This window comes from Nuphar pumila, chromosome 13 (genome assembly GCF_984573655.1).
Source record: "Nuphar pumila chromosome 13, dmNupPumi1.hap1.1, whole genome shotgun sequence".
Taxonomy (NCBI): domain Eukaryota; kingdom Viridiplantae; phylum Streptophyta; class Magnoliopsida; order Nymphaeales; family Nymphaeaceae; genus Nuphar; species Nuphar pumila.
Window position 1 is genome coordinate 16,076,476 of NC_143261.1, and position 72,089 is coordinate 16,148,564.

General features: G+C 37.0%; 1 protein-coding gene across 2 annotated transcripts; it reads right to left on the reverse strand.

Moving 5' to 3' along the window:
- Positions 1-20,715: 20,715 nt before the first annotated feature.
- On the reverse strand, positions 20,716-44,713 carry LOC149817912 (plant UBX domain-containing protein 7-like). Of its 2 annotated transcripts, none has more exons than XM_089985606.1 (10): positions 44,366-44,713; positions 43,301-43,428; positions 43,100-43,192; positions 25,945-26,140; positions 25,054-25,131; positions 24,893-24,961; positions 24,113-24,256; positions 23,872-23,971; positions 21,322-21,587; positions 20,716-21,036 (listed from the first exon to the last, which is right to left on the reverse strand). In XM_089985606.1, the coding sequence occupies exons 1-10, from the start codon at positions 44,462-44,464 to the stop codon at positions 20,875-20,877; spliced, it is 1,335 nt and encodes a 444-aa protein (XP_089841732.1). In that variant the 5' UTR covers positions 44,465-44,713; the 3' UTR covers positions 20,716-20,874. The 2 variants fall into 2 exon arrangements, with proteins under 2 accessions (XP_089841732.1, XP_089841731.1); XM_089985605.1 differs by having other exon boundaries at positions 21,322-21,611.
- Between the last annotated feature and the right edge of the window lie 27,376 nt (positions 44,714-72,089).

Genomic DNA, 72,089 nt, shown 5'->3' on the forward strand with positions numbered 1-72,089 from the left:
GTAAAAGAACAGGATTGCCACTATACTGAGGACTCGAGCCGAAATGCAGGTCAAACGGCATTTGGTTGACTCGGTGCAGTCTGCTAACCGAGCGCGTTATCCCAAGTTTAGCCGAGTCTTGAGTGAGTGACTAGACTTGAGTATAGCAATTCGGGAAGGGTGAGGCATAAGCTCAAATTAGTCAATACAAGTCATTCCGTGGTTCGACCCATACATACGAAGGACTCGCTCATTTTTTTACGAGTCAAGGTGCCTAAGCTTTTTGAATAGGCTTGATGGACTCGGCCTAGTTTGACCAAAATCAGATGTACTAGAATGGGCAACCACCACCGGATCCCTTGGGGCTGTCGACCAAGTCATTGAGGGTAATATGGTCATCCTCAATTATGAGGGTAGTATCGTTATTTAGTGAAAAAAATACGGTCGTTGTCAGGCTCGCTCTTCTCCCACCACTCAAAAGTGTGACAATCAAAGGAAGCAGAGGACACCTTTTGAGGAATCCCCCCCAGCTCTTCCATTTACCATAATGCCCATCTCCTGGTTCTATCGAATGGATTGATCCGGGGTCCAACCATTGGGCAATGGTAGAGATGTCAATGAATCAGACTTATCGGATATCCGACCGAATTCGATATTGCTATGCGGATATGGTCAGGCTGGGCACTGGTGCCCGATCCAAAGGGGGGCGATGGGCCCGGCCCTCCCCTTTATCAAATCAATTCCCATTCCCCTCATCTCCATATACCTTGATTTTTTTTATCCCACACTCACTCTCTATCTCTCTCTCTCTCTCTCTCTCTCTCTCTATATATATATATATATATATATATATATATATATATTTATATATATATATGGCCCTCCATCCTCCCCGTGGCTCCCTCTCCACCGACCCCTCTCCACGCTCTACCTTTGCCCGTGGTCCCACAGCTCCTCCCTTGCCCGCGACCCTGCAACCAGCCCCACACTCTATCTTTCTTTCTCTCTTGATTCACTACTAGCCTCTACAGCTCTGCCCTCCCGGCAACCTCACTTGGGGCCCCTCTCAAGTTTCCGTGTGGCCACCTCTTCAGATGGCCTGACCCCACCGTCATAGTGACAAATATTGCAAGATTTATGAAAATCTCATGATAATATCGTGAGAAATTGCCTAAAAGTTTAAAATGACAATTTCTTGAGAATTGTCAAAACATAAGGAGATTTATGAAAAAAACATAAATACCGTGATTTAAACGTAATATTTACATTTTAAATGGCTATTTATCATGAAAAAATCATGTGTTTTTATCTTTAAATAATTTTATTAATATTTTCTTATAAAAAATATTTTTATATATATATTTTTTTATTTTTTATTGTCAAGATTTTGCCAAAAAAGTGTGCGCTTTATGAAAAAAATCAAATTCTCATGAGTTTTTAAAAAATAATAATTTGATATTTTTATTGTTTGTCCCTATGCCCACAACAGCATTGTCGTCCTATGCACCCCGCATGACGATGCCATAATGCACACAGGATGAGGTATACTCTCTCTTGTGTTTAAGGCATAAATGCATAACTAATTAGGGTGTTTTATATTTTTTCTTAATTAGAATTTAGGTTTTTAATAAGATGAATATTAATTAGTTATTTTTGTATTTTTTAATCAACTTATACATTATCCACATGCTTGATTTTAGTTAAAATTTTGAGAGTTTTGTTACTTTTTGTTTCAATTAGTTTATATACGAAAATTACAAATGATATTTGCTAGGATTGAAGTTTTCATTCAGTTTCTTTTTTAAAATAGCATAAATATTTAATTAGATTTTATAGTTTTTATATTTTTAATTGTATTAAAATTTTATTTTATTTTTAAATAAGATAAATATTTAATTTAGGTATTTTTGTTTTTTAATTAACATTAAACATAAATTTACATGCTTGAATAATATAATTTGCATAATTGATGATGTAAGAATTAGGGTTTTGATTATGTATTTGTCTAAATGACATGGATTTTGAGTTATGCTTTTAGGGTGTCATGTATTTTTTTTTATACTTGACTTAGCTAGAACTTAGAATTTTAGTTTTTCTTTAATTACCTTAAATAAGAATTTTTTTTCAATTAGCATGTATTTATTTTAATTAATTCAGTTCTTATTCACTTATTAAATACTTGTTACTTATTAGTAATCATTAGTGTACAATTTTTCTAAAAGTTACTTGAAAAACTTTTGCTGATTAATGATGTCCTTTGTAGATATTTAAAAAGAATAAGTAATTAATTAGTTATTTATTTGTAGGATGTTTGTGTTTCTTTGTCACATTTTGTTGAATGTGTTTTAAGATCGAAGCTTTTGCTTGAAGGTATTTTCTTTGAATAAATAAGTTTATTTTTTAATGATATATGTTTATATTTGAACTTTGAATATTTTGAGAAATTTATGAGAAGAGAATAAATTTATATTTTTGAATTAATTGGTAGACATGTTATGAAGTTACATGTTTGAATGCTTGATAGACATGTTAGAATATGTTTGAATGAATTTATATTTGCGTTTAAATATTAAAAATAATTTTTATTTATTTTTGAATGATATATGTTTGTGTTTGAACTTTGAATATTTAAAGAAATTTATGAGCAAAAAATAAATTTATATTTTTGAATGAATTGATGAGCCAGTTATGAAGTTACATGTCTGAATGTTGAATGAACAAGTTAAAATGTGTTTGAATGAATTTATAAATACTAAAAAAAAAATCCAAAGCTAAAATAGGTTTTTGAATGTTGTTAGTCAAATTACATGAAATGTGTTACATAATCTATAGTTGGAGATACTAATTTAGTACTTTCAGTACTTTAGTTTTTTAATAATAAATGACTAGATGTAGCTTATTTGTAACTTAGCATGATGTTATTTGATTTATTTAATGATTTTAAAATAATACCATTTTTTTTATTTTTGCATTTAATTGAGTATTATTTTATACAAAATCAAAAGTTAACAAAATCCAGACGAGTCACGGAGTTGACCTGCTCGAGTCACGAGCCGATTCTCAAATCATTTTGCATTTGTGTTCACCCTAGCTTAAATTTCTGACTCTGCCCTATATATATTGTGAGTGGTAGCTCAGCAACCCTTTGGTGTATAGCTACCTAAGAGACTCTACTGACCATCCATCACATCATTGATGGATGGCAAAAGAAAAACACAAAAAAAGATGTTAAAACACACTTTTTTCATGTTTATACGGGTTTGATCGTCACTAAAGGTCCCAACAAAAAATGGGACCTTCAGCAGTCAAAGCTCTGTCACTAAAGGCCCAATTTTACATTGGGGCCTTAAGTGGCAGTATTTTGACTGTCATTAAAGGTCTCATTTTTTTGTTGGGACATCCTTTAGCATTGGTCAAAACCGCTAAAGAGTCAAAAATGTGAAAAAAATGTGTTTTAGCATTTTTTTTTTTGCCATCCATCAAAACCATGATGGACGACGACTGTGTTTGCGTTGGTAGCTGTGCAGTTTAGTGGGAACTAGCTTTTCAGGTTTTGCTGGTGATCTAAAATTAATGGTTATGAAGGTATTTGTTTTTTCTGGCTTATAAAAATATGTTTTTTTGTTAAGAAAACATGATCCAAAGAGTCAATTCTCACTAAATCCAGCATGTTAAACACATCTAACTATTCAGATCTATCATAAAACACTTCAAAACTATGGGACAAAACGAGAAATGAAGCCTAATATGTCCAATTCTCACACACACACACACACACACACACACACACACATATATATATATATATATATATATATATATATATATATATATATATATATATATATATATATATAGAGAGAGAGAGAGAGAGAGAGAGAGACTCGTTTATTTTAAAGCACGTGTTTTAGAAACCCACAAAACAAATAAAACTCGAATTTTTAGAACTCAGGTAAAAAAAACTAGTTTTTTCTGAAGAATATTTAAAAAAAAATACAATCAGAAAGTTCTTTTGTATATGCATTTAATTTACCGGATCTTTGGTTTGAATCGGGCCGTGTCTTCCATTCGAATATTGCAGTTCTTATACCCTAACATGGTTTTCAAGAAATCTCTCTCTAACGTTGGATACACTTTTTTTCTTTTGCAGATCTCCCTTCCGGTGTAATCTCTACATTTGGTTTAGTAAAAACTGAACTTTTAAATCTTGTTTTTTCGCTGTGCATGTCCTTTTTTCGAGGGTTGAAAAATCAATGGCTCATGATGTACCCAACTTTTAACTCTCAAACAATTATATTTTTACATGTAAAAAGAACAATCCAAAGGTCAATTCCTACTACTTTGACCATACTGAACACTTTTATAGTCAAAACGACCTGTCTCTTGTATGTTAACCCAATTAATCTATAACCACCCCTCTTTTTCTTTTCTTTTAATACTATACAATTTTCTTCACGTGTTTTATTGTTTAACTAATTTTTGCACCCCTTGGTTTGGCATTTCTTCATATGAACTTTAGAAAGTGAATCTCATTTATTTGTCTGTTTTTAGCAGAAGCAATGAAACTTAAAAAGTAGTCGTGATAAAGTGAATCTCATTTGAGCCTTTGCAAACGAGTCATTTTAAAAAGTGAATCTCATTTTTGTGAGAAATTTAATCTCATGAGACCTTCTGATCATATTCTAGTTCTCGTGAGATTTAGAAAGTGAACCTCATTTGCACAGTACCCCCACAAACAACCAAATTAATGTACCCCAATCAACGGTAGCAGATTCTGTTAGCATGATAAAAACTATTGAACACGTTGCCAAGAATGATCATGGTCCCTTTGTCTCGTTGCCATCCCCACGCTGCTGAAATCGAATAAATAAGAATATAAGATTTTGGGATTTGAGATCCAATTTCGGGTAGGGGTTGTTTTCCAACAAACCAACAATCAACGGTAGCAGATTTGGTTGACCATGGCACGTGCACTACAAGAAAATACGTTGTTAGCAACGGACTTTAGCGATAGAATTAATTTGTCGCTAGTTAGCGACGGATTAATGAGCGACGAACATCCATCGCTATAATTAATGAAGCTTACAAAAATAGCGACGGAAAATAGTCTGTCGCCCAGTCCGTCGCTACTTAGCGACGGATTTTGCGACATACTGTTTTGTCATTACGGCCGCACCATTTGTCGACACAGTTTGCGACCGAATCTAGTTCGTCGCTAATTAGCGATGGACTTGGCGACGGAATATAGTTCGGCGTTCGTTCCGTAAATTTGATTTACGTTGGCTTAGCGACGGAATTAATCTGTCGCTAAGCCGTCGCTAATTTTCGAATTAACCCTAATCCCAGACAACTTTTCATTTTCTTCTTTCGCTGCTCCCGCTGTTCGCCGATCCCACCGCCCGGAGACAGGTAAAGGACGCCCCCCCCCCCCCCCCCCCGCGTGCGTTTTTCGGCAGAGGGTTTAACCCTCTGTTGTTCCGGCAGGGGGTTTAACCCCCTGCTGTTCCGGCAGGGGGTTTAACCCCTACCTTTCCGGCAGGGGGTTGACCCTGGCAAGGGGTCGACCCTCTGCCTGATCAGGCAGGGGGGCGACCCCCTGCTGTTCCGGCAGGGGGGTCGACTCACTGGCGGAAAGGCTGGGGGTCGACCCCCTGCCCGAACAAAGGGTCAGTTAACCCCCTATGTTCCGTAAGGGGGTTGACCTTCTGCCGGAACAGCAGGTTAGTCGACCCCTTGCCGGAATAGCCTCTTTTTTTTTTGGTGACTTCATTTTAAAAAAGTGTTTTTTTGTGCAGATTTTTCAACAGAACCATCTCGTGCTCAGCCACCTGTAGTAAGTAAGTGACAAAAACAATGCAAATCGGGTAAATACCCGTGGTAAGTAAGTGATGCAAGTGTATCACATGTTATTTAATTTATTAGATGTAACACTTTATTGTTCACACACTCACTTAGTTGTTGATATTTATAGTTGCTTTGTTGGAGTTCGGAGATCATGCTGAGCATGATTTTAATGTATGAATATTGAAGTGTTCTTATTTTTGGAGTACGGAGTCCATGCTAGGCATGGTAGTAGTTAGTGAGATATTGAAGTGTGTTTGTTGCAGATACATGTTTGCCATTTGTTTGATATGAATAATTACGATGTATTGCAATGTTTGATGTAATTGTATCCATGCTTGCATGTAGTTACTTTCAATTTTATTATGACTTCCATGTGAAATTGTATAATGAATGCATGTTTCAAATGATTGTATTGTGTCATTAATAGTTCGCACATGAAAATATTAAGTTATCAATGCATGCATCAAAATTCTTGTTATTGTATGACATCATATATTGCATGATAAATTTGATATTTTCTTCATCGTAGCACTCTGATTGTTCTCTTTTAATTCATTAGGTTATTATTCGTAACATCATAAGAAAATGACTGCAAACCGTGATTGGATGTTCCGTAGGATAGTGGACAATGAGTTATCACATGAATATATGGATGGTGTTGACAGTTTTATTGAATTTGCAATGGCAAGTGTCAGTACAGTGGATCCCACAGGTCAGATTAGGTATCTCTGCAAGATTTGTAAGAATAATCGATTTGTAGAACCTCATAGCGTTAGACATCACCTATACAGTAAGGGTTTTGTGAGTGATTTTCAGAACTGGATGTTTCATGAAGAAGAACTTAGAAACGATTTTGATGCATGGGTGAATGTGGTGCACGATAATCTATATACGAATTTGATATTTGATGTTGCAGGAACAAAACTGGGTTCTGCTATGAGTTCTAGTGATGTAAGAACTGCTGTAGATGAAGAATCACCAAACGATGTCTCTAGTAGATTTTATGATTTACTTAGAGATGCTGATGAGCCACTTTGGAACGGTTGCGAGAGTCACACTATCTTGTATGCAGTTCTTCAACTAATGAATTTGAAGTCCGAGTATAATTTGAGTCAATCATGTTTTGACCATTTGTGCATGATTGTGAAGAGTATATTGCCAAAAAATGAGAAATTGCCACAAAATTTCTATCGTTCAAAAGTTATGGTCAACGCTCTGGGTATGGGTTACAAAAAGATTGATGTTTGTCCAAATCACTGCATATTGTATTTCAAGGAGCAGGAAAACAACATATCATGCCCATCATGTGGGCATCCTCGGTTCAAGCCAAAGACAAAAGGCAATGGTAGCACGAGATCAAATGAAGTTTAATACAAGTCGCTCCGCTACTTTCCCATCACTTCTAGATTGCAGCGATTGTATATATCTTCAAGGACAGCTAAACACATGAGATGGCATGCAAATAAAGTTCGACACCATAAAAACAAGATCACGCATCCTGTTGACGCTGAAACTTGGAAGCACTTTGATCGTACTCATCAGAACTTTGCAATGGAAGTGCGAAATGTTAAACTCGGTCTATGTACAGATGGATTTAATCCATTTGGGGGTAGATCAACTCCGTACTCATGTTGGCCAGTATTTGTAACTCCATACAACCTTCCACCAAGCTTGTGTATGAAACATCTCAATCTTTTCTTGTCTGTGTTGATCATTGGTCCGACCTCACCTGGTCAAAATCTTAATGTATATTTAAGGTCATTGATTGATGAACTAAAAGTACTGTGGGATGACGGTGTTAGCACGTATGATGCCCACAAAAAACAAAGTTTCAACATGAAGGTCATTGTTCTATGGACAATCAGTGACATTCCTGCATATAGTATGCTATCTGGTTGGAGCACACATGGGAGGTTGGCATGTTCGTACTGCATGGAGGATTCCAAAGCTTTTAGATTGAGGCATGTAAGGAAGCCTTGCTGGTTTGAGTGTCATCGTCGATTTCTACCGTGCGACCATCTGTTCTGACGAAAAAAGAATGCGTTTAAAGAAGGCACAACTGAAACGGAAGGTCCATCTTCAAGATTGTCTGGCATAGAGATTCTAAGAAGATTGTGATACTTTCCAGATATATTAATAGATGCCCGCAGTCCTACACCCTTCCATGGATTTGAGAAGGATCACAATTAGACGAAGAAATCTATTTTTTGGGAACTACCGTATTGGCCGACCCTATTGATACAACATAATTTTGATCTGATGCATTTGGAGAAAAATGTGTTTGATAATGTGTTCAATACAGTAATGAATGTTAAAGAAAAAACAAAGGATAATCCGAAGGCCCGTATGGATTTAAAATTAATATGTAAAAGACAAGAATTGAAACTCAAAGAGTATAATGGCAAAATACTGAAACCAAAGGCAAAGTACATGCTCGGACCTGATCAAATAAAACATGTATGTCAATGGTTGAGACAATTGAGATTTCTAGATGGATATGTCTCTAACATTGCTCGGGCTGTGAAGATTGACGATGGACAGTTATATGGGTTGAAGAGCCATGATTGTCATATCTTTATGCAACGATTGATACGCCTAGCATTTAATGTTACACAAACCTATATGGAGGGTACTATCTGTGTTGAGCAGATTTTTCAGAACATTGTGTGCATCAGAGGTCGTAGTATCAGATGTAAAGAATCTCGAGGACTCTGTCATCACCATTGTTTGTCTGCTAGAAAAGATATTTTCGCCAACATTTTTCGATGTTATGGAATATTTGATCATACATCTGTCATATGAACTAAGGGTTGGTGGCCCTATGCAATATCGATGGATGTACACATTTGAAAGGTATATGTTTTTTTATATTTGTCTCTTTAATGACATATATTTAAAATTTAAAATGTATATTTTTGCTAGATGCATGTTCGACCTCAAAAAAAGGTTCGTAATAAAGCAAGAGTAGAAGGCTCTATTTGTGAGGCGTACACTTTAGAAGAGATTTCAAATTTCTCATCTATGTACTTCGAACCTCATATTCCAACACATTACACATGCCCGCCCCGTAATGATGATGGAGAACAAGTAACTGTAGCTGACAAGCTGTCGATATTTCAACCACTAGGGTATGCATTTGGTAGTTGTCGATCAAGGCTCTTGACAGATCGAGAGCAAGACGCAACACACATCTATATTCTTTTTAATTGCTCAGCGATCGACCCATACATCGAGTAAGTATATGTAGACGCAACACAATTATAAATTCTTTTATGTTCTATATGTGAATACATGGCTCGATAATATAAGTATTTGTGGTTTGCAGACGATTTGATCTGGAGTTGCAAAGAGAAGTTTCGCATCTCACTGATGCAGAAGTACAAAAAGAACGTGAAACTAAGTTTGTGGAGTGGTTGAAACAGTTGATAAAGAAGCTAACATAAATTGTGTACTTATAAACAACACTAAGTTACTTAATTGATCATGATCACAATCATTGTTTATGTCTGTGCGTAGGTCTGCCATGGTGATGTTAAAGATCAAGGAATATGTGATTTAGAAAATGGTCTGACCAAAGTTGTGCAATGCTACAACGGGTACATCGTAAATGGTTATCGATTCCATACAAAAGATTACGATATAAACAAATCAACGATGAATAGTGGTGTGTATCAAGGATAGCAGCTACGGTGAAAATGAACATGATTACTACGGTGTTATAGAGGAAATAATGAAGTTGACTGACTTAAACATAAATAATAAGGTAACTTTATTCAAGTATCATTGATTTGATCCAACTGCAACAAGACTCGACAAAGCTTCAGGCATTATGGAGGTGAATCATAAATCCAGGTTTGGAATATATGAATCATTCATATTAGTCTCGAAAGCTTAACAAGTTTATTATACTTTATATCCGAGTATAAAAAAGTCAGATAGAAATGAATGGTGGGCAGTTTGCAAGGTGAAGTCCAAACTATACCCTGAGTATGATCAGTTACAGGAAGATGAGTTAGCTGAAGACAACGATTACTATCAATCAGATGATGTCTATGACTTTGCTTATGGTCACGATGTTGCGCATGATATGCATGTCATATCTCCATTGGCCGATGAAACATTCATAGAGGAATGTGATCCAAATGATGTACCGAGTGGATGGGTAAACAATGAAGAAGAAGAAGAAGAAGAAAGTCAAACAAGTGACGAGGAAGAATTCTCAAGCTAGTGAGCAAAATCTTGTAATACAAACCTCTATTTAAATGCATTGTAATACTTGATATGAATGATTTGAATTATTTGAATGTATTGTAATACTTGATGTGAATGAATGAGTTGTATTGCAATACTTGATGTGAATGATTGAAAATTTTATTTGAATGTATTGTAATACTTGATACGAATTATTTGAATGCATTGTAATACTTGATGTGAATGATTTGAATTATTTGAATGTGTTGTAATACTTGATACGAATGATTTGAATGCATTGCAATACTTGATGTGAATGATTTGAATTATTTGAATGTATTTTAATTTATGCAACGAATGATTTGAATTATTGCAATACTTGATGTGAATGATTTGAATTATTTGAATGCATTGTAATACTTGATGTGAATGATTTGAATGCATTGCAATGCTTGATGTGAATGACTTGAATGCATTGCAGTGCCTGATATGAATGATTTGAATGTATTGTAATACTTGTTGTGAATCATTTGAATGTATTGCAATACTTGATGCAAATGATTTGAATTATTGTAATACTTGATGTGAATGACATGAATATATTGTAATACTTGATATGAATTATTTGAATGTATTGTATGACATATGTTATTTGTTAGAATATGATTCGTGGAGGTTACAGTGGTTGTTCATCCAGTAATAGTCAGGCCCAACCTTCATCTTCACGGGCTCCTGTGATAGGTATATCATTTAACTAATTGGATGCTTGATTAGTTCAAATGCGTATTCTGAGAAAGTCTAACGTATTTTTTTACAGATGATGTTTCGCCTGTACACGACCCACCTACACCAGTTGATCAAACAAGTCATGAGCCAACACAGGAAGCAGGGTCTTCTCAGTCTTGCACAAGAAGACTCATTCGAATAGTGTATATCGATAATCGACCGTAAGTATTTCGTTTTCAATTATTGCATATCTTATAAATATTTTATATTGATATTTACTGTGTACCAATTTATGTACATCACGAGGTTTGAGCTACAAGAAGTAGTACGGGAGATTAGGAATTCACTTCTTCAACATCTACAAGGAGCGGTGGCTCAATGAAAAGAGTACCCAAAGGAGGTGTTAAACAGATTGTGGTCCTCATTCATGGTATACAGTTGTTTCTCATAGTTAATGTGTTTCATATTTAATTTATTTAAGTAATGTCTACTAACTTTCTAAAAATATTTATAGGTTTCGAATCGCTTCGCAACTACGGTGAAAGAAAATGATGCAAGGAAGGTGTGACAGAAGGTGGCTGTCAATCGATTTGCAGACATGCTGCATAATATGAAGACTGCAGCAAAAAAAACATCTAGCGTAATAGATGATCCACTACAGTGGAAGAGCCATGTCCCTATTACTATCAAGAGAGATTATTGGGATGAAATGTGTGATAAGTGGGCGGGAGATGCATTTCGAAATCGCTCTACGAAGGCTGCACAAAATCAAGCAAAAATGCTCGAAGCCCATCTACACACAGGTGGATCTAAGACATTTGGGAGCCACCTGAAGAAAATGGTAACTCATCAATATATAATATTAATTTTATAAGTATTGTTGCAAACTTGTGAACTAAATCTTTTGTCCTTTAACTTTGCAAGAAGCAGAAAAATGAGGCAATGTACCATATAAGGATGTGTTTGTTGAAACACATAAACGGAAGACCACGGGAGTCTTCGTATCAGAGAAGGCGAGAACGACAACGGTATGTATTTATTCTATTAATAATCATTGCAATATGCAAGTTATCATAATGTTATTATTAATTATTAATGTATACTTTAAACATTATTTTGTAGGAGGCATATGAGCAACAGATGGTAGAGCGATATGGCGATGACGCTACTCAGCATCCATGATTTGATCCTGCAGCATGGGTGACTGCAGCAGGTGAACCCAAAAAAGGTCGCGTGTTCGGGTTTGAGAGTAAGTTGAACACTTCACCAGTTATTGCTTCTTCCAGTTACGGCTCACAGACTTCTTTCGCCGACATAAGCTCCAAGCAGCAGCCTATTCTTTTCGGTGATGATATACGCCAGATCATTAAGGACACAATGAATGACTACTTCCATGACACAGTCGCCCCTTTTCTCCAAGATGAGATCAACAATCTTGTGCTGAACAGAGGATCTTCAATTGCAGATCCCTCTCATGTATAATCACATATTCAGTTTTTTGTCTGCCTTAGAACACATATGAGCATAATCGAATCACATATATAACTTTTTGCCTGCCTTAGAGCACATATGAGCATGATAGAATCACATATAGAGTTTTTTGCCTGCCTTAGAGCACATATGAGCATGCTATAATCACATATAAAGTTTTTTGTCTGCCTTAGAGCACATATGAGCATGATAGAATCACATATAAAGTTTTTTTGACTGCCTTAGAACACATATGAGCATGCTATAATCACATATTCAGTTTTTTGACTGCCTGAGAACACATATGAGCATGTTATAATCACATATTCAGTTTTTTGACTGCTTGAGAACACATATGAGAATGCCAAAATCACATAGAATTTTTTTACTGCCTTAGAACATATATCATTCATGATATATTCACATATAAAGTTTTTGCTTTGCTTGCCTTAGAGCACATATGAGCATGATAGAATCACATATAGAGTTTTTCTGTCTGCCTTAGAACACATATGAGCATGCTATAATCACATATTCAATTTTTTGACTGCCTTAGCACACATATGAGCATGATCGAATCACACATATAGCTTTTTGCCTGCCTTAGAGCACATATGAGCATGATAGAATCACATATAAAGTTTTTTTATTGCCTTAGAACACATATGAGCACATGATAGAATCACATATAGTGTGTAATTTATTTCATTATATTTTGTTTATCAATACTGACTGTTCTTTTCTTGTATAGGCTGCTAGCGATAATCAGCGTAGCGGAGCTAAAGGGACAGATAAAGGCAATGAAGAAGAAGACGCACAATATCTTGGCGATGATTAGAGAATTGTGTTGAAGAAGTTCTATTTTTTTTTTGTTTCTTAAACGTAATTATTGAATTGTAGTTAATTGAACTTGTTAATTTTAAGGTGGAACGATTAATTGTTGTAGATTCCTTTTATATGGAATTTTTTGTGTGGTTTGTTTTTTATTTAGAGGAAATATAAATTGTACAGGAAATATAAATTGTACCGTTCTCGGTATTTAATTTTCAAATAATTTTTTTTTATTTTTTTTGTGTTTGCGACGGATTAGCGACGGAAACATCCATCGCTATGCATATAAATCTAGCGACGGCTTAGCAACGGACGTAAATCCGTTGCCAAGTTGTGGTCGCCGTTTAGTACTGGTGGATTGGCGACAGAATATATCGCTCGTTATTCCGTCGCAATTAGCGACGGACCTGGTGACGAATTTATTCTGTCGCCAGTTAGTGTAAAAAAATTTGCGACGTAAGCATACCGTCGCTAAGCCTGTTAGCGCGGAATAGCGACAGAATGTGGTCGTCGCTAATCTCCTGCTTTGTTGTGGTGGCGACAAGCACAAAAAGCATCCACACACACACACTTAAGTTTGATATATCTAACAATGTGGAAGAGTGGGCTGTAGATGGGTCCGGGTCTAGGGTCCAGCCATTAGTAGGCCTTATCCCATTCAGGAGAGCCAGCATATGCTTCATGGGCCTGGTCCTAACCCAACAAAGGACACACACTAGAATATGTTAACTGAAAATATGTGAATATAAGCATTTTCAACACTTTGTTTCATAAATTTGATTCTGCCTATGTGTCCATCATGATCTATTTGCTAGGAATCGACTGTTAGATCATGTCCTTTTAACAAGCAAGTAGAGACGGACCTGTTAGGTGTAAGAAAGAAGGGAAGAGAGAATTCAAATATGAAACTGGGCTGTTTTAGAGAAAGTTTGGTTTTGATGACGTGGAATAGTCACATATTAATTGTGTTTGAGTTTGTTGTGGGCTTTATAACCCACATGTAAACTCTTACACTTGTTCCTGAGAACAAGAGGTTGGGATGACTACCAAACACACACGCGCGCCCGCCCGCCCGCCGTGCCGAGTGAGGCCGGTTTGGGTAATTGGCCCTTTAGAGTCATATCCAATCAAGACCAAAGTATCTTTTTGCTCAAAGTTTCTATAGATATTTGGATTCTTTAACGGGTTATGGGATGACTCCTCGTACTCCATGCCCGTTATGGCTCTTCGGATTCCGTTAACGGATCTCGACTCTTCGATTTCCGTTAACGGGTCACGTATCCTCGGATTCCGTAACTGGTTCCTTCCACGCTTTGTAACCGTTCGTGGTTTATAAAAGCGTGGTTAGGGCTGGGATTACGACAGATCTGAGAAGATTTAATTTCTGAAGAAGAGTCTGCGGTTTTTCATTTCTCGGTTGCTCTCTCTCTCCTGAGTTATCCCGAAAGGGGTTTTTTTCTATAACTTTGGTTCGTGGAGGTTGTTTTTGAAGGACGATCCGTCGGAGTGCACCGGTCTGATCGTCGAGGCTATTGTATCCTGGGGGGAGGACGTCGAACCCTGTTTGCACTGTATGTGGGGGCAAATCTTTTCTAAGGAGAGTACTTTGGAACCCGACATGTTTGCTCCCTGTTATTGTTTCGATCGTTTGTTGATCATGATGTCTATACTGTTATATTTTCTGATTTATATCATGATGATGATTGTTAAACTGTGTGATCCGAAAGTCGATCCGACAGGACCTACTCCCACAAGAATTCAAAACTTATATTGGAGCCTTTATGTGGCTGCTCCCAACATAAGTAAACAAAATTTTTCGGGGCCCCCACCAAAATAAAATGTTTGCCCCCCCCCCCCCCCCCCCCCCCCCCCCAAAAAAAAAAATAATAATAATAATAATAATAAAAGTTTCGGGGTCAGTCCAAGCAAGCAAGCACTATTTTTGGATGCTTGAATGTTTACTAAAGTTTTAAGTTGTTGATTTTTAATACTTAAAATATCTTGCATATTCAGCGTAATTGGATGGTCCAAGAGACTGCCCTTATAAAACCAAGCATGTAAATCACGTTGGTGTGATGAAAAATAAATATTGAAAATCTTGATTTACGCTCAAGTTCACATATTTTCAGTTAACAAATTCTACTTTGACATATGTCTATATGTGAGAGGAGATGGGAATGAAGAAGAATAGCAGAATTAAAGAAATATTCACTCTTTTCTTCTTTTGAGGAAATATTCACTCCTTTCTTTTTGCCTTTATTTTGTTGAGTTGGTAGCTGGCTTATCATGGTTTAATTTTCTCCTAATAGTTCAGGCCGATGAATGATGCTTACAATCTGATTAGGGCTGTCGAGGTTCGGGCTTCTGATCTATCTCTATAGAGACTTGCACGTAAAAGACCAGATCTTAAATAGGTCTTGGGTTGTGACAAGGCCTCGTTTGTAGACACTAAAATCAGGTGTAGGTCGAACCGACTTGAGGATCATGCAGGCCAAGACGTTCAACTTGTCAATTTCAAGAGGGTCTCGAAGCAACTGTCTAATTGTAACCAAAAGATAGATGGAAAGGGCCTGAGTCGTTGCTTTCTTAGTGGTTTTGAAACAATGTTGTCAGTATCGGTATCGGTTTGGCCACTGATTCAGCTGTATCGGCTATAATGGCCAAGAAAGAAATATTATGTGTCAATCATAACATGACATTTGTTAAAACCATTAAAATTATTAAAAAAAACAGCAGATTCAGGGGTGAAGCGTATCAATTTTCTGCCGATACAATGTGCCCAACCGCAACGATACTGATAACTTTGGTTTTGAAGTTCGTTGTGTGTGTAAAAATCCAATGTACTGGATTGTATGAAACAACTCCCTACATTGTATGTCATGATATGGTTTAGGTTTGTTTCTATCAAGAGCATGGCCTTAAGCTTTTGTATTGAGCAACTTGTATTCCTTAGCCCTATTTACTTGTGAACTCAGCTCGACTACCAAGGTCCAGGGCGGGCTTGGTCTTGCTGGAGTTGGTACTAATTGACTGGCTTTCATTGTTTACTCAAAGACTGATATAAGGAACCAACTTGGCCCTAAGATGATCATGGCTCGAGCCAATTCTGCATTCATCAGGGTGGTGGCCTTGCCTAGAGGAGCTTTCACGCTTGGACTGACTATACATGACTTACCCACAACATAAACTGCACCCTCTTTGAGATTTATGGATCTGAACGGCGACCACCTAGTCCAACCTTGGGGATATTTTTATTTTTATTTATTTTTAATGATGAGAAACCCACCAGGATCGATCCCTTAATTGGCCACCCCATAGTGATAAATCCCAAGTGTGCCGGCCTCACATCCCAACGCTCACCCTAACCAAATGAGCAACTCGGCTTGGGCTTTGAATCTAAACTTGAGGTTGAATCCATGGTTTGAAAACCCACTGAGTAGTCGGGAATCACTACTCATGACTCGGGCAGGTTAACTTTGGGTTTTGTTAACTTATGATTTTATATAAAAATAATGTATTATTAATCAAATAAATACAAAAAAAGGTTATGATTACTTCTAAAATCACTAAATAAAAAAAAAAAAAGATCATACTAAGGGACAACTAGTCATCTACTAACAAAAAATTGAAGTACCCAATAACAAATTAGTGTGTTAACTATAGATTATATGACATGCATGAATCATGTAACTCCATTACTAATTAACAATATCAATGAATCAAAACAAAAACAAAAAACAAAAAACAAACATTGAACTTCAAGATCTTCAATGATTTTGCTCTAGACGAGTCAACAAAGTCTCTAATCTAGACGATTCTGCCCATTGGGTTGCCCAGTAAATGGGCAATTTGAGCCGAGTCAACGAGTTGACTCGGTGAGTTTTAAACATTGGTTGAAATCAATAATTTTGCTTCACTGGTGTATGTAGGGATGGCAGTGGACCGGGGTGGAGGACAAGGTCCCCACTCCCGCCCCATCTCAAAATCCGAACCTCCATCCCCACACGGGGATGGATTTTAACCTCCACCCCCCTTCGTCCCCGTTTCAAGTCCTCCATCCCCGGTTCAAAAGGGGGCGAAGTGGGGCGGGGGCCCATTTTCCCTCAGTCTATAGTCATTCCTTGAATGAATGGGGACGGGGCGGGGCAAGGCGGGGATTGAGACGGGGACGGGGTGGGGCAGGGCAGGGGAAAGTGTAAGTCCATCCCCGCCTCCATCCCTGCACGGGATAGATTTTAACCTTCATCCCTGCCTCCATCCCCGTTTCATGCCCTTCATCCCTGGTCCAGACAGGGCGAGGTGGGACGGGGCCCGTTATCCCCCGGTCCACTGCCATCCCTAGGTGTATGGGTGTGTCGGTAGATTTCAGAGGTGAGCCACATAAGGTAGGATGGTCTTGGGGCCCCAGCCGGGGTTTTTTCACTTTTTCTCGTCATAAAAAACCAATAAGTTTGACTAGACTTTTTTGAAAAAGGGAAAGGAGGGGGCTAACGGGGCACGCAGTACATGGCATTCAGTGGTTGGAGTTGAAGATCTGCTGACAACCTTATGTCATACTTCATAGGCAAAAATTATTGGAGAACGAATTAAGCTATTAAAAAGCAGCTCGAGCCACTCAACCTACGGATTTGCTCCACCAGATTATTTTTTGATTCAAATCAGAAAACATAATTTAACTTCGGATTAAAATCTGACTCAAGCGTATATTTTTTCACATAATGAGTTTGTTTTTATCCTGTTTTACTGGATGCAGTATCACCATATAAATTTCAGATCACAATTCCATCCTACATTATTGGATGTGATTCCTGGTCCAAATACAGACTCAGATCTAATGCTTACTAGCATTTTGGATTCATATTCTGATATGCCATGATCTGCGCTGTATCTGATCCATTTTCACCTCTAAAGCCAAGCTCAAACATGTCACTGGCTGTGAATGGATCGGCTCGGTTGGAGGTAAGTCCAAACTAAAACTTATTTTGGAGTTGAGAGAAAGAAAAAGAATTATTTGTGAAGAAAATTTTTGGAGAAATTCCATTTAAGGGCAACAGTTGCCCTAATTTAAAAAATGAACCTCATGTTTCTGGATTTCCTCATATGGGCCATAGGTTTCTTTTAAACTGCCGAACAGAGACCTCAGATTAACATCCGTCACGTTGAAAAATGTGATCTTTTTTGGAGTTTTTCATATTTTTTTATGAAGTTGAAAAATATTTATTTTCCTCATCAGAAGAAGGGAACGGACATTTAACATTAGTAGGTAGATAATGAAAAGGACAAGTCTCTGTTGGGCACTTTCATACCTGGAAATTCAAGCCCCTTTTTGGGAACAGGGGCAAAAGGTTGGCACTTAGTAGCACTGGGAAACAAGCTAAGACGCTCGTGATTCGGCTCAGCTCATCATGAACTCATTCATGTTTGGTTCATATAGCTGGCAGCTACGAGCAGCTAGTTGACAAAAAATGAGCCAAGCACCAACAAAGGGTGCTAGGCTTGGTTCAGTTCGTGTAAGCTCATACAAATAGAAGATATAGAACGCTAGTGCAATAACTATCTCAAAAGATAGTTTTTTATTGTTGGTAAGGACATATGACATGTGAAGGAGAGGTCTTTAGTTCAAATCCCCACATGTTTGTTTGACCGGCTTGTCTAGTTATGATCATGACCTGGCTGAGCTAAATGCTGAACGAGCCGAGCCTGAACAAGATGGGCTCTAATCGTTCCCCTCGTTTTACCATCCCTACCACTAGGTGAACCAAAAATTTTCACAACTTTAAATTTATTTTTCAAAGCTCAGAGTTTTGCCTTTAACAAAAAAAAAACAGAATTTATAATAAGGAAACTTTTCAGTTCTTTTTTTTTTTCGGGAAAAGATAGCTTACCTTCTATTGTTTCGGTATTTCACCGTAAAGAAAAAAAATGTAAAAAGTAAATAAAATATAAAGGAAAGACAATGGCAAATTTGTCATTTAGAAAAGGGCAAAGGTTGTCTGACAGATGGGCAGCAGCCCCGTTAACGCACAGCAGCCCACCAACCAAAACAAAATCTCGATCCTGCTGCCCCTTTCTCCAACAGCCCGAATGGGCCCTTACCTAAACAGCCATAGATCTGTTCAAATCTACGAGAATGCCTCTCATTCCTGCCTAACAATTTTACTATTGTAACCTGCCTCCGTGGGGAAGCAAATACCAAAAGGACGAAAGTATCCCCTTACCAGGTAAAAGCGGGTCGGGTCGGGCACGACACGAGGATCCAGTTGACAATCAGACATCTCTCTCTCTCTCATGATCAAAAGGAAAATGAATTCCCTCATTGCGAGTTTGGAAAATAAGTTCTGCACCCATAAAATAGTGAATAATTTCTCCCTGCAACTGCTTTTCCATTTCTATTAAATGTAAACATGTCCCCTACTTCGTACACGTGGTAGCATACACGAGCCAAACTCAAGAGATGTAAAATAACGATAAAAATAAAATACAAGTTAAAGGGACTCTAGTGGTTCAGCTCTAGTCATTTCAGATCCTTTTTCAAATCTGGTATCATCTCAAGTTAAGAAATACATAAACAGACACATCTTACTGCACTGATCGGGCTTCTAGTGATTGAAAAGGTCCAAGACCAAGAAGTGAGTAATCTACACCAAGCATCTTTCTTATGGTTAAACTTAATTTCTTAGTCCTCATGGAAAAGAAAAAGAATCTCATTCTTTTTTTTTCATTTTCAAGAGAAGATCAGAGAAATCCTATTTATTGCTGTTTTTTCAGATGTCTGAGAAAAACATGAATAAAAAAGCTCGCATGGTATGATATCTGCATCACCTGATCAATTTTACGGTAATTTATCTTTCTTGGTATGCAAAAATTCATTGTGAGATGCTCCATTTTTCCCATTGATGCCGAACATAAACATGTGCTCAAGAAATAACTGTGCATACATTAATAAAGAATGTACAGATTCTCCATAAGAGGAGCCATGGTTTGGCCCAATGGCCTAGGAAGTAACGTTTGATTGCACAGACAGGACTGTTAGAACAGTCGTGTGGATAATCTAGGCATGTAGGGACCGTCCTGAACAAGCTGAGTAGGACATTTCCTATGTCGAGCATTTGTCTCAACTGAACAAGTTCACTATTCTTCACGTCCTGTGTTTTGACTCATTCGAGGCGGACAACACAGACAGATAAATTGTCCAATTGGTGATGGGTTATATTTCCCAAATTAGGGAATTACAGAGGTCCAAATATCTTATGACGAGATGCAGAGATGGTGTTGACGACACTGTTGTTATAGAGCTCCAAAATCCGGAGTTTCGAGAGCCACAATCTACACCAGAATCTAGCCAAAGAAATAGTTCTCACCCATTTGGAAGGCTTCAAACTTTGTTAATTTCGAGAACTGATCCAGAATTGAGCCTTGGAAGCCAATAGTAGTGAGATTGAGGAAGCAGAGATCAGGTGGGGGTTTGGGTTTGGGGTCGGGTCAAGGTATTCTCGCTACAAACTCGACCCACTGACAGCCGTAGACAAAACCGGCTCAAATTACAGCAGCTCGGTTGCACAGTTGAATCCACACAATGGAATGGACTGCCTACCAGACAAGGCCGTAATTTCATTTAATGGGAGGGCATTGCATCTTTAAGAGTTCCTCCGAGAAAATATTATATACATTAAAGGGAAAGGAAGAGATAATATAGCATTAATAACTCAGTGATAGATATATCAGAACGCCACAATTGGGGCGTGGCAAGGGAGTGAACATGAACAGAGAATGGAGAATCACATGCAATCATTTCCCTTTAAATATTGCAATGGAAGGACCTGAGCAGGAATACTACCATGTAAGTGAAACCATTGAGTTAGACAGCGCCGCTTCCTCAAAGTTTAGATTGCTATTGTAATCCAGATGCTTCGAGGCCCCCGGTATTGCCTGAGTCAAGCGAAATGGTCGTGATTCAGCTTCCTTCAAAATGGAGCAGCAGAAGGACCACAGCAGCTGTTGATGCATCAGAAACCAGTTAATATCAGATTTTGGATATTTACAAGAAGCATTGTGTTATATCGCCGACCCCAATTGTTTTGGGATGAGGGCGTAGTTGTTGTTGTTGTTGTTGTTGTACAAGAAGCATTGTGAATCAGCGTTAACAATATTTTCAAATTTCAAGTGAAATATCTATAGGACCTGCTGAGAAAAGGGGAATTTTGTTCTCAGCAATAAAAGATGTATAGCTTCTATAGACGGATCAGAAAGATGCCAAGTGACTGAATTGGGATGACGTACCTGTATCGGATCTGTTCGAAGAAAGTTCCTCCGGTGTCGTTGGCCATCAGGAAGACGGACCAAAATCTTACAAAGCAGGCTGCTGTCGCACTTTGGCTCATCAGGTAGCTCAGGGTACTTAGGCTTTGTGCTCTTGGGAACTTCAGGCTCATGCTCCTTCTCGGGTTGCTTAGAATCGTCACCAGAAAGCAATGCAGGTTGTTTTACATCCTCAAGAGAGGCAGCTATCGCTTTCAAAACTTCTTCATCTTCTTCATTGGGATTATCTGGTAGTGATGAAGCCTCTGAAACTGTGTCAGTGAAGCGTGCAGAACATCACTGAACTATCATATATGGCAAAATAACATGGCTATTTAAGGGATATAACTAGCCACTTCTTTGATGTCAAAAGTAAAAAAGAAAAAAAAATGTGAAGTGCAATAACTATTGACAAGGCATAAGGTACAAATGATGAATTATGAAACCTAACAGTTGCCGAAGTTTTAACCACAGATTACTCGGTTATTGCATATCAGAATTTTGTACCCCAATACACAGATTTGAAACTCAATCTAATTCTGTTTTCTACCATGTCACATGCAAAATACAAGCAGTGGTCTTTGAGTAAAGAGGCATAAATACCATGGCTTGAAGATGAGTAACATTAAAGCCACAATTAAAATTATAAGAAAATAAGGTGCCAAACATAATTAGCAAGAAAAGAAAACAACAAAAATAATTTAGAAACAGCAGATAGTAAAAATCAACCACTAATGTTCTTTACCAGTTTTAAGAATAAACATTATGACCAACAGCAAAGCCAAACTAACAACTCAGACAATCACAAATAATCATAAAGTTATACCAAGTTTTTAACATGTGTCAAGCATACTTAGCAAGAAAAGAAAACAAAATAATTTAGAAACAGCAGATAGTAAAAATCAACCACTAATGTTGTTCTTTACCAATTTTAAGAATAAACATTATGACCAACAGCAGATAGTAAAAATTAACCACTAATGTTGTTCTTTACCAATTTTAAGAATAAACAACTCAGACAATCACAAATAATCATAAAGTTATACCAAGTTTTTAACATGAAATTAGTCAATTGGTATTAGTTATGTAACAAGAATTGAACATAGACTAAGTTAACAAAGATCACACTAAGGTTTAAGATCCAGGAGTGTAGTCTATAGATTTAGGCTACATTTACTGAAAAGCGATGCAAGATGAGACCAATTAACCTGAAAGAGGATCACTTTCACCTGAATCTTTATCCAGTGAACCCCTTCAGCAGGTGATTGGAAAACCATAGCATCAAAGGACAAATGATCAATCAGGACTCAGATCCGAACCAACTCAACTATAAATTTAGCCACATCTTTCTCAAGTGAAAGCCCAAAATGCTGTCTGGCACAGCCAACGTGGGGCGGGCCAAGTCAGCCCAAGTATGCATAATAGGAATCAACCAAATGGGCAGCTCAGTTGTTGACCTCTGGACTGTCCCAATTCCAGGTATGCAATGAACAAGGCAAGAAGAATAAATTTATGTGTCACTCGCTCGCATGCATTTGTAAGTATGTACTTGCCTGCATACGTATAGGTGTACAGGTGAAACAGTTAGACCAATACAGTTACAAAAAATAAAAGGAATGGAAGACCATATGCATATACCCATGTACTTGACTACATATGTATAGGTGAAACAGTAAGACAAACACCCTTACAAAAATAAGATGAATGGAAGACCATATGCCACTGCCCACAAAATCCTTTCTGAATAATCCCCAATTTAGAACAGTAAAGGAAGTTAAAACCATTTCAAAGTAAAAGGAAATTTATATGGAATTAAAAGATTTGATAATTCAATGTGCAAACTTCTAGAAGGAAAAAGAGATGCATGTCATACTTCAATTTTAAAAGTAAAAGAAAAATTACATGTATTTAAAAGATTTGATAATTTATTGTGCAATCTTCTGGAAGGAAAAAGATATGCAAATCGTACTTCAATTTCAACTTTCTAATCATAAAAAGAAAATGGAAAATTACAGAATGTACACTAAAGATATAAGATATGGGTTACCCATCAAAAGTCCAGCCAGTCATATGAATGCATGAGTAGCTGCCATTACAGTGTGCATAAATGGTATGCAGATTCTGTCAGACAGACACTTAGCATGTGTGTTCCACGTTGACATGACATGAAACCAGAAACAACACAAAGCACACCACAGTACTTCGCAAAAAAAGTCAACATCTGCCAGACACGGTCAACATGTTCTTAACTTTATCTTTTTCCCATTGGAAAAAAATCATTTATTTTTCTATGATATTGATTCTTTATTTTCTATTCCTACCTCTCAAACCTCTGGACAGACTAGACTTTTGTGTCTTTCAGACTTCTTCCAATATGGAAGGAGTATTAACATGAGTGAAAGGAAGCACAGTAGGGGCAAACAAAAAAGGTGTAAGTTCTATTCCTTTGCCAACACACAACTGTTGGGATGTATGTATCTAGATATCCAAGTCAATGCGAAATAGCATGCAGAAAAGAATTCAACTAAATACCTGACTTTGGTGTACCATTTTGAGTATTTTCTCTCATTCGCTTGCAGGGGTGAGCAATATGATGATCCTTAGGACCTTTATCCATGTATGGAAGAAGGTCCTACATTAGCACATAACAAAAACAAAAAAGCATCCATCAGATTAAGCAAAACAAACAGCATCATTTCAAACCATGATGATTAACAAAATCTTCATATGGTATTATATAATAAGAGAATAAGAAAAACAAAAACGTTAGTACCTCTAACAAACTCTCCGGTTCAACCATGCCAAACCATGAACGCATTTTTTGCCCTGTGATGGGGTCAATGACTAGAACAACAGGGATATTCACCAGATTATAGTAAGTGCAGACCTTTTTACCCTCAGAGGTATCATCATAAACCTGAAACAGAATGAAAAGATCTTCAAAGAGATACTGAAACAAATAAATATCAGGGCTATATCATACTTGTGTTAGAACAGTGGTATTGGATGATATACTTACTTGCTATTGTACTTGCACATGATGCCACTTATAGCGTCATATGATGTCATCTTCTTGCTTTTCATTGTTTTGGCCATGCCAGTTACGAGTGAAAATTATTGCAAACATGATCCATATTAATCCTTTATAATGCACCACTTAGGGCTATGTCATATAAATGACAATTATGCCGCACCTCACCTAAGAAGAAACTTTAGGGGCCAAGGGACATTAACTTCTCTCTTTCTCTTCTTCTCATTCATATTCTCTAATCTTAATAGGCTTGGTTAACACCAAATGTAAGCCTACCACATGCACTACCAAAGGGTAGTCACTACATAATAGTATCTTTCAAGCACTTTTCCATCAGATTATATGGTTGCACTTTAGACTAAATCAAACTCAGGTCAAGATCTATAAAATTGATTATATGGTTGCACTTTAGACTAAATCAAACTCAGCGTCAAGATCTATAAAATTGATTATAGAACTAAGGCCATCGAAAAAAATATGGTATCGAGAAACAAGGCTATGAGCATTAGGTCAGTAAAAAACCTGCCAGAAGATGAAACCACTGCTGATTGTTTGCCCAACAGCTTCATTTGCCCAAGTATCTCTATTCAACTTCATTGGTTGAAACAATTACAAGTTGAGTGGAAACCAGCCCCAAGATGTTCAAAATAGCAGTAAATGAAAGGAGCAGCAAAATAGATTACCATGTGAGAACTGAATTCCTTTGTTGATTGCAAGTTCACAATAAGCCACTTACCCGCCTGAGAAGCTTCTAACTTTGCCTGCAGTCATCAACAATAATATCATACTATGAAAAGTTGAAAACACTAATATGTGAAAACTGATATCAAATGCAAATAAATCTGTGTCTGGACACAAACATACTACAATATAACCATTATCAAGGGGAAAAAAAGGGAGAAAAGGAAATGATATGGGATGCAAATGCACAAACATAATGAATACACTAAAGCCATTAATTTAGCAAAATATCGCCAATGTAAAGAAAGAATTTTCCTTTTTATTGGAGGAACGCCAACCTATGAACTAAGACCCTCATAAACATGCTCCCTGCTCACAACATAATCCAACCTATACTGGAGAGATTGCCCTGATCTCAAACAATAACAACATAGTCATGAAACAAACATTAAGGAACTGTCCAAGTATTTTGGATCCTCAGCAAGATCCGAAGGGGAAAAAATGAATTTGTACCCAGGGATGGTGACAGTCATTGGCATGGTGGTCCATTTGGCATAGAAGAAATGGTAAAATTTTCCATGATAAAGTTCAAACTTCAAACCTATGAAGAAGGGTTTCAATACAAGAAACAATCTGAATTAGAGTCAATATGAAAATCTGTACACTGTTAGATGAACTAATGCCAATACGAAAACCTCCACTGAATAAAGTTGAAACAAGCACTATCCATAGTCTATCACTACAGAAAATACAAAAAAGAAAGAAAAGCAAAAATGCGAGATACTAGATAGATTTAACATTTATGAAAAACAAAAAAATATCAAATACGAGTAAAAGCAAGAAACATATGAATATGAATTTAAATAACAAAAAGAACTAAAGATGTTGTGCACCTGCTCAAAAGTCCCTTGATACATCAAGGCAAATGGAGGTCGATATAGGGCAGCAAGATTATCTCGAGAACCCTCGCTTGTAGAGGTAGCAGCTCGATTCGAATCCCAAACATCAACATGTTTAGCCTCTTCCGTGAAATCTCGAAATGCAATAAGTGAATTTGGTTGTTGTGAAGGATAGGCTGACCTTCGATTTCTATAACCAAAAGAAGAGAAAACAAGGACTTACCATTTGGTAAAAGATAAACAGAATACTGCTCCCACAGAAAAATGATATAATCACATTATGAAAGAATTCATATCTATTATAATGAAAATCAATTCCTAAAGCAAATTACACGAGTTATCCTAATATTAGCAACAAGATTAGATGATCAGAGATAATCAGACTTACCATTCCCACCAAAAGATCATAGATATCAGGAAAAGGACTATTTTCTGAACCTTTATTGATGCAACCAACAAGCACCACACTTTTTTCTTTTTTACCAGAATATGAATTAAAACATAGTGTTAGAGGAAAGATCACTACAAAAAAATCTTTTTGTACATGTGTGCTTCCAATACCGATCCTTACAAGGGCAAGCAAAAGTGATTTCCAGAGTGCTTACATAAGTCTTTGCCCTCTTCAGAAAAACAAGCTGAAAAGGTAAAGAGTGTTTAACAACTTGAGCTAACAAAAGTCAAGAATGAGGCTAAAAATATGAAAAATCACCAACAAAGGAATATAGAAACTTAAACCAAAACTTCATTGATGGCATACTTTTCCATCATATTATCTGTAAAGATCAGACACCATAATGATGCATTTAACAGAGAAATCTGAGCACTAATCATGTGTGTGCGCATGTGAGAGAGAGAGAGAGAGCTTCTGGGTACTGAACCTATATTTAGGAAATTCGGAAACATCAGCTAAAAGATGAAAAATGCATCACGATAAAATTTCATAGTTTCTTTGAAGTAGTTTAGTGATACACATTTTGGTATTGTAAGAGTTCTTGACACTGTAGCCTAGGAATCATGGAAAAGCAATATCTTCTTTGTGTGCAGAGAGCTTCATCTAGGCCTGTTGAAACTTTTGCCAATTTTAGCCTTTCAAATGTACGAGAAAACTTCCAGAAGTGGAGAAAAATGTTGCAAATGCTGAGAAGCAGAAATCTTTTAATGAATTTAAGTATCAAAAGAAACCCCCATGGCCTCCCAAGGAATTGTATTTTCAACTTAGCAGGATAAACATAAAGAGTAAAAGCAAAACACAGAGAGACCTATTTCAAAATTTCCAGATACTTTGAGATTGCATCCCTGGCTGAATTCCTTACATGATCAACAGCTTGCCCTCAAGTCCACTTAAATAACATTGATAACATGCACATCTATGATGGAGGACAGAACTACATGGCTAGAAAAGAGTCTACAAAAAAAATAGTCTCGGTGGAAGAAGGTATTCACCAGAAGACAGACATCCAAGAAAAATGTTCAAAAATAATATATCACCAATTTAGTAAGTTGCATGCTACCTGAAGGACGATCCAGACTTCATTAAGGTAAAAAATTACCTACAACCTCATGAATGACTGCACAAGACTCTAAGGAAACGACTTTGAATATATAAGGTTCAATAATGAACCAATACACATGCACATGAAGTGCGAATATACCCACTAAAGGGGAAAACACAAGCACATAATGTGCTAACACATAAACCCACAAAGGGGCAAAAATGCCTATAAGGCATAAGTTAATATTATTGAAGAGAGAAAGGGTGTAACACCCATTACATGGAGCAAAAGCTCCTCCAAAGGAGTGAGTAAATTACAAGGGGGAGACCCCTTTGGGGAGCCTCCCTAGGTGGTGCAAACCACAAAAAATGAAAAACAAAAAAAAGAAAAAGAAAAGTAAAATTACAAACACATTTCTAATGGAATATGCGTAAAAAGGGGAAATGACTAAACTACCCCTATGCCTAATAATAGAGAAATATATATTTTATATATATAATTAGGAAGATACATATGCATATATACCATATATGTATATGTATCATCCTTTATATATATAAAATATATATAAGATTACAAAGATTGAATGATACATTTTAACACCCCCCCTCAAACTTTGCGTGGGAGAACGAAAAGATTGAAGAATGCAAGAGGAAGAATCTCAAGGCTTCAAGAGCCTTCAGTCCGAATGTCATTGAAATTTGCAAATGTTTTCCTCCAAAGCCTTTAACGATGAACACCTTTCATGATCTATCCAAGGTACTTCTTTTTCTCTCATCTTCAAGATCCTGTGGAACAAATCAAGAAAAGGTCCAAGTAAAAAATATTTTTGCACTTTAATCAAGTGAAATATTCCAAATAAGATGAATTAACCAAAAATCATATCATATAATTCATCCAAAAGTAATGGTGCAAAAAGATATTCTATGCATAGTAAAAACACAATTATTTCATTTGAAGTACAGGATTTGATGGAACAAGATAATTACTTATGTATGCAAAATGATTTTAGAAAACCAATTTTTCATAATCATATACCATGTTGAAGAGGGAGCGGAAACAAATTACAATAATGCATAATGCATTCATAAACTCCAACATTGGACAAACATAACCTCATAACGAGGAATAACATAATGGTCCACAAGGGACACCACAAGAAGCCTACGAAGAGGCATAAGTTGCACATAATTTATTGAATGAGGGTCAAAAGGCCATAATGAGCATATGCATATAATATCATGAAATGAATCAGCACCTAAAAGAGTCATTAATGATCATGCTCCAATCATACTTTAGTCAAGTAATATTATATGAACTGATAAGATAGAAAGACAAGTGTTATTGATTTTAGCAAGTCCTTTGAAAGCGATTTCAAGAAGGAAATGCTCAAAAAAGTGTATAAAACACAAGAGTTCAAAAGGTTTTAAGTCCACTTAAAAGGCAAAACAATGAGAGTTATTTGAGTAGAGAACCTTACACATTTAGGAACATCTCACTCAAATGATTGCAATTACAAAAACTCATTTTGCATATCAAATATAAAAGGTGACCAAAAAATCAATTTGATTTTAAAATATGCATATTAATGATATGATTCACTTGTATCTTTAAAAGACAAAATATGAATGAAATTTCACAAATTTCAACAATAATTCATCCATTACAAGCAACTACCTCATTAGTCCTCCAAAACCCACAAATCAAGTGTGTAAGCTACTAGATCAAGAACATAAATATAATGTCATTAAAGGCCAAGGACACACACAACGGTGTATAAAAGAACCTCTTGTCTACATGTAATAATACTTGAAATGAGTGCATCAACGATAATAACAAGAGAATGCACGCCAACATGGATCAAAAGCATCTATTGTCTACGTAAAAATACACTCAAAACCAAGTATGTTCAGCTACTAGAACAAGAGTATCAAGCCAACCATGGGCTAAAACACAATACATCTCTTGTCTACATAAAATGGCACTTGAAATAAGTGAAAGAAGTCAACCATGGGCATACATCTCAGCGACTAGAACAAGGACACAAATGCCAACATGGACTAAAATCACACACCATGGTGTGAATCAACGTGCCTTGTCTGTTAAAATGTATCCATCCATTGTTGTAATTAGATATATTTTATATATATAAAAGATGATACATATACATATATGGTATATATGTATATGTATCCTCCTATTTATATATATATATAAAATATATATTTTCCTTTTGTTTAGCCGTAGGGGTATTTTAGTCTTTTCCTCTGTTTTACGCACATTCACTTTATCAATGTGATTGTAATTTATTTTATTTTTCTTTTTCTTTTATTTTTTATTTCTTTTTTCTCAAGTACCAAAAGGTACCTTGGGGGGCCCACTCAAATAGACGTTGGGCCCCTTCCAACGGTCACATTTGTGACCGTTGGAGGGGCTCCAACGTCTATGAGTGGAGCCCCTCCAAGGCTCCTTTTTGTTGTTATAAATAGGGGCTCTCCCCTTTGTATTTCTTAATCCTTGAGGGAGCTCTTGCTCCATTGTAACGGGGTTTTTACCCCTTCTCCATTATTTCTTCAATGATATGCAACTTATGACTTTATGTCATATTTTTCCCTTTTTATGGGTTTTATGTGTTAGCACATTATGTGCTTGTGTTGTTTCCCTTTAATGGGTATATTTGCACTTCACGTGCATAGGTATGGGTTCATTATTGAACCCAATATTTTTCAAGTCATTTTCTAACATGGTATCAGAGCAAGGTTGAGATCGAGTTGCTCTTTGGTGCATCGGGAAGCGTGGTATTCAAGAATTTGTTAAAGAAAAATGGTGAAGTATTTGTTTCTCTCTATTGTCTTTCTTATAGTTATTCGGTATGCATTCTATTTCTTTGAGTATTGTATGAAGAATGTAATATGTTCTTTTCTTTATGTGTGCTTTTTGTCATTATGTTTTTTTTGAGTTACTTACTACTCCATTGAATCGTTTTTGTATGTTTTTCTTTGAAAAACTTTAAATGATAACTTGTTTGGCGAAAAATTAGATATATGATTGCACAAAACTTGCTTTAATGGGTCGGTAAAAATTTATGACCGTTGGAACTTTGAATTTACATTTTAAACCTAACCTTGTTTATGAAAATACCTTTATATGAATGTTTAGTCTTTAAAGAAAGGTATGTTAAGATTAAAATGCTTGTGAAATGTAGTTTTTTGAAAAATGTTTGGCATATATGAAAAATTCCATATTATGTGTCCGTTTTATATAAGCAACATTTAATTAAGAAAGTTTTTTTATAATACCAGTTGAATTAAGTTTTAAAATGGTCTTATGGAATATGGTCATTTTCTTTACATCTTTACACTCTTAAGGATGTTTTCAACATTTAGAGAGTTCTCTCTCTTTTCAATAAGAGACATTTATATTTTTATGTTGTGATTGTCTCTTGTGGGTTTTGGTGTTTGCCCTTTTGTTTGTTCATTAGTAAATGTTGTAAGTGCTTAATGCACTCTTTTGCTTTTCTGCATATTTCATTACAAAAGTTATGGTCTTCACTAATGTTTATTGTGTACTTATTTCATTAGGAGTAGGTAATAATCTATTAAGTCATGTTTTTTGATAAAACTTAAGAGTTAAATTTTTCCTCAATAAATGTTTACTTTTTATTTAAGCCATAGTACAATCTTACTTATCATAAGGTTTTGTTAATGAATCTATTTTGTTGGGATTTCTTCCACTTTAATGGAGTTTTCTCCTTCTTTAGGAGTTGTATATGTTTTTTGTTCAAACTCTCCTTAAGAAGCCTTTCGGTCCTTATAATCTTCTTGTGAGTATATACTCTTTTATGAAGATTTCATGATTGTTTATCATTTTTAAGTTGCAATAGTAGATTTCATAAGTTTTTCAAACTTCACCATCTTTATGAATGCCTATATTGGCCTAAGTTTGTTATTTTTGAACTTCACCAACTTCACCGTTTAATTGCACCTTATGTCTTTCATAGTTAAGGCTTGTTTGTTCCAAATCGGTTCATACACATGATGTTGCTTAATATTTCATGTTATGTTGCATAATAAGCCTTTTTTGGTGTACAAGACTTCTTTTGAAGATTAAGCATAATTCGTGTTTATGCAAAATTGTTTTGATGGATTATATTGGACCTTTGATTCAATTTGTTAATCGGTCCTCTTTGTAAAAACTTTTATTTGGAAAATGATTCCTTATGTGTTTATTGCCCTTTTGTGGCATTTATGTTTGTCCATCACATGTTATTTAATGCATCATTTATTTGGCCTTAGTATTGTTATATTAAAGATGTTTGTCGAGGTGAGTTATGGGCACCTCGTGTTGTATCATTTTTAGATTGTCCACCTTCCATATTATAGATGGTTGTTGAGGTGAGTTATGGGCACCTTGGGACTCTAAAATGATTTGTTATTTGATCTCTAATTATGAGTGTATCACTCATTTTTTCTCTTGTGCCATTGATATTATGGATGCTTCTATGTAAATGTGATGGACATATGGTATTTGAAACCTTAAATGTTTTAAGGTACATTTAAAATCAAGATGTTTTGGGATTATAGCCCAACCTTTTATTTGTTTATGAATCTTATGAGTGCATTTGCACATTTGTGATTCCGTATGACGTGCTCGTTGTGCACATGTGTTCTTGTGTTTTTTCACAAGTGTTCTTGGTGTGTATGTTCACATATTTGTTCTAAAGAATATTATTTTATCGGTTGTAGTATCTTGTTGAAGATACGTTTTACTTGCATTTATTCCAAAATGCTATTATGAGTATTCTTTTTTAAAAGGAATATTGTTTCATTCGATGTTTATTTTCATTACAAGTTTATTGCCTCAAAAGTTTTTTCCTTTTATGCCCATTATCTAAGTGTCATCATATGTAGACAAGAATTTTATTACACCTTCGTGTATTTTTAGCCCTTTGTTGGCTTTTGCTCTCTTGGTCTAGTAGCTGAACACACTTATCTTGAGTGTTATTATATGTAGACAAGGCACGTTGATTCACACCATGGTGTGTGATTTTAGCCTATGTTGGCGTTTGTGTTCTTGTTCTAGTCGCTTAGATGTTTGCCCATGGTTGGCTTATTTCACTCATTTCAAGTGTCATCTTATGTAGACAAGAGATGTATTATGTTTTAGCCCATGGTTGGCTTATTACTCTTGTTCTAGTAGCTGAACATACTTGGTTTTAAGTGTATTTTTACGTAGACAATAGATACTTTTTAGTCCATGTTGGCATGTATTCTCTTGCTCTTGTCGTAGATGCACTTATTTCAAGTATTATTATATGTAGACAAGAGGTTCGTTTACACACCTTTGTGTGTGTCTTTGGCCTTTAATGGCTTTATATTCTTGATCTAGTAGCTTATACACTTGATTTATGGGTTTTTGGAGGACTAATGAGGAAGTTGTTTGTAATGAATAAACTATTATTGAAATTTGCAAAATTTCATTCATGACTTGTATTTTTCAAGTAAATCATCTTTTTGATATGCATATCAAGTTGATTTCTTAGCATTTAATCTATATATTAAGTACTTATGGTTTTTGCCACCCTTATATGTAAAATGTTTTTTTTCAATTAAGTGTGACTTTCATAAATGTTTTTAAAAACCTTGTGAACTCTTGGGTTTATTTTGCCTAAAGTATGCTTGGAGACTTCGTTTCTCTTATTTGGAACTTCACTACATGTTTGAAGCATGTTTTAGTTCTTTGAGTATTAATTCATATAATGATTCGTATATGCATATGCTCTTTATGTCCTTTTTTGGGCTCTCATTCAATAAAGCATATGTATGTTATGCCTCTTCGTAGGCTTCTTGTGGTATCCCTTAGTGGATCATTTTGTTATTCCCCATTATGGGGTTATATTTGTCCAATGGTGGATCTTATGAATGCATTATGCATTCTTGCCATTTTTGCATAATTTGCTTCCGCTCATTTTGTTTTAACATAATGTATGATTTAGAAACTTTGGTTTTCTAAATTTTTCGTTTCATACTAAAGTAACTATCATATTATGCATAAATTTTGCACCTTGTTAGGAATGTTCCTTTTTGAGTAAGTGCAAAGATATTGTTTACTTGTTCTTTGTTGTTTTCTTTTCTCAGGATCTTGGAGATAGGACAAAGGGAAGTACCCTGGATGGTTCGGGAAATGGGTTCATCATTTGAAGACAATTGGAGGAAGGCTATTTCAAGTTTCATTGCATCCTTGCCGAAGCCTCGTGGAGTTTTGCCCTTTTTTCAATCTTTTCGTTTCCCTGCAAAGCTTGAGGGGGGTGTTAAAATGTATTCATCCATTGTTGTAATTAGATATATTTTATATATATAAAAGATGATACATATACATATATGGTATATATGTATATGTATCCTCCTATTTATATATATATAAAATATATATTTTCCTTTTGTTTAGCCGTAGGGGTATTTTAGTCTTTTCCTCTGTTTTACGCACATTCACTTTATGAATGTGATTGTAATTTATTTTATTTTTCTTTTTCTTTTATTTTTTATTTCTTTTTTCTCAAGTACCAAAAGGTACCTTGGGGGGCCCACTCAAATAGACGTTGGGCCCCTTCCAACGGTCACATTTGTGACCGTTGGAGGGGCTCCAACGTCTATGAGTGGAGCCCCTCCAAGGCTCCTTTTTGTTGTTATAAATAGGGGCTCTCCCCTTTGTATTTCTTAATCCTTGAGGGAGCTCTTGCTCCATTGTAACGGGGTTTTTACCCCTTCTCCATTATTTCTTCAATGATATGCAACTTATGACTTTATGTCATATTTTTCCCTTTTTATGGGTTTTATGTGTTAGCACATTATGTGCTTGTGTTGTTTCCCTTTAATGGGTATATTTACACTTCACGTGCATAGGTATGGGTTCATTATTGAACCCAATGTTTTTCAAGTCATTTTCTAACATTGTCTACATATAATAACACTCAAGACGAGTGTGTTCAGCTATTAGACCAAGAAAACAAAGCCAACAAAGGGCTACCAACACACAATGGTGTAATAATATGTCTTGTCTACATATGATGACACTTAGATAAGAGGTATAAGAGGAGAAGACTTTTGAGGCAATAAAACTTGTAATGACAAACATATAAATAAAACATTGGACAATATTTTGAAAATAAATATGTGCACATATGCACAACAAGAACACTTGGAACACTTGTGCACAAAAGCATGTAAAAGTATCTTTAACAATATACTATAATCGATGGCACGATATAAATGTAAGAACATACACATACCAAGAACACTTGGAACACTTGTGCACAAAAGCACAAAACACGAAATCACAAATGTGCAAATGCACTCATAAGATTCTTAAGCAATAAAAGGTTGGGCAATAATCCCCAACACCCTTGAATTAAATATACCTTAAAACATTTAAGGTTCCAGGACACCATATATCCATCACATTTATATATAAATAAGAGCATCCATAAGATCAATGGTCAAAAGAAAACGAGTGACACACTCATAATTAGAGATCATATAACAAATCATTCTAGAGTCTCAAGGTGCCCATAACTCACCTCAACAACCATCTTTAACATGGTAATTGGACAATCTAAAATGACATAACACAAGGTGCCCTTAACTCACCTCAACAATCATCTCTAATATAACAATAAGGCCATAAAAAAGGATTGATGCATCATATAACTTGTGATGGATAAAAATAAATGTCATAATGAACACTTAGGGAAATCATTTTCCAAATATGTGATTTTACAAAGAGGGTCAATTCAAAGGTCCAACATAATTAATCACAACAATATGCCTTCTAATAATTTTGCATAAATACGAAATTATGTTCAATCATGATCATTATCAAAAGACTTAATAAACACATCATGAAATATTTAAGCAATGTCATGTGTGAGGACGGATTTGGAATAATCCAAGAATCAAATCAAGCCTTTATAAATTGCAATTATATGCATACCAAGATGTAATGGCAATAATCTTAAATGAGCAAATTTAGGACAACATGTAACAAGATATTGCAGAAGCACTTATAATGATAAAAGAAATAATCTAACAAGTCCACTAAGGGACAAAACAAGCCCTAAGGAAGGCAATATATAGCATCTTTTTATTGAAAAGAGAGTACCATGTGAAAATGTCTATGAATAGACAATACGCATACAAGCATGAATACTTTATAAAAGAAGTGTACGAAGACACTCTCACAACACTTGAACAAAATACGCAAAAAGCATAATAATAGCAAACATGCAATGATGCATGTATTTTATAAAAGGAGCAAATGCTTGAGACTCTCAAGCTTTCACAAAGATGGTAATATTTTAAAAAATCTCATAAAAAAACCAATATTAAAAAGAAGCTTATAACAATCATGAAATCTTCGCAAAGAGTATATACTCATAAGAAGGCCTCTCAAAGAGAGATCCAACAAACAAAATTCTCAAATGAGGGTACATACGAAAGGAAGAGGAAAAACTTTATTAAAGTGGAGAAAATCCCAAAGAGAATACTAGGATTGCGTTATGGCATAAATCTATAAACAAAAATTCATAATATTATATGACTTAATAGATTATAACCAATGGCATGAATATGTTTTAAATAAACACAACATGAACTATTTAAAACATATGTAATAAGTATGCAACATTAATGAAGACCATAAATCTTATAATAAGACATATTCTTGAAATTAAATTGAAAAATGAAAAGAGAATAACCATATTTTATGAGATCATTTTTAAAACTTAATTCAACCAATATTATAAAAATGCCTTCTTAATCAAACATTGCTTGTATGAAAAAGAGCTCATTAGGTAGGAAAATAAAACATCATTTTTCAAAGACACATGTTATTATGAAAAAACCTCATATAGGACATTTTAGAGGGTAAACACATACATTTAATATGAAATAATTATGATGAGAGTATGTGAGCAATGTTACATCTCTCACAAACATTTTACTTCTAACATAACTTTCTTTAAAAAACTTATTTTTCAAGAAAAGACATACAAAAGAGAATAATATAAAAAGTTCAATGGAATTGTTAAGAATCCAAACTCATAATGACATGGAGAAAAAAACATATCTAATTCTTTATAATGCTCAATACTTAAAGAAATATAATGCATACCAAATATTTTTAAGAAGCAAAAGAGAGAAACACATATGCAAAAACATAGCTAATTCTTCATAATGCATAATACTTAAAGAAATATAATGCATACCAAATAATTTTAAAAAGCAAAAGAGAGAAACGAGAACTTCACCATTCTTCTTTAAAATTTCTTGAATAGCACGCTTCTCAATGCAACAAAGAGCAACTCGATCCCAACCTTGCTCTGATACCATGTAAAGAAACGGCTTTGAATATATAAGGTTCAATAATGAACCAATACACATGCACATGAAGTGCGAATATACCCACTAAAGGGAAAAACACAAGCACATATTGTGCTAACACATAAACCCACAAAGGGGCAAAAATGCCTATAAGGCATAAGTTAATATTATTGAAGAGAGGAAGGGTGTAACACCCATTACATGGAGCAAAAGCTCCTCCAAAGGAGTGAGTAAATTACGAGGAGACCCCTATTTATAACACAAGAGAGGAGCCACATAGGGGGCTCCAAAAGGAGTCGTTGGGAGCCCCCAACGGTCACATTTGTGACCGTTGGGGGCTCCCCAACGACTCTTTGGGGAGCCTGCCTAGGTGGCGCAAACCACAAAAAATAAAAAAGAAAAAAAAGAAAAAGAAAAGTAAAATTACAAACACATTCCAAATGGAATATGTGTAAAAAAGGAGAAATGACTAAACTACCCCTATGCCTAATAATAGAGAAATATATATTTTATATATATAATTAGGAAGATACATATGCATATATACCATATGTATATGTATCATCCTTTATATATATATAAAATATATATAAGATTACAAAGATTGAATGATACATTTTAACAAAGACATCTGTAAAACAAAATCTACAGAGATTGCATGTCTGCACACATATAACATCATCAGAGATGTCAAAGAAAACCTGTTTGGACAGCATATCTGACTGACAAAATTAACCAATTTTACTTGATTTGGTAGAACCAACACCAGGTCGGAATACCAACTGCTAAGATGCTTTCAAACACAAATCCAATAAAAATCCAGAAAGAAAATTCAATCCTATATATACATATATACATATATATATATATGTGTGTGTGTGTGTGTGTGTGTGTGAAATTAGACAGCTTTTCATGCAAAAGTTAGATCACATAACAGTAGTGAACTATCTGGATTTAATTCTGGTGGAAGTGTCTACATAGTACATATCCACATCAAAATCTAATAGTGCCAGGTCCGATTAGGATGGATTCCACCTAGACAAGACCAAACCTGGTCTGCTCACACCTCTAAACTTCATACAAATGAGATGTATGCACAAAAGCATATAAGCAGTCACATACACATGTTTCGTCATGCATTTAGGCTTTGCTTTTGGCAACAAGCCATGAGCATTACCACGTGGATATGATGCCATTGACAAGCCACATATGAATACATGATTAAAAAGAAAAATGAAGCACTTTCGTCATGTTCTCATTCTTGGAATATTATCTAACATAGAATGCTATATCATTAGTGCATAAAATGCACATTTCATCCACAATCAAAATGTTTATTAGATCTCTGTACAAAAAAATTTCCTTAAATGGTTGCCCTATCACTAGCATATTTCATCATTAAATTTTCAAAAGGCAGATAAATCATGACATTTTTAAACATCAGCAACGTCCTCTATACTTTCACCTCATCAACTTCCTCTTCTTTCCTCCACACCCATTCCACAATAAAAAAATATTCAAACAAAACCACCTCTATGATGGCGCAAATAATGGATATCCTCAGATGCAAATCCTTGCATGACCACTGCCTATATCCTTCTCACTTGCAGGTTATTAAGGAAAATGTATATGAAAGGGAGACCGTTACAGCCATATCCACAATGATGGATAAGAAGTGGTGCTCTGACTAAATTCCCAGAGCTTTAAGAGAACAGATTGTTTATTTCCCTCTGAATTAAAACTTTAGCATGTGACTAGGCATTTCTATGGGAAATTCAGGCACTGGTCCATCACCTAGAAAGCACCTAGTTGTAGGGCCTTTGTAGGTAAGTCCAACTCCGATCCACTAGAGTAGGCTAGCTCCTCACAATCCACCTTAGCTAGCATGCAGGTTCTCCTCCAAACCAAACTCTCTAACTCAATTCATCCTCCTGTTTCTACTCTTTTTGAAGCTCTTTAATACAAAACAAAGTGGGTCCAGGGTGTACACAGGGACAGATACAAGGTCAAAATACAAAATAGAAACTGAAAATTACAGAAATACACAACTGATTCTGTACACAACTTGGACACTGCAAAACTCCATAAAAAATGCAAAAACTTCTCGGCATAGGGGGCTCTAATTTTAAGTGTGTTATGAAGTGAGTCTAATGTCCAAATTTGAGGCAGGAAGCATGAGCCAATTCATAGTTATTCCAAAACGGCGAAATCACTCCGTCATAGCCTGGTCAAACTCAAAGCACGCACTCTCAACTATCTTCAGATGAAATCTCAGCCTCAGAGCACGTGCAGATTAGGAGAACCAATCATACAAAGACTACAAAGCTTCAGGTCGCTCTGCTCAGGAACTGCACACACTTCACACCAGAAAAATACTCCAAAAATGGCGAGTTTGCTTGCACAATCCCTGGTCCAGATCCATGTATACACAATTTGCCGCCTACAGTCCAAAATTGGCACAAAATGCACAAACAGAAATGGAGATCTATCGAACCATTTTTTTCATCCAAAATGCATGGTCCAAGTGTCAATTTCTAGTAAATCAATCATGTTGAACACGATCACAAAGGTGTCTAAATATGGCTTGAACACCCTATTAATCAAATCCATGAAAGTTGTGGGCACATTGGTGAATCCGAAAGGCATGATGATAAACTCATAGTACCCATATCTGGTTCGAAAGGTTGTCTTTAAAATGTCATCGCCACTAATTTTGAGTTGATGAGACCCAGATCTAAGGTTGATCTTTAAAAAAACTTTAGCTCTTTTCAGTTGATCGAACAAATCTTCAATATGAGGTAGTGGGTACTTACTCTTGATTGTGGCCTGATTGAACATTCGGTAGTCTATGCACAAAGTGCGCGAACTGTCGTGAATGCACATAACAACAGAAAGTAGGAAGATAGTAGATTCCGATGAGAATTCCAAGATACTCAACCCACACTTTAGTGTGCAAATGCTCAGATGTGATCTACAGAGTCGGATAAACACAATATTCTCAAGTGCACCAATGAAAAGTCCTCAGATGGCCGAAAAAATCAGATCGACATTGCAACATACTGAATGAGCAAAAATGGATAGAGAATGTATAGAACACTTGACTGAACCAATGTTGTTGAAAGCGCGCACCTTGAGCCTTGAGGCACACTTAAAAAACGCAAAGCCTCCGAGGAGCACTCCTCAGGGGGCTATGAGGCGCACGCCTCGGGCAGAGGCATAAGTCTCAGTTTTTTTGGGTGCCTCAACTTTTTAAGTTGCCCCCATTTGACCCTAAATTGAGGGAAGGCCCGAGAAGTTAGGGCACTCCCCTCTTTCTCTCTCAATTCTCGCTCTCCCTCTCTCATCTCTGCCTCTTCCTTTCTTTCACTCTTGTCACTCTACGTCTCCCTCTCACAGTCTCTCTCCCTCTCCCTCTCGTTGTCTCACTCGCTCTCATTCTCTCTCTCTCTCTCATTGTCTCTCTCTCTCCCCCCTATGTCACCCGAGTACGAGTATAAGTGCGGGTACAGGTACAAAGGGTACGACACGACAATTCCAAAAAACGTGAGTACGAGGACACGACTAAATATATACTGAAAATATATATTATATATCTAAAATATATATTATATATTGAAAATATAATATATAATATAATATAATATGGGACATGGCAAATGCCATGTCCAGGTACCAGTACTCGTGTTGACACGTGTCAACATGGGTACAACACCCTAAGTGTTGTGTAGCGGTAACATAGTCTCTCTCTCTCTCTCTCTCTCTCTCTCTCTCTCTCTCTCTCTCTCTCTCTCTCCCTCCCTCTCTCTCTCTCTCTCTCTCTCTCCCGAAAGGAAGAAGAAGAAGATTGTCTCTTTCTGCCGACAGGTTCTCTCTCTCATCTCTCTCTGTCTCTTGATATTAGCCATTCTCTAATGTGTTAAATGTAGAGTTGGTTCTAGTTTTTTTTTTATGTTAGCTAATATGCATTTTTTTATGATGACATGATGTTGAGAAATTTGATTGTTAGAGATTTTGTTACTTAATTTTTTATTAAATGCTCATATCTTATTTCTTAGATACTTAAATAGATCAAGTTGTTGCATTAATGTTACTTTTATATGTTAATCTCATATTTTTCAGTATTTATTTGAGACTTTTTATGTCTTATTGATTGTTGCTTCATCAATAAAACATTTCTTTTATTTATTTATATTTTTAGATATTTTTAAAGTATTTTTTAAGTTTTCAAAAAGAAAAATTGAGGCTTACACTTTACGCCTCGCTTCAGTTTTTGGTGGAGTGCCTCGCTATGCCTCAACATGAATTATCGTTCATATAGGTGTAGATCACTAGATCTAGGTCTGATCTAGCGTGCTAAATGATATACACGGCATAATTGCCGGTGAATTTCAGAATTAAGCTCAAAAGTCACCGGATTTACCTCAAAGATGCCAGCGGTAGCTCGATCTGCAGTATTAACGCATGATCCACTTGATCCTCATGATCTGAGATTCAAAATGGATCAGCTTGACACTCTGTGACTGCGATCTTTCTTCTGAAATGAAATTGAAGTGAGATCAACCATGAATTACACAATGGATTGACCGATGTGAATTACCCAGTGAGCACACTTAGAAGGAGCACATGGCTGCAGCAAACACATAACAGCTCAACTTGAGTTCTGAACCAGATCTGAGTTTCAGATCTAAGTGGAAGAAGAAAATTTCAGAAAAGAGGAAAGAATTCAAAGGAATTCTAGAGAGACAAGTTCGAGGAGGAGAGGAATTAGAGAGAGTACTCAAGTTCAATTCAATCCAATCATCCATCCATGCATAATGATTTTGGTGCCAATTGGGCCTATTTAAAGCCACTTGGGCCGATTTTGGATCAGACCCAATCCACATGCATGTTCCTAGCCCCAAAACTTGCATTACACCCTCTACTACTGAAATGAATGCCAAATTACATGAAATGAACTGAAAATAGTAAATACATCAAAGCAAAGAAAGCTAAGTAGGGGCTCAAGGTTGGAAACCAACCAAGCACACCATAACGACACCCAGGTCAAGTTGGGTCGTATCACCTAGGGAATCAATGAAGAAGATTTTTTATATTTTTATAATGTTTTAATTTTAAAGTTTTTTTTCTATATCCAATTTGTGACAATGGGTTGCCCTAAATGCATAAATAACTCAAAAAATAAGTGAATAAAGGGAAATGGAACAAACTTTATAATATATAGGTGGAGAGAGAATATAAACTCCATGCTAGAACATCCAAATTGTGCATTTACATATCTCCCTTTGTATAAGGTACATGCATGGAGAGATCGCACTCTGACCCCCACCACCGAAGAGAAGGAACAATAATATAAAGTACCTTTTGCAGGTACCACATGCAGCATGTGACTCTTGCCAGTATCCTGATAGCTTGGATCATCATGACCTAAGTGAGGGACAATGAAAAACCACACATGCATGCACACCCACATATGCATGAGCAGACACAAGCACAAACCCATACACATTTACAGAAGCATATGCATGCATGCACAGGCACACACAAACACACATTTACAGATGCATTTCCATGCACATACACATAAGAGGAAGGTATAATCAATAAAGAGGGAAGCAAATCAGCAGTTAATACAATTTGAAGAGAAGACCACAGAACACATTTGTCTCCAACACTATGAGCATGAGCAGATATAACAGAAGGTGAAAACAAAGCTAATGGGACTGATAATTAATCACAGACGAACCCTACATTCAAGGGGATGTCTTCCTTGATACAGGATATCTTGTATCAGAAAACACGATGACAAACATATAAAGCATGCATGGACGAGGGCACACAGATAACACTTCACATAAAAAATTGTAAGTATTCCAAGTGATTACAATGCTTCATTTATGCCCTAGCAACCCCCTAAGCAGCATGACACACATGTAAAGTTATCAGGCACCAAAAGCAACACAAACATAGAAAGATTTCTCACAAACTTGTAACAACCAATATATATTAAGGGCAAATGAAATCAATCACCTGCAACCATCACTCAATTTCATCTATGTTTTGAAGCTTGTTTAGATGATACATTAATTTTATCGACTGGCAAAATCCTTCCAGTAAAGCACTTTTGCTAATCTCATAGTACTACAAATGGGCAAATAAGACATCTACATCAATTTTTCCATTAGCCAAATCTCCATACATATTCCACAGATCATACATATTAGATTCACAATTCAAGAAAAATATTTACCAGATACCCAGGAGCAGTGTATAGTCACATACCCATAATTAAAGGAATCCGCATAAAGAGCTTCACGTTTCACAGGTAGAGGAGGGCGTATATCTTCATCCTCATTCTTAAGATCTTTTGGGTTACTGCAACAAGATTAAAATCAATAATCCCACAGTCCCAGAGAATCATTATTTTGGGGGAAACTAATGATGCTGCCTTATTCATTGCACAAATAAGTATCTTCAACATACTTGGAACTTGCAGGAGGCAACACAGTAGATGTTTCTGATGATGGGAGGACAGACGTCGATGCAGCTCCACTGCCATCATTTCCAACATAAAACAATTGAATAGCTTCTTCAAGCTGCCAATTGGTCACCTGCAAAGAGAAGTTCGGGTTGTCCCTTCTAATAAGTTGTTCAAGAACTTGTGCATCTAAAAAAAAGGATAGATACATATGCAACAATGCATTTACAGTTACAAGGAAAATAAGTACATTTTGAACCTATTTCATGAATTAAGTACCAGAAAAAAAAGGTATAGGATCTAGCAGTGAATTCATTGCCACCTTTTTACTTACAAATTAGTACTCACAAATAAACGAGCAGCGTGCAAGTGTTTTCTATTTATCTGTGTTGCCGCGTTGTGATTTCTCTTTCTCGTTCTGTTTCATTATGGTGGACCCTTGTCAGGCATTTAGTGTTTCAGTATTTTCATCATCTTTTGTCAATAGCTGCTGGATTGATTAGAACCGCACTATTTTAACTGAGGAAGCTTAGGGTCCAATCCAAGGGTCGTGTCACAAGGGCGTGGCAAAAAAGACATGGCACACACCAATCTTGAGTAATTTCCCAGTAAGAATACACAGGCAGGAGAGAGTAAATTGGGGTATCCCTGTGACATACTTGGGGGAAACACTAGTTTGACTAGCCACACAATACTATGCTCCACAGGGAGATAAGGGTGGCCACATGTAGTATTTAAGCCAAGACAATAAGCAGTGAAGGAAGGTACATTTGATCTCTTAAGCCATTTTATTTCCAATAAAATTCTCTTAAACTCGACTGCCAAGTTACCAAATGCAAACTGCAGAATCTTCAACATAAACGCATCAATCGCACTGCGCACAATACAGGCCTCATTGAAATCAAAGATCCTAATCAACATATCCCGTCTGCATTGAAATCTAAAAAGGTGCACCTCAGCCCTCTGTAACATAAACCCTAAATTTAAACAATGCAGCCAGCAGAAGTAATCTACAAATTCTGAGCTAAATTCCAATAAACAAAACGAGAGAAACAGAGAGGGAGGGAGACCTGAAGGAACTGCCGAGCCTTGTCGCTGGAGTCGCAGGCCGTAATCTCCATGAAGGAAACCAGCTTGCTCTGGTGATCGTCGCTTAATCCGCTATCCATCGAAATTTGGGCGGCAAGATTTAGCTCAAAAAAAACTAGGGCAAAAACAGCTGAAAGCCTCTAAGAAGGGGAAACGGAGGACGAATTCTAGGGTTAGGGTTCACAATCAAAAGAAAGGATGAGAAGGTGAGTAAAGAGTAGAATAGCAGCAGAAAGAGGAATGGGAGGACAAAGAGGAGGGAAGGGAAGGAGAAAGGAGCAGAGCAGCAAAGTATCAGAGTCTCCCCGCTACGCAAGGAAGGATTTCACCTTCACCATAACCTTCCCCTTCCCCTTCCCCTTCCCCTCTATTTATAGGTTACCCCCTCTGTTGGGCCAACATGTAAACGATTCGGATTCGGATTCGGATTCGAATTCGAATCGGAATCAGCTAATGCCAAGTTCAACTAATCGGATGTTGGATAAACGGATTCGAATTTGGATGTCGATTCGGATGGTGAAAAAGTTATATCATATATGCTTTTATAGATATAAACGGATTCAGATACTTGTCAAATTCGGACTCTGGTTGGATTCGTTAGCAATAAAACAAAACTATAATTATATCCGCATCCCATTAAACCCCATATAATTTTGACAGGTAATTGAAGAAATATGTTTAACAACTAAATATGTTTAATGGTATGAATCAAGAACTTCATAGTTTTTTTTTTAATTTTTACCATAGGCATGTGATCTAGATGCTTAGTTTTATAGAAACAGATTCTTGAATCATCCAATTTCGATGTATATGAAGGATCTTTTAAAGGTTAAAAATCAATGACTTAGAATTTTCATAATTATTCAAGCATAAAAATTTGTATTTCTTGAAACGATTACAATGATCCAACAGTCGTGGATTCTTAGCAAATGAACCACGCCAAATGCATCTGCAAGGTTAAATTTGCCAAAAAAATTATGAAAATCTCGATTCATACCACCAAACATATTTGGTTGGTAAACATATTTCATTTTCCCTAGTTTCAACTTACCAAATGCAACTAAATAGAATCAAATCTGATCGCGGATAAAAACCCATTCATTGGCATGCCTAGACACTGATTTGATGTTGATCTGATCCATACTTTTGGATCCGAATGATAGGCGTTATTTCAGTATGGGGATTTTCTAGGCAAAGGAAAATCTCAAGATAAACTAAAAATTTAGATTTCTTGAAAAAAAACTCTTCAAAATATCCATATATTTAAAATCTAAAAATATAAGAAAATATATAAAAATATAAGAAAAACATGAAAAGCTAAAAATATAAATTCACATTAATAACATGATAATTCTGTGATAAACACACAATTTTTCGGAATAGGCAATATTTTGAAAAAATCACTTTTCTTAGGAATATATCAGGTTTTGAAAATCATACGATAAAATCAAGAGATTTTTTTATTTTTAAAAATGGCTAATATTTATGACTGTGATCTGGATCTGGGTTAAAAATCCAGAGCAAATGTGGTTGGGCCTATTTGAATCCAAGTCAGAGGAGGGTAAAAAATTGACTAGATATAGGTCTTAATTGAGTTCAATCTCACCCAACTTACCTTTATCGCATAAAACAAAGATAGGTTTTATCTATTTTCATCAAATCCAGTATCAAAGAAGTTTATGGCCTAACTGTATCAGGAACGTCACTATGAAGTTCGTTGTTGATCCAGATCCGGATCACGACCACCTTCAAGAACAGATACAATGCCAGGTCAAGCTGACCCGGCCCATATCTGACCTGCTTTCATCCATGTTAGTTGACCTTGTCATCAACTCTAACGAAAAAGACCAGGATAAAAGAAGATGAACGGTTTGAAGCAGGGGCAGAACTAGGTAAGAGGCCAGGGTACAAGGTTTCGGGTCAGGGTGGGCAGTGGCCACCTTGGTATGTTTAATGCATATTAGAAAATTATAAATAAATAAATAAATATATATATATATATTACAGTGTATGAATGATTATGTAGTTATATAAATTATTGAAAAGAAAGAACAAGATAATAACATAAAGAGATGAAATCTTACAGCAGGTGGATACTTATGAACAATTTCCACTGCTTTCTCATTGCTCAAATGTTCCCACAGACCATTGGAAGCAAATATAAGAAATGAATCACAAGGTCGAAGCTCAAGTGATATGATTTTTGTGTTGCCATTATAACCAATAACGGAGATAATTAACTCATCGTTATAGTCTATAGAGGCAAGAAGTTAACGATATAGGCTTTTATGACGATAATTAGGTTGATGCTATAGGTTCTAACGGCGATATAGGGTCAAGGCTTATAACAGCGACACAAGAATGTCGTCATTATAGGCCTTAAACATGTAAATTTAATTTTTTTATATTACTTTTAAATTTTTTTACATTACATTAAACAAAATGGCAAATACAATTTAAATATACACTTCAAACATTCTCAAACATAACATACATTCAAATATAAATACACTTCTCCAACCTTCTCAAGCATTCATCATCTTCACCCCCTCAAACATTTAACTTCAAACATATATTCAAATATATACATACACTTTAAAAAACAAACATACATCCTCTCCACCCCCTTATATATATATATATATATATATATATATATATATATATATATATATATATATATATATATATATATATCACATCATTTGCATAATAAAATGATATTTACATCTAAGTCTTAATACTTAAACAAAAAGTATATCTCTACTAGAATCTCCATAAAATGATATGTATACCATTACAAATTAACATAAACTTTGTTTACCCACATCATTGACATCTTGTGACAATAATTTAGTTTTTTTCAGAAAATATGTGAATATAACTATTACAATTATAAAACAATATATATAAAGAAAAAAAAAGGGGGCGATATATAGACCATACGACTGAAGGTATAATCACAAAATCACCACCAATTAGAAGTGCTCAATTGCACGAGCAACTCAATTCATGACTAAAAGAATTGTGCACCAATATATCTTGATGAAAACCAGAACAAAGGATGTTGTCTCGAAGCAATTATGAATAAAATCTAGGAAACTAACAGAAATGGCATTTAACACATACAAGTGTTGGAACTTGATAAAAAAACTACCTTCTTAATTTGCAGTTTTGTGTTCTGGGAAACTGTAGCCTATAAATAAGTTGAAGACAAAAGGTAATAAATACATAGCTTTCACAAAGTAGAATGTTGAGAACCAAAAACATGAAACAGATTTTTTTTGAGAAAAAAATATGAAACAAAATTTAAGCTTAAACGATAATCAAAAGTGTCTGGTATGTGATGATATCAGCTAGGGTTTCTTGGGTGAATTCATAAGTTATATGGGTTTTATTGAGAAAATCCATCCCCCAACCCCACCGTGCCACACTGGTTTTCACTTTCACCTTGTCTCCCACCTTAAATGCTCTCACCTTCTCCTTCAACCAAGATTTGCAAATCCATAGCCGCTCTAAGAAACTGAACCGAATCAGCTGACGCCTCTATGCATCAGGCTAGGCCGATTCGGCCTTCTAGGCTGACCCGGTTTGGTCCCCATCAGTATAAGGGGACTGAACCAGATCGGGTGTGGGGGCTAGACCCATGTCGGGTCAGGCTTAAGCTGACCCGTGGGTCGGGCCTAGTCAAATCTGACCCACAGATCAGGCCTGGCCAAATTCAACCCAATGGCCCAGACTGTGTACTGGTTGTGGTGTTGGGGTCTGACCCGTTAATGGGTCACAAAAAAGTAATAAGAAACATGACTATCACCCTGGTTAAAGTTCGATGGCTACACCATGGACTAGAAGAATGTACCTGGGAGCCCGAAGAAGCAATGAAAGAGAAATACCTTGACTTGTTCGCATCTGACTTGTAACGAGAAATTTTTATAAGTAGATTATATGAATTGTATAACGAGAAATTTTTCTCGAGTTTCAAAATATTAAAAAAAAAAAATATTAAACATTAGCGACGGATAATATCCGTCGTCATTTGAAAGCAGTCATCGATTAATACAGAATTCAAACTGTCGCAAATGGCCATCGCCAAATTGGCGACGAACATTAGCGACAGACATGTGTCCCTCGATAAATGGTAGCAATGGATTAGCGATAGATTAAATTTTGTCGCATAACCAAATCAGTCTCTAATTAGTGACTAATCTGTCGCTAATTAGCGACGGATATGATCCATTGCTAATTAGCGACGGATTGGCGACAGATAAATTCTGCCACGGTTTAGCGACTAGGGTTATGCGACAAACGCTATCCATCGCAAAATCCGTCGCTAACTTATTTAGCGACAGATTAGCGACGGATAGCATCTGTCGCCAATACAGTTTTTTCTTGTAGTGAATTCTGTATAATTCAAAACACTTGATAATCTGGTACTCTTAACACTCCCCCTCAAACAGGTGCGTGGAGGTTGCTCACATTGAGTTTGTCGAGAAGATGAAGAAAATCTTCCTTCCCTAATGCCTTGGTAAAGAGGTTTGCTACTTGATCTTGACTACGAAGATAACATGTTCGAATAACACCTTGCGCTAACTTTGCATGCACCACATGACAGTCAATGTTGATATGTTTGGTGCACTCATGAAATACCAGATTTGCGGCAGTATGCAGAGCCACTTGATTATCACAAAATACGGTGATCGACTGTATGTGCAAAACACATAGATCAATTAACAATAGTTTAAGCTATACAACCTCACACAAAACATTCGCCATAGCACGGTACTCCGACTCAGCTGATGAACGAGAAACAATAGCATATTTCTTTGTTTTTTAAGAGATAGGAATGTGACCCAAAAATATGCAATACTTGGTTACAGAGTGTCGTGTTTAGAGGCAGGCTGCCCAATCTGAGTCACAGAACGCAATAAGATGAAGAGGGTTATTGCTTTGCAGCAATATACCTTGGCTAGGTTGTAACTTCAAATATCAAACTACTTAGAGAACAATTTAAAAATATGGGAGTCGTGGTTGCTGCATGAACCGACTCAGGACATGCACTGCAAATTCGATGTCTGGTGATTATGTATAAGATCACCTTGTTCCGGACTCGGACTATGTTTTTGCTCCATAGGAAAAAAGATAGATTTGGCACCAAGAAGACCCATCTCGTTTATGATATCCAAGGCATACTTCTGTTGAGACAAATACATTTTTTATCTGAGCAAGCAACCTCGATACCCAAAAAATATATAAGAACACCTAAATCTTTCATGTGAAATAGTTGTAAAAAATGTAACTTCAACTTATCAATTTCTCTTGAATTGTTGCCAACAATAACTAGATCATCCACGTAAATTAAAACAACCACAAAGATATGGCATTGAACATAAGTACAAAGTGAATGATCTGCATGGGATTGTTTAAACCCAAAACTTTCAAGAGCATTAGAGAGTTTATGATGCCAATTCCGCGGTGACTGCTTCAAACCATATGGGGATTTCTGAAGCTTACATACAAGGTTCTCCCCTTATTGGGCATATCTCAGAGGAATCTTCATATAAACATCCTCATGTAAATCTCCATGCAGGAACGCATTTTGAACATCCATTTGGCAAAGCACCCAGTTGCGAGCAACTGTAACTATGAATAAGGTCCTTACCGTGACCATCTTAGCAACCAGGGCAAAACTCTCATTATAGTCAAGACCCTCTTGTTGTTAGTATTCTGTGGTGACCAACAACGCCTTATATCGTTCGATCGACCTGTCAGATTTATGTTTCACTTTATAGACCCACTTACAATCGATGGGTTTCATGTTGTAAGGTAAAGTGGTGATGGTCCAAGTATTATTCTCTTGCAAAGCACATATTTCAGAGTGTATAGCATCCTGCCAAACTTTATATTGAACCACTTCTTTAAAGGTATCAGGTTCATGAGTAGAAGCAATAGAGGCTAGAAAGGAAGAATGTTTACTTGATTTTCTTTTTTAAACAAAGAAACATTGATAATGAAAAATGAGTACTTAGCTTGGACCCTTATGTTGAAGACGTGTTCGGGCTTGATGAAAAAATCAATGAGCATTAGAATTCCTTTAACCACGTATTGGGCTTTCTTGGTCGAGATGATCTTCTAAAATCACTCTCGAAGGAATGCATGGGAGATACGGGTTCAAGATTACTAGGGGTTTCATTCATGATTTTTGGTTGAACCTCAATGGAAGAATCAGGAGCTTCATGGGTAGGCACGTTAGGTATTGGGTCTTGTAACAGGTGTAATAAGGTAACGGTTCCTTGATCTTTGACATGATCTATTGGCTTAGGCAACACAGTTCCATCCTCATTTTCTTCAATAGATTTATAAAAAATATGTTTTCATAAAAAATCACATCTCTAGTAAAAAATTGATGATTTTCTAAATTATACACCTTATATGCTTTTTGTACTTTCGAATATCCAAGAAATATATAACGCCGAGCTCTTAAGTCAAATTTACTTTTATTTTGGCCTGTGTTGGTTGCATAACATAATGAACCAAAAACACGAAGATGCATGTAAATTGGTCTTTTATGAAAAAATTTCTCGAAAGGCATTTTTCCCTTAATTTTAGGTATTGGTATTCGATTGATTAAATAGGCAATGGCTAGAACACACTCACCTAAAAAATGTATAGGTAAGTTTGATTAAAATCGGAGAGCCCGTGCCACTTCAAGAAGGTGTCGATGTTTACGTTCAACTACCCCATTTTGTTGGGGAGTGTGAACACAACTATGTTGATGCACCACACCATTATTTTTGAAAAAATCTTGAATTTCATGTGAAAAAAATTCAGTCCCATTATTGGAATGAAAAATCTTGATTTGTTTAAGAAATTGAGTCTTAACAAGATTAAAAAAATCTTTTATAAAAAAAAAGTTTTATACTTATGTCTCATAAAGAAAATCCAGGTTGTTCTTATAAAATTGTCCACTATGCTTAAAAAATAGTGTGCACCAGACAAAGTGGACTATGAATAGGGTCCTCATATATCACAATGAATAATATCAAAAGTACTTTTAATATTAATCTCACTCAAAGGAAATTTCAATCTGGTTTGCTTGGCTTTATGACAGGTATCACAATAATGAGATTCATTAAAATAAAAAACTAAATCCAAATGTGATTTTACTAATTTCATTCTTGAAGATGAGGGATAGCCGAATTGTTTATGCCATAGTTCATGACTGGTTCTGGTGGTAAGACAAGCTTGAAAAATATTGTTTGGTTGTAGAAAATACAACTCGTTTTTTTTTTTACCTTGTTCAATCATCATCTTCAATTTTTATGTTCTGAATAACACAAGAATTAGGATAGAAGGTTATTGAACAATTCAGGGATTTAATCAATTGACTCACTGATAGTAAATTCATTTTGAATAAAGGAATATAGAGAATGTGATCCATGTTAAACTGAGGAAGAGAAACTGAACCTTGATGTGACACAAGAATGTGTTTACCATTAGATAATAAAACATGTATATTACATGAAACAAGATTATGAAAATCAAGAGACTTGGTTCCCATATGTTGACTGGAACCATAGTCAATTACCTAAATACGATTGGAAGAAACCGTGAGTGGAGAAGTCATACCTACAAAGTTGATCGACATAGGCTGGTTTTTTACAAGTGATAGGATTTTATGGTACTCATCCATAGTGAATGCGGGAGCTATATTACTTGACCCATCACTCTTACCAGTAATGCTATATATAATTGTTGAAGTAGTATGATGGTCATTGCAAAAAGATGTTGCAACAACGCTAGGTTTGAAGTTCGGGTCATGCAACCGATGACCTCGAGGGTAGCCTATCAACTTGAAATATTTCTCTTTGAAGTGACTTACTCCATTGCAATGGCTACACACGGGTCGATTTTGCTTGCTATTTTTGAAATTTTGAAATCGGGTTGTCAGTTCTCATCTAACTGCATTTGAGGGTTCACAGTCGGTAGTATTACCATATGGTATGGCTAAGGTTGTACTTGATTGACCAGTTACCAGTGCTATGAACCCGGCTTCACGCTATTTTTCTTCTTAAAGCACCAGTGCATATACCTTAGTCACATTAGGCAAGGGTTTGAGCAAAAGGATTTGTCCTCTTACTGCATTATAAGAGTCGTTTAACCCCATCAAGAATGGAATAACTCTTTCCCTTTGTATTTGATCAGAAAACATTTTTATTGAGCCATATTTGCACGTTGGTACTTAAGAATACAAACTAAGTTCGTCTCATAAAGACTTTGTTTTGGTAAAATAAGTAGCAACTGACATTGTTTCTTATTGTAGGCGATAAATAGAACTTTGGATCTGATAAATTCATGATGCCAGACTTTGAGTGTACCTTTTTTGTAGATCTCACCACACTTTGTAGGCAGTGGTGGAGTAGATTACACTATCGATAATATCTTTACTTATCGAATCCAGAATCCAGGATAATATCATATTATTGCAGCGAACCCAGAAAGGTTGATCGACCGTTCCTTCTTCAGGTTTGGTAATAGAGCCATCGATGAAACCAGTTTTATTTTTTGCACTAAGAGCCATCATTATGGCTCTACTCCAAGTGTCATAGTTATCTCCGATCAATTGTTGAGAGACCAAGACGTTACCGAAATTATCAGAGTGATGAATGAAGAAGGAACTAGAAGTATCCTGAGCTAATTCAGTCTTGAGAGACTTATCGTTCGAACTTCCTCCTTCTTGCACCATTGGTGAGATGCAATCAACAAAAAATCAACCTTGGTGATGTCGCTCTGATACCATGTGAAATTCGACATACAAAGGGAAGAGAAGATAGTTGAAAAATGTTCATCTTATTTCATTCAGCATACAGGTATTTATACACTCTAAAGAAGACCAAAAAAATGTATAAGAAGATAACTATACACATTTATCCTGAACTCTTGATAGTCACGTTTATCTTGAATTCTTACGCATAGTGTGATATTTCTGCACTCTTGACAAATTGATACTCGATAATTCTGTACAATTCAGAACACTTGATAATCTGGTACTCTTAACAAATTGTGAACACCCCAAAATTTTCAAAGTTTTGTAAAAATGACCCTTTTGCCCCTAACCCCATTTTCTGAAAAAAATCGAAGCAGTTTCAAAGCTCATTCTTCAGATTTCTTGAACTAAATTCCATATTGGTATATTCAAAGTTAATTTCGGATCCGAATCCAGGACCTTAAATCCATATTTCCTCAAAATTTCGGATATAAACCCATTTCTGAAGAAATCTCCTCAAAATAGCTTTTAAATTCTCAGAAAAAATCCTTTTTTTTTGTAAATATTTTTATAAAAACGCAAAAAATTAGTTTTAATCTTTGGTTTCTCGTAAAACTTTAGGATTTTATTCTAAAAATACAAAAATTGAGAAATAATATAAAAAACCAAAAAAAAAGGGAAAAACTACAAGAAAAGCAAATGATTCTCAAAGTTTTAAGAAGCTTCTTGCTGAAAACCTCAATTTTGAACTATTTTACAAAAAATTCTTTTTAAGGGGAGCCTCTTTTAGGAAATATCACAAAAAGCCAACGGTTTGCTCTCGCACTTTTCCTCCTCTCTCCATCGCAGATCTTCAAACTGCCTCCTCCTCTCTCAGCCTTCAATCCTGAACAAACCCGCTCTCGAACCCTCCATTTTGCCCTTTAAGAAGGGGCTGCTATCGATTCTCAGAGGGGGGAGCAATATCCATCCATCATCTATTTTTCTTTTCCGCTGGTATCGATCACCTAACCTTCACATTGCACTATGAGCATTTCTTCATCCCAATCCTCGAGCAACTTCATCGGGCTCTTTCTCAGAACGGAAATTTTCAATCCATCCTTCTTCTCAACAAATCCCCAAATAGAAGATTCACTGCGGTAGAAGGAAAGAGGAGCTCCCTTCTTCAAGATTTCTACAAACCAAGTCTTTCATAGAATCACGGTAAGCCCCTTTTCTTTTGATTATTTTTCTATATCTAGGTGCCCTTGCTCATTTACCCCTTTAAGCACCCTTGGTAGTATCTGATTTGCTTATAACAAATCAGCCTACCTATGTGCAATATGAACCAGAGCGATCTTGTTCCAACATCTTGATTTCATGTTTGTATTATTATTTCCCATTTTCATCTTGATTATCATTGATTTTCGATTCTTTGTTTTCATTTCGATTATCTATTCATATTCCAATCTCATATTTCCCTTTTGATTCGCATTGCTGTTGTTATTTTTATTTATTTTCATGGCGTTCCCCATTATAGATGCATTTACACTCATTCTCTCGAGAGTTCATATGCCTCATTACAGTATTATCTTCCTTAGTAAGTTATGTTTGCATCATGGCATCCGTGCTTGAATCAATTGAAGAGTTGCTGGACACTAGCATTTCACGGTTCTTCATACCTGTTGTAAAACGCTATGTTCAGGTGGCCCCAAAACAGGTTCTCATATGATTTACCGTGGAAGTTCCATGCTTGGGTTTTCAATGCTTGATAGTTCTGATATAACTCCATTATAAAACTCTCATCTATATTGATCTGTCATTAAGATCTGCATTTGAGTTCAGCATGAATCACTTCATTCCAACTTGAAGTCCAATTTGTATCGAATATGCCTTGAATCCCCTGTTTGAACTTGTAAGATACACGCCCATCCAATCAAAGCCCATGATAGCCCATAGCATTTCCCTATGCTTAGGCCTCACTGAAGGCGATCCATATGGCATTAGTATCAATGATCCAGTACATGGCAGAACATTGCCTACAATATGGTTCATAACAGTGTCGATCACCACATTCTGCAAAGACCGGTTGCTAAAACCAACCCAGTGGCCGGAATATTATCTGTGGAGAGCATACAGGGTCCTTAACAAAAAAAAAAACAAAAGGGTATCATCGGTCGAGCATTGGGTTGCTGAGTAATTCTTCAAAGGCTTGCTGGAAAATGCTGGTTTATGTTCAGTTATTGGAAATTTCTGTGAGTTGGCCTTATTAGTCATTTTTTTTTATAATTGATTTTTGTTTACTCCCATGTTAGCAGCTTGGTGGAGGTGTTGTATGCTAAACATATCATGTTGTGAAGGTAATTCTAGTTGTCTTTCTAGAAGTAGAAATTACTGAGAATTTAACTTTCTGAATGCATCTAATATATGCTTTTGGCTAGTATGAGCGTGGAATATGAGGTGAGTTCATTAATCATAACTTTCAACTATTGCATTCCGGATGTCAGCATAATAATGGATCGTTTGGGGGTTTGAAAGTTGGTATCAAGCCTTTGGTGAATATGCTGGATGCATATTTTAGCATGTAATTATGCCTTCATACCTTATATTTTGCACCTGGTATATCATTATCTGCTATAAATATCACATTGGCACTCAATGGCCACAGCATACCATCCATAGCCTACCCTCATCATATTGTAGGATAACATCACCCACTTTTTTTTTACTCCATACCTTCACTACCATGCCTCCACTTTCCACTGTTGTGCATTCATCAGTAACATGGCCCCTTGTAGGTAACACCATCCCTGTTTTCAGTTGCATCATTACAGCGTTACCATCACCTAAGCCTCTGCACTAAGACATTCCATACCTCTGGTGCACAAAATATTTCCCTATTAGGAATAATTATGATCACTCATTATTGTTGCATATCTCACAAAGCCCCCTTTACAGCCCTGTGCAGCAGCCCGGCCATCAGTTGGCTGTGTCCCTTCTCCCCAGTTGCTCCTCGTGTCACCCTACACAAGTATGCATCTAGTTGTTGTATTTACAGTTTTTCCTTCCCTGCTACACTCTTCATGTCCACTGTGTACAGCATATGCACAACATCTACCTGCTGAAACACCACAACACCTATTTGTTGGAATACAATAACATTTGCCATGCTTGCCACTTGTGCATTTTCACCGATCCATTCTCTGATTACCTTGAGATCCAACCTCCATCAGATCTCTATGCCTTACCATAGCTCCCACAGTAACCTCCACCTATCAAAAGACCATTATAGCAGCTACCAGCTAAATGGTCCTGTTCATCCTTTGTTAAATATGTTATTCACCATTATTACAACGGTATCACTCATTGCTATTCCTTGCTCTCTACCCTACCTTGCTGCCACCATCATCTGTAACTGCGCCCACCTCACAGTATTTTCCCCACTGTCGAATCATCTGCTCACTTCATCAATGTCCAGTTACATCCCTGCAAACAACAACTTCACATCCATTTTTCCCAGCACGTTCATTACCTGCAAGTATCATCTCCCCTGTCCAACACTCGATTCTCATACTGAACCAGCCTCCTACAAATGAATTTCAGCAGTAAGCCTTGTTGTTGTGCCAGAAATGGGTCAACATCAGGTGCAAGTGCCTGCGAAAGAAAGCACCAGTTCCCCAAAGGAAAATATACTGTAGTTTCTCTGTCTTCTCCAATATGGGTATGTCAATCATGATGTGGTACAGACCAACAGCATAACAAGGGCCTCAGTTATTGATCCTCATCCAATTTTCATACCATCTTCCATGCATTCTATGCTTACAGCAGCATATGTACACAACATTTGCACATTATTTTCTTCTCCTTCGGCACTTACATCACACACTTTCACTATGATTCATTTCCAGCACCCTCATCCACACACATCACCACCCATGCTGCATATATGTAAATATATATATATATATATACATAAATATATATATATATATATATATATACCTATGCATACATATCCATATATATATATAGATATGCATGTATATGTATGTACATATATATCATTTCTCACATCTTGGATCATAAAAACCGTGGCATATGAGTATCCCATATTTGGCATGTTTTGAAATATACAAATTTTCTTTTGCCTTCATATTAACTCTAAGTGTTTTGCAGGAAATATGTAGAAGATATCATTATTTGGGATTGTAAATGTGATTCTACATATTATAATAGCTAGATTTGAATGAAAATTTACATTTCCTGCTTTAGGTAGAATGAATGAGCATTGTAGAATATCATGAATTGTTTATTTTCATACATTTTTCTTTATTTCTCAAAAAATTCTCACAATGGTGAAACACAAATGGCACGCGCACCATTTCGTAAGAGGTAATTGATACTAAGTTGATGATCCACATCAATGGCCATAGTCAGGGTGTGGACAAAACTTAGCATTTTTATCTTTTACAAAATAACACTGGATCCACACTGGACCCATTTTCAAAATTCATCATATTTTCCTAAAATATTTTCTTCTTTTATTAGAATTTAACTTAAAATTAACTCAAAATATATACCAATGGCCATAGTCAGGGTATATTGAGGGTTAATTTCATTTTAAATTCTATAAAAGCACTAAAAGGTATTTTATCCTTCATTTGAATTTAGATATGACTATTATATAATACATTCAATGACCATAGTCAGGAGTGTATTATATCATTAATCTTATTTAAATTCAATTGAAGAATGAAATATGATTTTTCAAATTCCAATTTCAAACTTATTCAAATTCATTCATCATATAGGATAGAATTGCATCATATTTTCAAAATTCCAAGTGATTCTTCTTCTTAAATCAAATCTTATCCAAATCCAATTCTATCTCATTTCAAAGATTCAAAATTCAATTTCAAAGTCCAACTTAACTTTGAAATTCCAAAATCATTTTATATTCAAACTTCAAATTTCCACCTCAAATCAAAATTCAAAATTCAAAGTTCAATTTAACTTTGAAGTTATCTTCTGATTTCAAAATCAAGTTCATCCCTTTATCTTCAATCAAGGTTTGGATTTGAATCTCAAGTTTAAATTTGGGTTTCTAAAACCCAGATCCATCTTTAAAGGTCCTATTTGGACTCTTCATAATCCGAATCCAAAGTTAAATCCTAAATCTCAACTTGGATCCTGATTTCCAAGAATGAATCCAACTTTCCTTTTGGATCTCAGACCTTAGATCTACATTCTATTTTGGATCTCAGATTTAGATCCAAATCCATTCTAGGATCCAGAACCCAATTCTACTTCGGATCTCAGACTTCAGATCCAATTCCATTCTAGGATCCAGAACCCAATCCTACTTTGGATCTCAGACTTCAGATCCAAAGCTATTTTAGGATCCAGAACCCAATTCTACTTTGGATCTCAAACTTCAGATCCAAATCCACCTTAGGATCTAAAAACCAATTCTACTTTGGATCTCGGATTACAGATCCAAATTCCATTTAAGATCCAGAATCCCATTCTACTTTGGATCTCAGATTTCATATCCAACTCCATTTTAGGGTCCAAAATCCAATTCTATCTTGGATCTTAGACTTCAGATCCAAACTTCATCTTAGATTCTAAATCCTGAATCCAATTCCATTCAAAATCTCAAATCCAAATACTATCTTGATTCCATTGTCATTTTAGATTTCAAATCCCATTCCTATTTCCAGATTCTAAAATCCAGAATTCAAATTCGAATCTCAACTCAAATCTTAACTTTGGATTTAAATTCCATGAAATTCCAACTTTCAAAACAATTCTATTGCTCAATTCATTTTAGATTTCCCACATTTTCTTCTAATTTCAAAACTTCAAAGTTAGAATTCAATTCCATTCCAAATACTCATCCAAGTTCAAACTTCCAAATTCAAAGTCCATTTATGACTTTGAAATTTCCTTTCTTCTCTCTTTTTCTCAGTTTCAAGATCATCTCTCTCAAGATCCAAATTCATTTTCCTAAGCTCTGATTATTCTAAAAACTTAGAACTTTAAATCTTAAATTCTAAGTTAGAAATCATTTCTTCACTTTATCAGATTCATCTTAGAAACACTTGGGAATTCTTCAAAGCATTTTAAAAAAGAGCATACATCTTTGCATTTCGCACAAGCATGATTCTTTGTGCATTTAGACTTAGAATAAATCCTTAGATAATATTTAGGCAAAGCAAAAGGCATTAATTCGACCCTTGGTTCGATTACCCCTGGTAAAGGCGCCAAGAATAGTCGAACCTCATACCGACGAGCGGATCCCGTCTCCCAGTTTTCCCGCAAATATTTCAAAAACGAAGGCGAGTTATTTTAAATATTTTCAAAATTAAGGTCAAGTGAGACCCGCAAAAGAATTCCTCTTCTCTTCTCTTCTTTCTTTCTTTCTTTCCATCTTTTATCTTTCTCCCTTCAAAAAGGAGGAAAATAAGAGGTTGGAAAAGAAAAGAGAAGGAAGAGAGAGAATATTACGAGAGAAAAAATTTTGCGATGATCACAGTTTTGGCGACCGAGATGGGACACGTCTCTGTCTGGTCGAATTGATGCCTTTGCTTTGCTTTGATATTATTTAAGTCTTTATTCTAAAACATATGTCAGCTTCATTTCCATGCAAACCTTAGGAAGCCTAGTTTTTGTCCTAAGCTGACATCATTGCATATAGGATTTAAGTATGGTTTGGTAGGACCATATTGAGGAGATTATTCCATGCTCACATTAGACTTAGGTCTGAAATACAACTCTCCTCAATTTTAGGGATTGAATGCAAAATAATGTATGCAAGTGTATGCTTCTCTTCATTTTAATCTGTCTTTTTAGGACTTGCATTAGAGCCTTCTGATTTTATTGCATGTTGAACATGTTTTCAAAAACCTCCCTACCTATATTGTCCCGGTCTTCACGTTGCTGGGCTGTCTCACTGAACCATAGTTCGGGAGAGAGCCTCACAACTGGACCACTTATTTGGGTTCGCGCCCCCTACCACGTACCTAAGGGCCATAGTCCGAGGTATATCGGTAGGTGCTCAAGGATGTTGGGAAGCCATTACCTTAGAACCGGAGAAATATTTATATGCCACGTACTTCGAGCTTCGGCTTGGGTATATCGACATATCTTGATTGGAATCAGATGATTTGAACCCTAGAGTTAGGATTAAGGTCCTACGAGCCATTTCAAATATTGCATTTAGAGTCAGCCTTTAGAGAGTGCTGTGTGCGCATCCTTGTTTGTGCAGCTTTAGTTGTATGATAATTCTCTTATTCCCTCATATATATGTATCAAACCATTTTTTTTCAAAACCCTGGGTGTATTATTTAAAACTTACCATTATTTTCAAAAACCCCAGGTGTATATTTCTCTCTACCTACATTTCTTTTAGATCAAATTTTTTTTCAAAACCCTGGAAAATTCCTTTAAAATTTCATCAACCTTTTCAAAATTTCCAGGTTTGATTCTTCAAGAGTCTATCCATAAGTCCTGCATTCTATCTAATTCTCATCATTTCTTCTTTTACCCCAGTATCATCTCAATGGCATCAAATTCTCTCGATGTTGTCTTTCCCCGAGATCATGTCTTCTATCAGATTCAGGATGGACCCCCGGATCTATGGGTCATTCAGTCTCGACCTTTCTTCCCTCGGTGGTATTATTCTTGGTTCGCCACCTTCTCACGTATGTTCCCAGACCACTTGGATGACTGTGGGTTGGAGATGGCATCAGCGGTAGGCAAACGAACCATCAACGGAGCTTTGATTTAAGCTATGGCAGAACGGTGGAATCCACGTACCTGCACATTCTGGTTTCCATGGGGAGAGATGACTCTACTGATGGATGAGTTCAATGATATTATGGGATTGCCCGAACCAGCTGGTCAGCCAGATGATCCTGTCGAGCAGCAGTTTTTGATCAACATCAAAGGGGTAGATGTTCGAGAAGCTTTAGCTAGAGCAACGGAGAGCAGATCCTGGCCTCTCACTAAGATTGGTGGAAATCAGTTCATCGACCTATTCGAACTATATCAAAAGTACGGAGCCTGCAAAGAGGTCGACACTTTGTCTCGAGCAGCGAAGGACAGAATTCAGCATGCCATGATCTTGTGCACAGTGGGGTTAGCTTTCTTCCAAGATGGTCAGAATTTCATAGATATCAGAGTTGCCCAGCTCTTTCGAAGATGGGGAAGCAAGCAGACCCGTCAGCTTTCAGTTTCCATGGCCGCATTAGCCTTCTTTTACAGGGGCTTGACTCGATTTGCCCTCGGAGAGACCATTTTGGTAGAAGGGTGCACTTACGCCCTGCAGTCGTGGTTCCTGCGACACATTCCCTCGAAGGCCAGTTCTTTCAGGTTCAACAGTAAGCAGCTAAAAACAGTCATCCAATGCCGAGCTCTGATCGAGAAGCTGCATCAGGAGGAGATTACCTGGGACTTCTTTGACAGAAAAGAGACTGTTCCTCGATACACTTATGCCCGTGACAAGCGCTACAAGTCGATGAGCCCTTTCTTTTGTGTCTGAGGTAGTTTTCAACCAGAACGATGTTTGAGGCAGTTTTCACAGCGGCAGGTTCGTGCCAACACCCGTTTCCCGACAGGCAACGTGCCAGAATTCAACCTACAGTCGGATCAGTGGTCTGAGGCATATCATGTCGCCAAATATACCTGGAACTCCTTTGTTTCTCTATCTATATTTCTGGGACCAAATGTATCATCTGAATATCGAGAGTGGTGGCAAACTGTCTGCCCACCCTCTCTTTGTCTTTGAATGTTAATATCAATAAAAATTACTTTTTGGCCAAAATTTTATTTCCTGTATTTTGTTTATAGCACAAATAGTCACAAATTTTGGGTGACGACCTCATCCCGGGTAAATGGGACATTCCTTCTACATCTTTTCTTCAAGTATATTTTCTCATGGTTGACGACCTCGCCTAGGTAACAAGGCACATTTCTCTGTTATCATCAAATAGTAACACAATTATCACAAATCGTGTGATGACCCAATCCCGGGTAATGGGATAATCTCTTGAAATTGTCTACCAAATCCCTTTATTTCTTGCTTTTTTTTCTCAAAGAAATTGTGATCTTTCAAAAAGCTTCTCCATACTCTAACCATTCCCATATTCTACAGGAAAGCTTAGGCATCTGGAAATGGTTCAGACAAGGGCTGATAAAAGGGCTGCTCAACAACACAGTGATAGCGAGTCAGAGGAGATGAATTCTCCTAGATTGTCCAAGAAGAATAACTCCGGGGATGAAAGCGACGTTGATCCGGCCATGTATCGGATCTTTCAAAAAATGATGACCAAGATGATGGCTGAGCAGGCCAAAGCTGCTCCCAAGAAGGCAGCTTCTAAGAGCAAAGCTAAGAAAAAGCCCATGAAGAAGCCAGTCAAGATCAGCAAACAGAAGAAACAGCGTGACAGTACTTCTGATGATTCCGGGTCAGCAAGAGAAGTCTCTGAAGAAGAAGAGTAGTTGATCTACATTCCGAAGCACCTGCGGCAGTCCAAGAGGCCAGTGGAAGAGCCAGTGTCAGTAAACAAGCCCAAGTATGGGGCCCCCGCAGAGGATTCAATTCAAGCTTTGACCAAGATAGTCAAGGACCTGCAAATCCGTGACAAAGGAAAGAGGTCATACACCAGGCAGAACTTCTATCTCGGTTTAGAAGGAGACAAGGATCTGGAGAACCTCCCCCGGAAGTTCATTAAGTTTGACGGAACCGGCGATCCAAAAGCCCATTTAGCAATGTTCTTCGCAGAATGTGCCCGGTTCAGTGAAGATAACCGCGCCCTTTTCCTTTGTTTTCCCCGCAGCCTGGACGGGATAGCAGCGAAGTGGTACGCTGAACATGTCAATCCCATCGAGTTAAGGGATTTCGACAAAGTTGTTAATATGTTTGTTGAACGCTTCCTATTCAACACGAAAGCTCTGCCCACCCTAAACCACTTGTGCAACCTCAAGCAGAAGCCTAATGAGAAGGCCAGGGATTTCATTCATAAGTGGAGAAGTATTTGCAATAAGATGAGAAATCCCATTTCTGAGGAGCATGCCCTCCAGGTCATCCTCAACAATTTCTGTCAGCCCCTGAAAAGCCTCATCTTCCCATATCCCTCCAAATCCTTTATCGAACTAACAAAGTGAGCCAAATGGCTCGAAATGGGGGTAGAAAATGGGATGTACGAAGGTGTCTCTTCGGCAAAGAACATCTTGGATCCAAAGAAAAAGGCCCATTTTACCTACTCAGCCGATATCCCCGAAGACCATCAGGGCAGTAGCAGTAAGAATGACAGCGGCAGTAACATGAAGCCTGAACAGAACAGGGGAAGAAAGGGCAAGTTCTTCAAAAACAATGACAAATCTCTCCCGACCGGTCCTCAACTAAAAGGGGACTTTCAAGAAAAACCAAAACACATCAATTGGAGCAAGGATAGGAAGTTCACTTCTTTGGACCAGCCTCTGGAGAAAGTGCTGGAATACCTGCTGTCCCATGGGATGGTGAAGTTGCCCAAAATTGCAGATCCACCAGTATTCATGGAAAAATACAGAGAGCAATACTGCAAGTTCCATAGAGCCATGGGACATGATACAGAGCACTGCTTCGTCTTGAAGCATTTGGTCCAGGACTGTATCGACAAAAGCATCCTCGTAGAAGATGAAGAGGAGGGCAAAATGGAGATTTTATCTGCTCCATTCCTGAAGCATTCAGCATCAACCATCTCCGAACACTCTTTCCTTCCACAGAGTCATATCCGCCCATGCTCTAGTGAAGAGCTAAAACTCCAGCATCAGGTAATGGTTCTACACCAGGATCAGCCTATGTCTCAGAAAATGGATATCTTCTCACTTCTTGACCAAGTGTACAAGTCAAGGATGAAAGAATTCCAATCTTCCCAAAGAGCTTTCTTAAGAAAAAAGCCTGCGCAGAGAAGGCAGAAACCTCTAAAGCAGCAGAGGAACGGACTGATGATTTCTAGAAGCCAATTACGGCACTCTCCAACATTTCCATCTTCGAATTAACTCATGATTCTCCCAAGCATCAGGAAAAGTTGAATGATCTATTAAGAAAGATCAAGGTGAAGCTGGGCACCACGCCCGAAGACATGGCGCAGATTGTAAATCAAGCGATGACCAACGCGCCTATTACCTTCTCTGATGAGGACCTGCCAAAGCCTCATTCATTCCACAACAACGCGTTGTACATCGTAGTCAGGACCAGGGGCATGACTGTCCCACATGTACTTGTTGATGGGGGCAGCAGTTTGAATATCTGCCCATAAATGACAACAAAAGCATTGGGATTGAAAGAGGAAGAATATGTGCTTGATCCCATCACCATTTATGGCTTTGACAATCACGGCCAGACTGCAAAAGGCAAAGTCTTTTTAGAGATTTTTATCAACTACTCAGTGCATACCGTCTTATTCCATGTCGTCAATGTGCCGCCAACTTACAACTTATTGTTGGGACGAACATGGATCCACAATGCCAATGTCGTTCCATCAACTCTCCACCAATGCATCAAGTGGTCCAAAGGTGGAATGATCACTACCGTTTTGAGCGAAGATCCTGAAGAAAGGCTGCCACAGCCCATGATTCCTCGTCCAACATTCACAGCTGATATTCCAAGCATCCGAGAAGCGGATGAGATCAATCTTAGTGACAGTCTAGAGATGCTGAAACTGAAAGATGTCATGGATGAAGAGAATGTCGCAGCCACGGTCCAATGGCAGGGACCTTGTTTCTTCAAGTTAGGAGGACACATTGATTACGCCTCCTTCAAAGATCACCCTTTATTCCCTCAATTCTCCAAAGCAAAAAAGAGATTTGATCTGCTGATAAAACATGGATACCAGCCATTCCGAGGCATGGGAAAAGATGAAGACGGCATGATAGAGCCCATCATTCCAGTTCAGCATGCGGACAGCTCAGGGTTGGGGTTCACCGGCCAGGATTCGAGCAAAAAGACAGTTTTCGTTAGGGGAAACAAGTGAAGATGATGCCTCAGTTTTCCTGCCTTTTCTGTTATCATTTCTTTGTTTAAATCTTGTAGGGACAATACAGTCCCATCTTTTGTCAGAGTCTTGTAAATACTTTTGCTTCAATCAATGAAAGATCAATCTTTTTTTCTCACATTCGGGCATCTATCATTTCCTTCTTATACTTTGTCTATGTCATTGTTCTTTACTTTATACAAAAATTTGATTTGGCTCGTACTTTCTCTAAAAAACAACCTCTTTTTGGCGTTTTCAGGACCATTAACTCTTGAATCAATGACAAGATTTGTTATCAATCCCAAGTATCTAAAATTGGCAAGGTTTCCTGAGATGAAAGACAGAGCAGAAGTCAGTCAGGCAGCAGAGCAGACCGAAGAGCCAGCTGAATTTGACTCCACCATTCAGGATTTACCAGAATTTGCTCATATTCAGAAGCAGGATGAACCATCAACTTTGGTTCAAGATCCAACTGAGGATATCAACATTGGGTCGAAAGATGATCCGAAAATTCTCAAAATCGGGTCGAGTCTCAGCGAAATTGAGAAAGCTAGACTCATCCAATTCCTCGAAAAGCATCAGGAAGTATTTGCCTGGACTTATGAAGATATGCCAGGATTGGATATCAAGCTGGTTGAGCATCGACTCAAGTTGAAACCAGAAGCCAGACCAATCAAGCAGAAATTGAGGAAGTTAGACCCTCGAATTGAGCAGCAAGTCAAGGAAGGACTTGAAGATTTGTTAAAAGCAGGCTTCATCCGGGCCATTGATTATCCAGATTGGTTGGCAAATATCGTAGCAGTCCCTAAAAAGAACGGAAAAGTTTGGATCTGCATTGATTTCAGGGATCTCAATAAAGCAACCCCGAAAGATGATTATCCACTTCCTAATATTGACCTGTTGATCGATAGCACAACAGGTCATGCCATGTTTTCTTTCATGAACGGATATTCAGGTTATAACCAGATCAAGCTGGCCGTTCGTGACCAGTCAAAGACTTCATTTACTACTCCATGGGGAACCTTTTGCTATACCGTTATGCCATTTGGGCTCAAAAATGCCGGGGCAACTTATTAAAGGGCAATGGCCGTCATTTTCCACGATCAAATGCACAAAAATATGGATGCATATGTGGATGACATTCTGGTTAAGTCTAAAGAAGAAGAGGATCATCTCGATGCTCTTAGTCAAGTCTTTGAAAGACTTATTCTTTACAAATTGAGACTTAACCCTCAGAAATGTGTCTTTGGAGTTGAGTCTGGCAAATTGCTCGGCTTCATTATTAGCAAAAAGAGAATCGAGGTGGATCCGGCTAAGGCAAAAGCCATTATTGGCATGCCGCCCCCAACTAATCTTAGAGAACTGCGAAGCCTTCAAGGGCGTATTCAGTCTATTCACAGATTCATCTCTAATCTGGCCAAGAGATGCGAGCCTTTCAACCATTTGCTAAGGAAATGAGTTAAATTTGAATGGGGATCAGAATGTCAGCTCTCGTTCGAGCGCATCAAGCAATATCTCCTTAATCCACCAGTTTTGAAGCCTCCTAAGCTGGGAAAGCCTCTCTTGCTATATATTTCAGTCAATCAGAATGCCTGTGGTAGATTCCTCGCACAGTATGAAGAGGGTAGTCTGATAGAGTACGCCATCTACTACGTGAGCAAAACTTTCATTAATTATGAAAAGAAATATTCTCAGATGGAGAAAACTTGTCTAGCTCTGGTTTGGATGTGCCAGAAGTTAAGACATTACTTATTGGCCTCTGAAATCAAGTTTCTATCGAAGCTTAATCCGCTCAGACATATTCTTGAGCAACCGTTTCTTACTGGACGGATTGCGAAGTGGCAAGTCCTTCTGATGCAATATGACTTAGAGTATGTCTCTCAAAAGTCGATTAAAGGCCAAGCGATCGCAGATCAGTTGGCGGATTTCCCCCTGACTGAAGAAATTAAAGCAAAGGATGATTTTCCTGATGAGCACATCTGTAATATCCAACAGCCCCCAGTTTGGAATATGTTTTTCGATGGCTCTAAAAATATGTCTGGCATTGGGATTGGAGTTTTGTTAATCACTCCAGAAAAAGAAATGATCCTTTATTCCCTCAAGCTTGGTTTCCAATGCACTCATAATATGGCCGAGTATGAAGCTTTAATACAAGGCCTCAAAATTCTGCAAAGTTTCAATATCAAGAGAGTACATGCCTTTGGCGATTCACTACTTGTTGTCAGTCAAGTTAACACTGAATGGCAAGTGAAAGATTCCAAATTGATTCCGTATCAGAAGATCGTCTTAGCTCTTGTGGACAACTTCGAAGAATTTCAGCTCAGTCACATCAGAAGAGAGCATAATCAGATAGCTGATGGTTTGGCCAGTCTGGGCTCCATTCTATCCTTCAAAGGCAGTGAATCATGTCGTTCTTTCGAAGTTGGCAGACTTGAGCAACCTTCTTCTGCTTCAATTATGCAAGTAAACCAGGTCGATCAGAAGGAGAAACCTTGGTATCAAAATATCAAAAATTTCATTGAGACTGGCGAATTTCCACCAGAGATGTCAAAAAGGGAGCAACGTGCAATACAGCGTATGTCTACCCGTTATTTCATTCTCGCTAATGTCCTCTACCACCGCGGGTTCAGTTCTGAGTATTCAAGGTGCTTAGACAAAGAAGAAGCTATGGAAGTTATCCAAGAGGCACATGAAGGGATTTGTGGTGGCCATCTCGGCTATCAGACTCTCATCAAGCAGATCGTTCGAGCAGGGTACTACTGGAACACCATGCAGCGGGATTGTCATCAATTTGTGAAGAAGTGTGTCAAGTGCCAATTACACGCGCCTTACATTCATGCTCCGGCCGCATATCTACAATCAGTTGTTTCTCCTTGGCCATTTTCTATGTGGGCATTCGACGTCGTCGGCCGATTACTCCCTCTGCTTCCAACGGCCACAAATACTTTCTGGCTGTGACAGAGTATTTCACAAAATGGGTTGAAGCTGTTACTCTACGCACAGTAGAAGGCCGCCATGTGGTTTCTTTCATTCATAAGAACATCCTTTGCCGCTTCGGCATACCACATGATATTGTCTCAGACAATGAAACCCATTTCAAAAATGAGAGAATGAAAACATTTTATTCTAAATTCAGAATTTGCCATCATTTCTCAGCTCCCTATTATCCTCAAGGGAACGGCCAAGCAGAGGCTACCAATAAGATCCTGATTCGTATTTTGGAAAGGACTGTGAAGACAGGTCGAGATTGGCATAAGCAAATTCATGACGCACTTTGGGCATATCGGACCACCATTCGGACTCCGACTAATGCCACTCCTTCGGAACTTGTCTACGGAAATGAAGTGGTGTTGCCTCTCCATATTCAGAAGCCCGCTCTCAAATTTGCCTCTCTTATAGAATTACCACTTGATCAGTATCAGCAACAGAGATTGGTGCAGCTAGATCTACTAGATGAAAAGAGGCTCAAAGCAGCAGAGCACGCTCAAGCTTATCGGCAGAGGATAGCTCGACATTATGCCAAGTCTGTCATTGAGAGAAAATTTTGAGTTAATGATTTGGTACTCAGATCAACGGCTCATCTCAAGCGTCGACCACAGGGCAAGTGGTCACCCAATTGAGAAGGCCCTTATGTGGTTAAAGAAGCACTGCCTCGCAATTCGTATCGTCTAATCAATGCAGATGGAGTGGAGATGCCAGATCCATCAATGCTCTGCATTTAAAGAAGTTTTACGCCTGAAATGTTTATTCTAAAGCCTTTGTACTCTTCAAAGAGCCATTTTCAATAAAATAATGATCGTCTATCAATTCTTACATTCTTCTCCATGATACTGGGGCATTTTATTTTTGATCTATAATCATCTTCTTCCATCATATGCAAGCAGGATTAGACAAAAAGCTCTTTTCCTCAAATTTTGTTAGTTCTTAATTAGTCTTGTGATCTTTATTTTTTTATTTCATTTGATTCATTTTGGTTTAATCAAATTTACTTCAAGCTAATGCTCATTTATGTCAAGTTTTAACAAATTTTTCAATCTTATTAAAATTTCCTCTACTTTTATCTTCAAAAAAGTACCCCTTCAGGTTAAGGGATAAACCTGATGCCTCCTTTCAATGAGGTATTCTTTTATTATTCCCCCCGTTCAGGACAAGAGAACAAAATCCTGAAAGTCGACCACATGCAATTAAACTATGATGGTCCATTAAATTTTACCAAAGAATCTTTATTCTCTAAAAATTTCACTTTGTTTATCTCATCTTTTACAACCCAGTCCTCGCACTAGGGTATTTCCCAAAAATCTCCAATCATCCATTGAGCTCATTCGGAGGATCTGACCCTCGCACCAATAACTTTCTACATTCAATCTTTTGATCAAAATCCTTTCTTTTACAAAATTCAAGTTCTGATTTAAAATCTCCCAAAAGCTGATGTATTTCAAAACATCCCAGTTTTACTGGTCAGGTATTTCAAATGTTCCAGCTTCTTGCTGGTCAGGTATTTCAAACGCTCCAGCTTTTTACTGGTCAGGTATTTCCGAAAAGATCCAACACTCGTTGGTCATATATTTCAAACGTTCCAGCTTCTCGCTGGTCAGGTATTTCCAACGTCCCAGCTTTTGCTAGTCAGGTATTTCAAAAAGATCCAACACTCGTTGGGCATATATTCCAAACGTCCCAGCTTCTTGCTGGTCATGTATTTCAAACGTTCCAGCTTTTTGCTGGTTAGATCCAACACTTGTTGGTCATATATTCCAAACGTTCTAGCTTCTCGCTGGTCAGGTATTTCAAACGTCCCAGCTTTTGCTGGTCAGGTATTTCAAAAAGATCCAACACTCGTTGGGCATGTATTTCAAACATTCCAGCTTCTTGCTGGTCATGTATTTCAAACGTTCCAGCTTTTTGCTGGTCAGATTCAACACTTGTTGGTCATATATTCCAAACGTTCCAGCTTCTCGCTGGTCAGTTATTTCAAATGTCCCAGCTTCCGCTGGTCAGGTATTTCAAAAGATCCAACACTCGTTGGGCATGCATTTCAAACGTTTCAGCTTCTTGCTGGTCAAGTATTTCAAACGTTCCAGCTTTTTGCTGGTCAGATCCAACACTCGTTGGTTATATATTTCAAACGTTCCAGCTTCTCACTGGTCAGGTATTTCAAACGTCCCAGCTTCTGCTGGTCAGGTATTTCAAAAGATCCAACACTCGTTGGACATGTATTTCAAACGTTCCAGCATTTTGTTGGTCATGTATTTCAAACGTTCCAGCTTTCGCTGGTCAGGTATTTCCAAAGAAGATCTAACACTCGTTGGTCATGTATTTCAAACGTTCCAGCTTTTCGCTGGTCAGGTATTTCAAACGTTCCAGCTTTTCGCTGGTCACGCATTTCAAACGTCCCAGCTTTGCTAGTCATGTATTCCCAAAAAAAAAATCTCAACTTTTGGTCGTGTATTTTCAACAGACCCCGCTCTCGCTGGTCATATATTTTCCCAGCTCACAAGTTTCGAGCTCCCAAATCAACCTATTTTCCATAAATCAGACTTTCAGATTGCGATTTCTCCATTCTATCATTTCCAAACCTTCATATCTCCAAATCTCTCAAGATTATCAATTCTCCAACCTCTGGGTACAATGTTTTCAAAATTTCATCATTTTTTTCGGGTTATAATCTCCCAATTGCATTTTAAAAGATTTCAAAAATCCATTGGTCATATATTTCAAAGGTTCCTGCTTTCGCTGGTCATGTATTTCAAAAAGGTTCCAGCTTCTGCTGGTCATATATTTCGAAGGTTCCAGCTTTCGCTGGTCATGTATTTCAAAGGTCCCAGCTTTTGCTGATCATGTATTTCCAAAATCGAAGATTGCAACGCAAGTTCTCATCAAAATCTATATTGAGTGATTATTTCACAAAGAATTCATGAAAACTTTGCCAATTTGCTAAAAGCATTTGTTGATTCTAAATATTCTTACTGCACAAAAAGAATTTTCTTAGATTACCTCTTGTATTTCCTTCCAAAAGGTGAAACTTTTTGCGAAAAAGCGATAAAATTCAAATCTTTTCCTGTTGATCAACCAAAAGGATGTAAGAAATGTCCTCCATATGATCAATGAAAGAAATCTTCAATGATATTGAAAAGCCAAAAGCGAATTGATATTGATCTTGGCTATGGTGCATGTTTTAAAAATGACTTTCTGGCAATCAGGCAATGGAAATATCTGGAGCTATAAAAAGAATCCACTCAACCCATATCTTCTCATTTTCATTTAAAAAGCTTCAATCAAATATCCGCAAAAGAGATCTCTCGATTGTCGTCAAGATGAAGGCGAATTAAGCGAGTAGACCCCCGGGGCCAAAGAAGATTTGAAACATCTCCAAGATGACGGAGTTTGTGACGGATCCTTCCAGGAAAAGTTCGGATCACCGTCGAGATGAAGGCGAATGTGATGTGCCTACCGACAAACCCTAAAAGATATTTGATTCCAGTTATCATCTAAAGATCTTTTTTGAGCCAATATCATATATAATCCTTGAGAGGAAGAAGGATCGGAGCATCTCTGAGATGAAGGAGTTTGTGACGTACCCTTCCCTGAAAAAGAGAAAAAAAAGTCAGGACATCCAAATGAAGGATGATGAGAAAAACCCGAGAAAGCCCAATGACTCAAAAAAGAGTGCAAAAAGATCATCGTGGGAAAACACCCAGATATCAAACTGCCAAAATTGCCAGAAGTCATCTTTTCTCATGCAAAATTCTTTTATCAATATCTCTTCACTTTCTGCTTTTATGAAATTAAGAATATTTCTTTTATTCTCATATCAGGGAAACGGATTACTTCCTTGAAGAAAATCGTCAGTGCTAAAAATTTGAATCTGACTCTTAGAACTGAGGAGTTAACCTCATTTGGGGGAAATACTCTAGGTAAAAGAGGGAATATCTTTTGCATATACGT

Bases quoted from the DNA above. Each gene is read 5' to 3' on its own strand.
- LOC149817912 (XM_089985605.1), bottom strand. From the start codon at position 44,464: ATGGATAGCGGATTAAGCGACGATCACCAGAGCAAGCTGGTTTCCTTC. The intron at 43,429-44,365 runs GTCTCCCTCCCT...TTCTCTTTGCAG, and splicing joins AGGCTCGGCAGTTCCTTCAG to GTGACCAATTGGCAGCTTGA. The intron at 21,612-23,871 runs GTATTTAGTTGA...TCACTGACACAG, and splicing joins AAATGGTACACCAAAGTCAG to TTTCAGAGGCTTCATCACTA.